Raw genomic sequence first — 72089 nt, forward strand, 5'->3', positions numbered from 1 at the left:
AGAAAGCCACAACCAGGGGTTTGGGGTTTGCACCAAATTGTAACAATTTCACTAACCATACATTGTTTAACAACACACCATCTACATAATTCAAACTTATGACACTAGCTCAAGCTAGAAAATAACCACATCTACCAGGGTCATAGGAGTAATACCCACCTCCAAACTTATAACTTTTAGTGCTCAAAGCATTAAAACAAAGCCACAAATAGATCAAGAAAAGAGACGTACTAGGATCAAAACCACCTTTTCTAAAAAAATTAGTCAAGACATCAAACACCAATAAGAGGTTCCCCAACATTAGCTTACAAAACCATAGACCAAATGATATCACTAGACCTACATCTAAAATATGAACTAGACCAAGACAAAAGCCTACCATAACAAACCCAAAGCCCAACAAACAAAGGATTAATGGATATCCCAATTCACTAAGCTCTAGACCATCTGAGGGAAAACACATGATACCATGATAATTAACAAGAAAAAGAAATATTACCGAAGATGTCATGATGTGGGAAACCAAGATAGGAATGGACGAGGGAGCTGACGTCCTCCTACCAATGTCAATATCCAATTTCGCTTGTGACTTCGCCCAACCTCGACTTTCCACCACCACTCATGAGTCCACACTACCAAATGAGAGCCCACTAACTCGGGCTGGCCTCTTCACCTCACTAATATTATCCTCTCATTAGGCCATCAAATTTTAGGTTGATCTCTTCACGATTTGTACCATAGTAATACTTAGATGCTTGTTGTGGGGGTTTCGGTTCCTCCCCCTTCTCTTTCACAAACCTTCCTCACTCTCCACTAAACTTTCCCACCTCCTCCCCATGTTGTGATTTAATAGCCATCTAGGTGATCACATGCTCTTGCACGCCGAGGAAAAACCTCATTGCTTGACCATTAATGTCCATGTCGTCAGTAGAGAGATAGGCTCACCCCTCGAGAACACCCCCCCCCCCCCTCCTCCCCCACCCCCCTTACTGAACCCACCCCATCAGGGAAAATCAAAATTCAAGATTTATCTCAAAAGTATAAATAATTTTTTACCATTTTTTGTATGTTTCGAATTGGTGAGGCTACATCATGGTGATGTCCAAGAATAACACCTGAATAAGGAAATGGGAATTTAACTGGTGACTTAACATATAGGAGTGCCTTAACAATGCACTCGATCATCGTCTATCCAAGATGCACTCGATCATCATCTACTCAGTGGGCAGTGGTCATCATTGAGTGCTTGATAAAATGGTTTTTTATCATGTGTGATTCCCATGTATTCAAAATAGTAGTAAAAGTGCTACTAATGTCTTCCTCTTACTTGATTCAAATTGTAATAGATCCAAAACTTTCACCCTTAACTTTTATAAAAAAATATTAATTATGTTTCTTAATTTTAATTTTAAAATTTGTTATCTCTTAGAGGAAACCCAGTTGTGGGAAAACCTCTAAGGTAACCTCGAACCTCTTTGAGGATGAAAGCTTTCCCTTCAACCTGGAGAGGGATCTTTCCCTAAAAACTCAACTACTCAAGGTCACTGTATTAGAAGGTTTACAATTGATTCCTATGGCCAAATTTATCAAAAAATGATTGAAATTTGGTTAGACTATGTGAAAGTTCCACCATTGGGCATGGAGTCTAACCCAATGAGGTCTTATACAAACACAGTTTCGATGAGAAAAACACAAAAGTAGGGTAGCAGTAATTCCTTTAACATTCAAGTGATGTAGATGAAGATGAAGGAAATTAGTGTAAGGGTTAAGTGAACAACAATTCATGCCTGAGAAATAAAGAAAAAGGAGCATAAAATATGAATCCCAATCTCATACTCTCTTTATGAGACATGAGGAAATATAAAACAAACAAAAAAAAACAAACAAGGAAATACAACACAAGAATTTCTGCAAATGTTCATAAAGACTGTTTTCATTAATGATTTACTCAAAATACACAAGGATACTAAATCTCAAATAAACACCAACCCTTTCTTCTTCTGTAGTCTTTTCTTATATAAAAATTACAATAACTGAAATACGTTTGTAGCTCAAAAATAATTACAATAATCCAATAATAGAAGTATAAATCTCTTAGGTACATGCATATGAAACTTTCAAAACCTATATACATCTAAACATCATGTTGTTGTTGGAGTATTGGATGGATACAAGAATCAACAAGTCGAATTTGGTGAGGTGGCATCCAAGTCAACAATTGTCCATGAGCTTTTTTGTCATGAAATCCTAATAAATAGGGTCTAGTAATCCCTTCGAAAATCCAAAAGTGTGATATATTTTAGAAAACCGAGAAAGGTTTTCTTAAATGGGTCTGTTGTGAACAAAAACCTCATTCAATTTTTAAAAAAATCGTTCTCATTTGTTTGGAAAGGGTGCCCGAAATTACTGTGTTTTACAGGAAAAACAGAGTTTTAACTGTCCATTTTTATGTAAATGTGTTGTTTCTCCCGTTGTCAATGCATTTTCTTTTTTTTTAATTTTCAAAAACACGTTAACGCTGACATTTCGCTGTCAGTGCATTTTAAAATTTTCAAAACTTCATTAATGCTGACACTCCTGTTGCTAACATTTTAAACATGTTTATTACAAATATTTCACTGACATTGTAATTGTTAGCATTGAAAAAATTCAAACTTAAAGAAATGTGATAATAGATAGCTTCACGGGGATGTTGTCGATCATGGATGGTAGCAACAATCCCATAGACTAGAGGCCTGATCCATTGAGTTATTTCCAAATTCTTACCTGAAACTTGTATCCTACTCTGATCGAGCTGGATATTGGTGGCCACGTGCCTATCCCACTTGGACCCCCACCATTGTCTCTTTCATTTTTTCAGTTTCCTTATTTGTAGCACAATTTACTATTTTTGGTAGTTTTTTGGGTCCTGAACTTCCGGAGCCATTTTTAGGCCCTAAACGACGTTTTTTTTGGCAAAATAGCTTCAATTCTTATGAAGGAAATCATGTCAACGACTGTAGTCATCAGAGATATCTTTCCAACGAGGTATCATAAGTGTCAAACAAAAATTATATGATCAATTTACAACCCCAGGAAGTTCGCTGCCCAACTAACCCCAACGGGGCCCATAAACTCTTGGTGTTACATCTCCTTGGGTTAGGGTTTTGGTTGTTTAGGGTTTTTTCTTACTGTTCAATAATAAAAAGGCCCTTGAGCCTCATTGTAACTCAGTTCAGAGGCATGTATCCACCACATCTCTTCTCAGAGATAAGCTACCATTGCCCGAGCCAGTCTTATTTCCATTCTGTTTGTAAGCATACTTTAGTATTTGATATTAATGAAATGAAGTGTTATTTCTATTGCATCTCTGTATTTATGGTTATATATGTAATTTGTTGCATTCTTGTTTAAATATGGATCAGTGGTATCAGAGCGGTCTGCTCTTTCTCTGTTTTTCTTTGCATGTCCCCAACAAGGTCGAGATATAAGGAGTTAGGGCTTGAACGGGTCGAACTTTTGTAAGACCAACCTTGCAAATCCCGATGGCCTCCCATGGAGGATGAAAAGGAAGAAAATGGGGAAGGAGATCCTATCAAAATCTTGCTCGAAGAAGCCCTCGAGCGACAAAGGAACGTGATTATGGACAACTTTGACCAGATCCTTCAGTGGCTACCTAGGGGCGATACATCTACTTCCAGCAGCTACTCTGGAAGCGCACACCCTTTAAGGTACACGTTAAATTTGACATTCCCATATTTGAGGGTAAGATAGATGCAGATGACATAGATAAATGGTTCAATCTGCTAAAAGGATATTTTTCTGTTCATGATTTTTCCAGCTGGGAAAAGATCACTTTTTCGCTTCTCAAAGTTGCCCCCCACATCAAGGACTGATGGGAAACCTACTGTGAGTAGAAGGATGAAAGTATGGCCTCACTGTTTTCAGCCGCACCCACATGGAATTCACTCTGGGATGCCATTACGGAGCAGTACTACCCTGGCGGACGCTATGAGGATCAACACATAAAGTGGACCACGCTGCGGCAGGGAAGGGACCAAGATGTGTCAGATTTTACCAATATTATTCAAACCCTTCACATCAAGTTGGGTATCAAGGATTTAGAGTGGCATTTGGTACTTGAATACCGTGGTTTCCTACACAAGTACATCAAGGATGAGATGGAGTTCCTAGACATCTCCTCACTTTGCACGATGTACCGATACACTGTCAAGATCGAGCAGAAGTTTAAACAAAAGAAGCGAGACTTTGGATCTGTGAATCCAAAGAACAAAGGACAGAGCCAAGTTGGGGTGACCTATGACAACCCGTCGAAGCTGCGAGAAAGAACACCACCACAAAGTCAAATAAGGACACAGGAAAGTGGTGTTTGTTCCATAAGAGCCCCACTCACAACGCAAGTAAGTGTCGAGCCAAGAAGTCGTCGGTGGCCGAGTTGAAGGCTTCAGAATTAGGAACATGTTTCGACCCTGAGTCAGAACCCAACAAGAGGAATGAAAAAGGGAAGCATATTATTGATGTGGATCACAACGCCACTGTTACCACTGCCAAGATCCAGAATAATGAGCCCGAAGATCCAGAGGAGGGGGAGCGTCTTTTCCACTCACAAATGTGGGTGAAGGGTTCGCCACTGCAATTTATTGTCGACAGTGGCAGCCAAAGGAACCTCATTTCAGCAGAGTTTGTGAAGCGGTTGGGCCTACTAACCATACCACACCCACAGCCATACAACATCGGGTGGCTTCACCAAGGACGAGATCTCTGAGTCAGCTAGCAGTGTCGCCTTCGCTACATCATCAATCCCTTCACAAATGAGGTATTGTGTGATGTTGCTCCTCTCGACGTTTGTGATGTATTATTAGGACAACCATACTTGTGGAAGTGACATGTTATATATGAGTCTAGACCTCGCTCTGTGATTATTTCTTTAGGTAATACATAATACAGGATACTGGAGGTAGCCCAACCTACAGTCACCTCTTTGATCTCTGCTAAGAAATGTAGTAAGATCATCTCCCAGACTAGGAAATTTATTTTCTTTCTGGTTCGCTCTCAAAGTAAGGGGAAGATCGTAGCCACATCCATGGCCCCCATGAAGGGTTCCTCCACACAGTAGAAGCAGGTGAATACGGTCATGAAAGGATACAGGGACATATTCTCCTCACCCACAGGAGTATCGTTGCACTGTCAGGTCAAGCATTTGTTTGATTTGACTCCCAAAGCACCTCTACCCAACGGGTTGATATATTGTCGCTCCATTGTGGAAAATGCCAAGTACAAGCAGTGACATGATCAACATCAGGCGTCACACAAGTTTTAGGTGGGTGACAAAGTTTGGTTGCATTTGCAGAAAGAATGCCTTACCAGAGACCATCGCAAGCTTAGACCACTCTGATATGCTCCTTACACTATTACCAAGGATGTGGGAGACAATGCTTTGGAGTGCAACATTCCCCCATTCCTTGGCTTGCACCCAATCTTCAATGTGGACTACCTTCGACCATGCTTCCCACCATTATTGGACACGTAAGACATTGCAGAACAAGTCACACCAGCAAAAGTTTCCTCATCTCATGGAGGAACTCAACGCAATGGGTACCATTGATTCCTAAGGGGGGAGGAATGATCCAGGTGGATATTGGTGGCCACCTACCTATCCCACTTGGACCCCCACCATTGTCTCTTTCAATTTTTCATTTTCCTTATTTGTAGCACAATTTACTATTTTTGGCAGTTTTTCGGGTCCTGAACATCAGAGCCGTTTTGAGGCCCTAAACGACTATTTTTTGGCAAAATTGCTCTGGTGATTGAAGCAATCAGGTCATAATTTGTAGTCCTTGGAGATATATTTCCAACTAGGTAACATACTTGTCAAACTGAGATAATATGATCAAGTTACGACCCCGAGAAGTTGGCTGCCCAACTAACCCCAACGAGGCCCATAAACTCTTGGTGTTACATCTCCTTGGGTTAGGGTTTTGTTTGTTTAGGGTTTCTCTTATTGTTCAATAATAAAAAGGCCCTTGAGCTTCATTGTAACTCAGTTCAGAGGCATGTAGCCACCACATCTCTTCTCAGAGATAAGCTACCATTGCCCGAGCTAGTCTTATTTCCATTATGTTTGTAAGCATACTTCAATATTTGATATTAATGAAATGAAGTGTTATTTATGTTGCATCTCTGTATTTATGGTTATATTTGTAATTTGTTGTGTTTCTGTTTAAATCTGGATCATACTTTGTGCACTTCTCTCTAACTTAGTCCAATCATCAACTGAAACTGAACCAAACCAACTGAAAACTATACTGCAATGTGAAAGATGAAATTTTTTTATTACAATCGAATCCACACTCAAACTCTGGTTTACACCTAAACACCAATTGCTAAAAACTAAAAACTGAAATTCCAAAATGAAAGAATGCTCCATCTTGTGAGCTTAGTTATGTACATTGTTCCTATTCTAACGAGCTGACTTTATCTTTCTTCAAGTTATCTGAAACTTCCAATGCAACCAATCTAACATTTGTTTTGAAAACCAGACTCCTTGATTATAGTTGGTTAAAATTAAAACTTGACAATATAATGATAACTCAGAATAAACTTGATCTTCACAGTGAAACCATGGTTGCAAATTTGAATTAAAAAGCTCTTCAATATAAATGACTACAGGATCATCAAAGTCATAGATGTCATATCTTTCTTGACCTTCAATGTATTATGTAATTTTATTATCATAGTTGAACTTTTCACGCATGTTTTCTATTTCAAATTCATAACATAAAACAGAAAATTCCCCACTCTCAATAACAGAGGGAAGCAATATGTCTTTTCGTTGTTGTTGAGAAGAAATTCCAAAAAAATGATCTTGATATGGAAAAATTTACCGATCCTCTAAGATTACAAGCTCCATTTGAATTTCCTTGGAATACTCTTCTAAGAAATGAATATTTTCTTCTGAGAAACATTTGCATGACCTTAAATAAGAGGACAAAAATGAAAAACAAAAAATTATCCACTTCACTATCAGTATACCCATCATTCCATTCTCCAAAAACCTTGAACAAAAACATGATCTACTACAAATTCTTTTTCCTCCATCCATGTTTCCAAGAAGCTAACCAGAAATCTTGTTATGGAGGTTATGGACTTCGCAGAAAAACATTCAACCCAATTTTCGCACTTCCCTTGGAATGAATCATAAAATAATCTCATGTACACATCTTCACACTTGACTTTAAGAAGATTAGTAAAGTCACGAAAATTTTTGGTATGTTTCAAAGTCATGCTCAAATCATCACCACTAAATTTTGGTCCATTTCTGAGAAAATATTCATCTTTGGGTAGACGATTAGGAAAACCAGGAATAACTGTAAAATCTAAACTTGCATACCTTGAAATAATAGTAGCAATGTCTGATTCTTCATTGGCCTAGTGAAATAACCATTGAATCATTTGAGCTATGAATCCTTCTGACAATGGAGTCACCATGGAAGCTTCTAACTCTAGATTCTTCAAACTGGAGTTGCTAGAGAAAACACCTTGTAGCCAAAACTGATATACAAATCTCTCTTTTCCCTTATAGATCTGATCTTAAATAATAAAATCGTTTAGGGAAAATATGACTTTTTCTCCCCAGCAGAGGCACGAAAATGTTATCTCTTAAAAAAATATGGCTGCGGGAAAACCTCTAAGGTAACCTCAAACCTCTTTGAGGTTGAAATCTGACCCTTCAGTCTGGAGAGGGATCTCTCCCTAAAAACTCAACTACTCAAGGCCACTATAGTAGAAGGTTTGCAATTGAGTCCTATTGCCAGATTTATCGAAAATGATTGAAATTTGGTTGGGCTATGTGAAAGTTCCACTATTCGGCATGGAGTCTAAGCCAATTAGGTCCTATACAAACATCGTTTCGTTGAGTAAAACACAAAAGAAGGGTAGCAATAATTCCTTTGACACTTAAGTGATGTAGAGGAAGATGAAGGAAATTAGTGCAATGGTTAAGTGAAAAACAATTATTAATCCCTGAAATATAAAGAAAAAATTGCATAAAATATGAATCCCAATCTCATATTCTTTTTATCAGACATGAGGAAATATAAAACAAAGAAAAAAAGACAGAGAAATACAACACGGGAATTTAAGCAAATGCTCATAAAGATTGTTTTCATTAATTATTTTCTCAAAATACACAAGGATGTAAAATCTCAGATAAACACCAATTCTTTCTTCTTCTATAGTCTTTCCTTATAAAAACAATACAATAACTGAAACATATTTGTAGCTCAAATATAATTACACTAATCCAATAATAGAACTATACATATCTTAGGTACATGCATATGAAACTTTCCAAACCTATTTGCATCTAAAGATCATTTTGTTGCTCGAGTGATGGCTAGAGATAAGGATCAACAAGTCGAATTTGGTGAAATGGCATCCAAGTCAATGACTGTCCATGAGCTTTTTCCTCACAAAATCTTGAAAAATAGGGTCCAGTGATCCATTCAAAAATCCAAAACCGTGATAGATTTTAGAAAACTGAGAGAGGTTTCTTTAAATGGGTCTGCTTCGGACAAAACATTCTTTTGATTTTGAAAAAAATGTTCTCATTTGTTTGGAAAGCGTGCCCAAAATTATTGTGTTGTATAGGAAAAAACAGAGTTTTAACTGACCATTTTTATAGAAATGTGTTGCTACTCCCATTATCAGCACATTTTCCTTTTTTTATTTTCAAACGCATGATAACACTGACACTCCCGTTGTCAATGCATTTTTTAAATTTTCAAAACTTCAGCACTGCTAAGACTCCGTTGTCAACGTTTTAAACATGTTTATTACAAATATTTTATTGACAACATTAAAAATTTTCAAACTTAAATAATTGTGATAACAAAATCACAAAAATATTTATTATATTTCTTAATTTTAAACCCATACAAAATTCTAATATATGCATTAAAAAAGAAAAGAACTATAAAGAAGAAGGATTCAAAAAAATATTTATCAGTGGAATTGGGAAGAATAACAAATTTGCAAAATATACATATAAAATATAAAAATAATGAAAAATAGTTTCACATAAAATGATTTATTAATGGAATTGGGATAAATAACAACTTACTTTTATGTTGATTTTTTTCCATTTACTTAAAAAACAAAAAAAAAAATTACATATTCAACAAAGGTCTAGAAAAGAGGAAGTCAAAGGTCATTACCCAAATTAAAAAAATTGCAATTTTTTTAATTTGGGTAATGACCTTTGACTTCTTCTACATTAAACATATAATTTAATAAAAAAAATATATATATATATATATATGATAAATAACTTAAATATTTACATTTCATTGGCTTTCTCTGCGTTAAACCTATATTTCAACAAGTCAGAAATTTATGATAACTAACTTAAGCATTTACATGTAAAATTTACTCAACATTTATTTTTATTCAACGCCAAATACATTTGAAAAAAGAACAAATGACACAGAAGCTTAAATCCCAGGCGCCTGAGTAAATAATTCTACCTCTAATTTTAATGTTCGCCAATCATGTAATCCCATCGTGAAAATAGCACTAATATGTCACCATCTTAGGAATCCCCTCATGAAAATAGCACTAAACACCTCCATACTGACTCTTTATTGTTATGTATAATCTTATGTGTATCATTTAAATCCAACATTACACATGCAACACATAAAGCACGCCCATTAGAACAAATGTGACAGTTGCCCATCCAATGCATAAAGACGCCCATTAGAACAAATGTGACATCCGCCCAATACTTCTAACACATTTGCCAGAGATTAATGCAGTCGCCTAGAACACTTCCAGCGATCTATCCACACTACTGCACATCATCATTTTCGCTAGAGATCTCTATAGGCCTGCAACACATTCCTCCAGCGATCTAACTACACGCCTGTGCATAATCATTTTGGCCATAGATATTTATTATTGCCTACAAGACAACACAGGAATTTATGCAAATGCTTATAAAGATTGTTTTCATTAATGATCTGCACAAAATACACAAGGATGCTAAATCTCAAATAAACACCAACCCTTTCTTCTTCTACAATCTTTTCTTATATAAACAATAAAATAACTGAAACAGGTTTGTAGCTAAAAACTAATTACAGTAATCCAATAATAAATGTATAAATATTTTAGGTACATGAATATGAAACTTTCCAAACCTATCTACACCTAAAGATCATGTTTTTGTTGGATCCATGGTTGGAGACAATGATTAGCAAGTCGAATTTGATGAGGTGGCATCCAAGTTAACAATTGTCCATGAGTTTTTTCCTCACGAACTCCTGAAAAATAGGCTCCAATGATCCCATATAAAATCCAAAGCTGTGATAGATGTTAGAAAACATAGAGAGGTTTTTTTAAATGGGTCTGTTGCAGACAAAAACCTCTTTCGGTTTTGAAAATTTCGTTCTCATTTGTTTGGAAAGCGTGCCCAAAATTATTGTGTTGTATAGGAAAAAAACATGTTTTAAGTGACCATTTTTACAGAAATGCGTTATTACTCCGGTTTTTAGTGCATTTTCCTTTTTTATTTTCAAACATGCGATAACGTTGACACTCCCTTTGTGAGTGCATTTTTTAAGTTTTCAAAACTTCAATAACGCTGACACTCTCGTTGTTAGCGTTTTAAACCTGTTTATTACAAATATTTCGCTAACACTGTAATTGTCAGTGTTAAAAAATTTCAAACTTAAAGAAATGTGATAATAGTTGGCTTCATGAGGATGATCATGGATGTCAGCGAGAAGCCTATAAACCATAGACCTAATCCATTGGGTTATTTCCAGCTTCTTACTTGAAACCTGTATTGTACTCTGTGAACTTCTCTCTAACTTAGTCCAATCATCAATTGAAATTGAACCTAACCAACTAAAAAATGTACTGCAATGTGAAAGCTGAAAATTATTTATTACAATCGAACCCACACTCGAACTCTGGTTTCAACCTAAACACCAATTGCTAAAAACTAAAAATTGAAATGCCAAAATGAAAGGATGTTCTGTCTTATGAGCTTATTTATGTACATTGTTCCTATTCTAACCAACTAAATTTATCTTTCTTCAAGTTATATGAAACTTCCAATGCAACCAATCTAACATCTATTTTGAAAACCAGGCTCCTTGATTATAGTTGATTAAAATAAAAACTTTACAATACAATGATAGCTCAGAATAAACTTGATCTTCACAGTGAAACCATGGTTGAAAATTTGAACTAAAAAACTCTTGAATATAAATGGCTACATGATCATCAAATTCATAGATGCCATATCTTTCTTGATCTTCAATGTATTTTATAATTTGATTATCACGGTTGAACTTTTGATGCATGTTTTCTATTTCAAATTCATAATCCAAAACAGAAAATTCCCCACACTCAATAACAGAGGGAAGCAATATGTATTTTCGTTGTTGTTGAGAATAAATTCCAAAAGAATGATCTTTATATGGAAAAATTTGTTGATCCTCTAATATTACAAGCTCTATCTAAATTTCCTTGGAATACTCTTCTAAGAAATGAATCTTTTCTTTTGAGCTACATTTGCATGACTTTAAATAAGAGGACAAAAATGCAAAAAAAAAAAATTTGTCCACTTCACCATCAGTATACTCATCATTCCATTCTCTAAAACCTTGAATGGAAACATGATCTACTACAAACAAAAAATCCTCCATCCATGTTCCCAAGAAGATAACCCAAAATCTTGTTATGGATGTTATGGACTTCGTAGACAAACATTCAATCCAATTTTTTCACTTCCCTTGGAATGAATCATATAATATTCTCATGTATACATCTTCACACTTGACTTTCAGGAGATCAGTAAAGTCATGAAAATTTGCGATATGTTTCAAAGTCGGGCTCAAATCATTGCCACTAAATTTTGGTTCATTTCTAAAAAATATTCATCTTTGGGTAGATGATTAGGAAAACTAGGAATAATTGTAAAATCTAAACTTGCATACCTTAAAACAATAGTAGCAGTGTCTGAGTTCTTCATTGGCCTAGTGAAATAACCATTGAATCATTTGAGCTATGAATCCTTCTGACAATGGAGTCGCCATGGAAGCTTCTAACTCTAGATCCTTGAAACTGGAGTCGCCAAAGAAAACACCTTGTAGCCAAAACTAATATACAAATCTATCTTTTCCCTCAGAGATCTGATCTTAAACAATAAAATCGTTTGGGAAAAATATGCCTTTCACTCCCCAACGGAGGTGCAAAAATGTTATCTCTTAGAGGAAACCTGACTGCGGGAAAACGTCTAAGGTAACCTCGAACCTCTTTGAGGTTGAACGCTGGCCCTTCAACCTAGATAGGGATCTCTCCCTAAAACCTCAATTACTCAAGGTCACTGTAGCAGAAGGTTTGTAATTGAGTCTTATGGCCAGATTTATCGAAAGTAATTGAAATTTGGTTGGGCTATGTGAAAGTTCCACCGTTGGGCATGGAGTCTAACCCAATCAGGTGTTATACAAACACAGTTTCGATGAAAAAAACACAAAAGAAGAGTAACAGTAAATCCTTTGACAATTAAGTGATTTAGAGGAAGATGAAGGAAATTAGTGTAAGGGTTAAGTGAATAACAATTATTAATCACTGAGAAATAAAGAAAAAATGAGCATAAAATATGAATCCCAATCTCATATAATTTTTATCAGACATGAGGAAATATAAAACAAAGCAAAAACAAACAGGGAAGTACAACACAAGAATTTCTGCAAATGCTCATAAAGGTTGTTTTCATTAATGATCTACTCAAAATACAGAAGGATGCTAAATCTCAAATAAACACCAACCCTTTCTTCTTCTGCAGAGTTTTCTTCTATAAACAATACAACAACTGAAACAGGTTTGTAGCTCAAAATAATTACAGTAATCCAATAATAGAAGTATAAATATCTTAGGTACATTCATATGAAACTTTCCAAACCTATCTGCATCTAAATATCATGTTGTTATTGGAGTCATGGTTGGAGATAAGGATCAGCAAGTCGAATTTGGTGAGGTGGCATCCAAGTCAACAACTGTCCATGAGCTTTTTCCTCACGAAATCCTGAAAAATAGGGTCCAGTGATCCCTTCGAAAATCCAGAAATGTGATAGTTGTTTTTTAAATGGGTTCGTTGTGAACAAAAACCTCTTTCAATTTTGAAAAATACATTCTCATTTATTTGGAAAGGGTGCCTGAAATTACTATGTTGTACAGGAAAAAGTAGAGTTTTAACTGACCATTTTTATAGAAATGCACTGCTACTTCCATTGACAACGCATTTTCCTTTTTTTCTTTTCAAACACATGATAACACTCTCATTGTCAGTGCATTGTTTTAATTTTCAAAACTTTAGTAATGCTAACACTCCTGTTGTTAGCATTTTAAACCTGTTTATTACAAATATTTCATTGACACTATAATTGTCAGTATTAAAAAAAATCAAACTTAAATAAATGTGATAACAAAATCCCAAAAATATTAATTATATTTCTTAATTTTGACTTTCAAAGCACAACACATTCAAAATTCTAATAATATATTCATATGAAAAGAAAAATGAAGAAGAAGGGTAGAAAAATGAATTTATTAGTGGAATTGAGATAAACAAGTGCTACGTAGTATCTAGTATCTGCTGCTAGTTTAAATATAGCTAATTAGAGTATGAATTGTTGAAAAGTTGTGAGTTGATCAATTAAAGCTTTCACTAAAAAATAGAAATGAAAGTGAAAATGTTGTGCTAAAATGGTGATTTTTGGTGAGCACTTTACATCATTGGCGGTAATGAAACTTTATTTCTTTGGCAGTGTTTTTTTCAAATTGATATGGAGAAACCTAGTTTCAAGTAAATCAAATGTCAATTCCAAGAAACTTATTTGCACAACATTTTTTCTCCTACAAAGTTCATGAGCATTGTACATGATTGATATAGAGTTGAATGCAATTGTGTTTGTGGCAAGCAAGATAAGGGAATATGGAACAAAACTTTTATTGGTATCTCTCAAATGGCTTCCTTCTTTAAACATGATTGCTTTCTTTTGCAGGGAAAAATGGAGTTGGCATGATTTATAATTTTTTATTTAGTATTAAATTAATTTTAAAATTAAATTGTAAAGACAAGTTAATTAATATTTGTGAATAATACATAATAACACTTGTTTTACTATTAATTTAACAAATAGATTATAACTAACACATTTATATAAATTAAATCACTAGTAACTATAGATAGATATTAAAACACTTAGTTTATAATCAAAATACTTAGTTCCTAAAATATTTCATGTCGTTAAAACTAAAGAATTCATTAAAAATAAATTAAATATTAAAATAAATAAAACCCATTTTCAAATATTTTCCAAATATTATACACGCGTCTATGATTTGTGATTTAGTATTAAATTGGTTGAATTTGACACATTCACTTTGAATAAAACCAAGAATAAAGTTGTAGTAAATTAAACAACTTTAACGAAATTCACACATTAAATTTTTGAATGGTAACCGAGACCAATATTTTGTGTTTGGTTTGAGGAAATAAGGTAAAACAACTTAAAAAAAAAAACAATTTAAATATATGAGAAATTGAAGACTAATCTCTCAATAAATGTCGAGCAATCTCTTGTTCTGCAGCGACTTGAAGCAAAATATGGAAATTCAAAGCGAGATCCTAGTAATATCCCACATTTGTAGAATTAGTTTGGATCCCATACCCGAACCTCTGCATCGTAGAATTTGAATCCCCTAAAATGAAATGAAGAGCTCCAATGCATTGCATTGGAGTTTCAAATCCTCCTTTGACCTACAAAAATAGATACACCCAAACATTAATCACAAAAAAAAAACTTGAATTCTTAATTCAAGGATCTAGATGGATGCTGGTGGCCACCCGCATATTCCACATGGACCCCTACCATTGTCTCTTTCATTTTTTCAGTTTCCTTAATTGTAGCACAATTTACTATTTTTGGTAGTTTTTTGGGTCCTGAACTTTGGGAGCCGTTTTGAGGCCCTAAACGACATTTTTTGGGAAAATTAGGGCCAACATTGATTATGGCCACTTGTTAGCTACTCAGAAGATGTAGTCCTCAGATTGATATTTCTAGCAAGGTATTGTGCTCATCAAACGAAAATCATATGGAAAAGTTACGACCCAGGAAGTTGATGTACGAATTTACACAAACGAGGCCCATAGTTTTGGTGTTTCATCTCCCTAGGGTTAGGTTTTTGGATGTTTAGTTTTTTCCGTTGTTTCTCAATTATAAATAGGCCACTGAGCCTCATTGTAACACAGTTCAGAGGCGTGTAGCTGCGACATCTCTTCTCAGAGATAAGCTACCATCGCCCGAGCTAGTCTTATTTCCATTCTGATTGTAAGCATATTTCAGTATTTGATATTAATGAAATGAAGTGTTATCTTTCTGCATCTCTATATTTATGGTTATATCTGTAACTTGTTGCATTCATGTTTAAGTTTGGGTCAGTGGTATCAGAGTGGTCTGCTCTTTCTCTATTTTTATTTGCATGCCCCCAACAAGGTCGGGATATAAGGAGTTAGGGCTCGAACTGGTCGAATATTTGCAAGACCAGCCTCGCAAATCCTGACGGCCTCCCATGGCAGAAGAGAAGAAAGACGAGGGGGTACGAGATCCTTTCAAAATCTTGCTCGAAGAAGCCCTCGAGCGATAGAGGAACATGATGATAGAAAACTTTGCCCAGATCCTTCAGTGGCTACCTAAGGGCGACGATTCTCCTTCCAACAGCTACCTTAAAAGTGCCATGCCCTTTACGGTACAAGTTAACTTTGACATCCCCATATTTGAGGTTCAGATAGGTGCGGACGTCGTAGATAAATGGTTAAATCTGCTAGAAGGGTATTTTTTTGTTCATGATTTTTCCAACCGGGAAAATATTACTTTTGCACTTCTCAAAGTTGCCCCCCACGTTAAGGATTGGTGGGAAACCTACTGTGAGAAGAATGATGAAAGTAAACCCTCACTATCTTCGGTCGCACCCACTTGGAATTTGTTCCGAGATGCCATTAAGGAGCAGTATTATCTTATCGAGAGCTATGAGGATAAATACATAAAGTGGACCACGCTATGGCAGGGAAAGGACCAAGACATGTCAGAGTTTACCAATCTTTTTCATATCCTTCACATGAAGTTGGGTATCAAGGATTCTGAGAAACATTTGGCACTCAAGTACTGTGGTTGCCTACACAGGTACATCTAGGATGAGATGGAGTTCTTAGACATCTCCTCGCTCGGCATGGCATATCGATACGCTATCAAGCTTGAGCATAAGTTTAAACAAAAAAAAGTGAGACTTTGGATCTACGAATCCAAAACAAGGGAAAGGTGCCCCTAAACTGCAGAGGAAAAGGCAAAGCCAAAGCGGGACAGCCCAAGATAACCCATTGAATCCACAAGCAAAGAACAACACCACGAAGACAAAGAAGGACACAAGAAAGTGGTGTGAGTTCCATAAGAGCTCCACTCACAACACAAGTGAGTGTCGGGCCAAGCAGTCAATGGTGGTCAAGATGAAGGCTTCCGAGTCAGACGCATGTTCCGACTCTAAGTTAGAACCCGACAAGGGGAATGATAAATGGAAGAAGATCATTGACGCAGAGCCCAGTGCCATTGTGGCCACCACCAAGATCCAGAATATTGAGCCTAAAGATCCAGAGGAGGAGGAAAGCATATTCCACTCACATGTGTGGGTGAAGGGTTCTCCGTTGTAGTTCATTATCGACAACAGGAGCAAAAAGAACCTTATTTCAGCAAAGGTCATAAAGTGGCTAGGCCTACCGACTACAACACATCTGCAGTCGTACACCATCATGTAGCTTCACCAAGGACGAGATCTCTGTGTCAGCCAACAATGATGCCTTCCCTACAACATCAAGCCCTTCATGGATGAGGTATTGTGTGATGTTGCTCCTCTTGAAGTTTGTGATGTATTATTAGGACAACCATACTTGTGGAACCAACATGATCTATATGATTCTAGACTCCGCTCTATTATTATTTATTTGCGTAGTAAGTTATATAGGATACTGGAGGTAGCCCCACCTACTGCCATCTCTTTTATATCTACTAAGCAATGCAGTAAGATCATCTCCCAGACTAGGAAATTTGTTTTCTTTCTTATTCACTCTCAAAATAAGGCAAAGGTAATAGCCACATCCATGGCCCCTGGGAAGGGTTCCTCCATGTAGCAGAAGCGGGTGGATACAGTCGTGGAAGAATACAAGGATATCTTCTCCTCGCCCATAGGGGTACCCTTGCACTGTCAGGTCACGCATTCGATCGATCTGACTCCCAGAGAACCTCTATCCAATAGGCCGATATATCGCCACTCCATTATGGAAAATGAAGAGATCAAGTGGAAAATCCAGGGTTGCTGCAAAAAGGGCACATCTGACTAAGTTCCTCGCCTTGTGGGAGCCCAATTGTATTTGCACAGAATAAGGATGGGACTTGGAGGCTCTGCATTGATTATCGGGCACTAAACAAAATCACTGTCAAGAACAAGTATCCAATCCCACGAATTGATGACCTTCTGGACCAACTCATGGGGGATAAGTATTTCAACAAGATCGATCTGAAGTCTTGCTATCACCAGGTTCCAATAGAGCCCACAAATATATGGAAGACCACCTTCAAATCCAAGGAAGGCCTTTTTGAATGGTTGGTTATGCTATTCGGGTTGACAAATGGCCCTGATACTTTTATGAGGCTAATAGATGACATCTTACGACCCTTCACCAACTCATTCGTGGTTTCTTATCTAGATGACATCCTCATCTTCAATAAGAGTTGGGAAGAACACTTGCAACACATTCGGCAGGTCCTTCAAACCCTTCGACAACACAAACTATGTGCCAACTTGGAGAAATGCACCTTTGGCATGAGCCAGGTCCAATATTTGGGTTACATCATAGATGAGTGTGGTGTGCATGTGGATCCGACTAAGATCCAAGTCATTCGGGATTGGCCAGTCGTGACCATTCTAATGGAGCTTCGCATCTTTTTGGGCCTTGAAATTTTTTATCGGAGGTCCGTGTTAGGATTCTCCCATATCACTTGGCCTTTGAGTCAGATTACTAAGAGCGGGGTCAAAGAAAATTTTTCCTGGTCCGAGTCCCAACATAAGGCGTTCATTGAGTTGAAGCACCAGCTCTACTCTGCACCGGTACTTACACTACTAGACCAACAACAACCATTTGAAATCGAGACAAGCACCTGAAACTATGTTATTGGTGTAGTCCTCACCCAGCATGGACATCTAGTGATCTATCACAGTAAGACACTTTTTGATAAATATCGTTAGTACCCCACCTATGATAAAGAAATGTATTCCATCGTGTAGGCTTGCCGGCAATGGAAGCATTACATTCTAGGGAAGGAGATGGTCATCCACACCAATCATCGACCACTTTATTTTATATGGACACAAGGGAAGTTACAAAATGATCGCCATTAGAAGTGGTCTACATATCTGCAACAATTCCACTAGAACATTAAATACAAAAAGGGCAACACCAATAATGTTGCAGACTGCCTCAGTCGACCCCCAGTTGCAGCACTGACTATTGTTCTCAACTCTTGTGGCCACGAGACCTCTGGATGGCTGCAACTATAAAAAAATGATCCAGAGTTCGCTTCCACATACCATATGTTAGTAGATTGAAAGCAAGCTCTTGATTTCCACCTCCATGACACATTATTGTGCTACCTGGGCCACCTTTATGTTCCTTGAAGCGACTGTGCCAAGATGATTTGGGAGGTGCACTACAGTCAGGTCGCAGGACACTTTGGTGTGGATAAAATTGTGGCTATACTACAAAAGTAATTTTATTGCCCCAAACTCCGACTAGATGTTGGGAAATATATCAGATTCTACAGTGCCTGTGCCATCGCCAAGCCAACCCTCAAGAAGCAAGGCTTGTACACTCCTTTGCCTACTCCCAGCCAATTGTGGGAATCCATCTTCATGGACTATATGTTTGGCCTCCCTTCTACCAAGCATGGTAATTACTGTGTATTTATGGTCGTGGATAGATTTTCTAAGATGGATATATTGGTGGCCTGTAAGAAGAGTATCAGAGCAGTGGAAACTACCAAACTCTTCTTTGAACAAGTATGGGTATATTTTGGGATCCCACAGACCATTATATCAGATCGGGATAGCAGGTTCCTTAACACATTCTGGTCAAGCCTCTGGAAACTATTGGACACCAACCTGACCAAGTCGATTGCCTTCCATCCCTAGACTGATGTCCAGACGAAAGTCATCAATAGGATGATAGTGCACATACTTCACATGTACAACTCCAAGCATCCACGAACCTGGGATGAGAGTCTTCCTTATGTGCAACACAATTATAATAGAGCTCTCCATAGTCCGATTGGTCGCAGTCCCTTTCAAGTGGGTCTAGGATTTCAACCATTGTGTTTGATTGATGTTTACATGTCTCATGCAACTGCATGGACAGAATCCACACATGTATTATCTGAGGTTGATAAAGTGACCAAATTTATTGAATGCATCCAACACATCCACCATCAGGTTCACGACGTCTTGGAGAAGTCAAATGCCAAGTACAAGTGACTACATGACCAACATTGGGTGCCACACAAGTTTCAGATGGGTGACAAAGTTTGGTTGCATTTGTAGAAAGAACGCCTTACCATAGCCCATCAGAAGCTCATAGCACCCTGATATGGTCCTTACATTATTACCATGGTTGTGGGAGACAATGCTTTTGAGCTCAATATTCCCCCTTCAATGGTTTGGACCCAGTGTTCAATGTGGACCACCTTCGACCATACTTCCCACCATTACTGGACACATCAGATGTTGCAAAACAACTCACATGAATAGACTTAAACCCAGACTGCATGGAACAAGACACAATTGATCGGATTATGGACACACAGGTCAAGAACAATCGCCAACAGAAGATCCAACTACATCGGATTGTCAAAGTTGACGAACTCCTACACCAAGGCAAGTGACTCACCACGGACCAAGTTCAACAGAAGTTTCCCCATTTCATGGAGGCACTCAACGCAATGGGGACCATTACTTCCTAAGGGAAAGAACTGATCCAGGTGGATGTTGGTGGCCACCCGCCTATTCCACTTGGACCCCCACCACTGTCCCTTTAAGTTTTTTAGTTTCCTTAATTGTAGCACAATTTACTATTTTTGGTAGTTTTTCGAGTCCTGAACTTCTAAAGTCGTTTTGAGGCTCTAAACAACATTTTTTGGGAAAATTGGGGCCAACATGGGGGTTTGATCATTGTTGGACACTCAAAATTTATAGTCCTGGGATAGATCTTTCTGACAAGGTTACGACCTTGGAAAGTTGATGTACCGATTTACCCAAGTATACCAAAGTTACGACCTTTGAAAGTTGATGTACCGATTTACCCAAACTGGGCTCATAGTTTGGCGCTTCATCTCCTACGATTAGTTTTTTGGATGTTAAGGGTTTTTCATATTTTCTCAATAATAAATAGGCCTATGAGCCTCATTGTAACACAGTTCAGAGGCATTTAGCCGCCACATCTCTTCTCAGAGATAAGCTACCATCGCCTGAGCTAGTCTTATTTCCATTCTGTTTGTAAGCATATTTTAGTATTTGATATTAATGAAATGAAGTGTTATTTATGCTGTATCTGTGTATTTAAGGTTATATCTGTAATTTTTTTGGGTTCGTGTTTAAGTGTGGATCATTAAATAAGATCAATTTCTTGAATTCTTGAATTCAATTTCTTGTAACAAGGTCAATTTCTTGAATTTTTTATATACTTAGACACACGAATTATAAAAGCTATGCCTAAATAAAACAAATTCAATAAAGTTAGGAAATAAATACTCATCCTAAAATTTAGTAACTATATATTATTGTATAGTTGTTACATCCCGTAAAGAAAATTATAAAAAGTTACGAAAAAGGTCAAATTATAAATTAACTAGAAAAAAAAAAAAATAAACACAACCTATAATTAATGAAATTGGAATTTAAAATAGAGGAAAAAAGACCATTTCAAATTAAAAAGTAATAAAACTAAAAACTAAAAAATATATATTTGAATTTATTTATTTATTTATTTTTTTGCCTTTTTTAAATTTGTCATTTTAAATTGAAAATGTGGAGAAAAAAATATAATTCATGAAAATAGTAATAATAGGAAAAAAAAAAAAAAAGATAAAACTAAAAACAAAAAAATGATAACTAATAGAAAAATGAAAATTACTAAAAACCTCAACTAATCATTTTACAAATAAATAAATTTAAATAATAATAATAAATAACAAAAATTAAATTCTTAATTATAAATAAGTGACAAAAATATTTGTTAAGAGACAAAAGAAATCTAAAAAACAAACTATCCATTAGTGAGTAATGACAAATTTACAAAATATAGTGAGTAATGACAAATTTACAAAATATTCATATAAAATAAAAAACAATTTCAAATAAAATAATTTATTAATGGAATTGGAATAAATAACAACTTACTTTTATATGGCTTTCTTTTCGGGAAAATAAAAAACAATTATAATTATTCAACAAAAATCTGGAAAAAGATGGAAAATTTTTAAATTTGGATAATGACCTTTGACTTCCTCTACATTAAACATATACTTTAATAAATAAATAAATTATGATAAATAACTTAAATATTTAGGTTTCATTGGCTTCCTCTGCATTAAACCTATATTTCAACCAGTGAAAAATTTATGATAACTAACTTAAGCATTTACATGTAAAATTTACTCAACATTTATTTTTATTCAACGCCAAATACATAAAAATAGATGACACTTTGGAGTAAATAATTCTAACTCTTTTGGATTTAAGAAATCTGTGGTTTGCATCTTTTTTGAATCAGTGACAGTATGAACATTTTTATTCCAACGTTTCAAATCCCAAATGGAATTCTAACTCTATTTTTCGCCAATCATGCATTCCAGTTGTGAAAATAGCACTAACATGTCACCATCTTAGGTATCCCATCATTTATTTTTATTCAACGCCAAATACATAAAAATAGATGACACTTTGGAGTAAATAATTCTAACTCTTTTGGATTTAAGAAATCTGTGGTTTGCATCTTTTTTGAATCAGTGACAGTATGAACATTTTTATTCCAACGTTTCAAATCCCAAATGGAATTCTAACTCTATTTTCGCCATCATGCATTCCAGTTGTGAAAATAGCACTAACATGTCACCATCTTAGGAATCCCATCATGAAAATAGCACTAGACACCTACATACGGAGTCTTTATTGTTCTGCATAATGGGATGTGTATCATCTAAATCCAACGGTACACATGCAACGCATAAAGCACGCCCATTAGAACAAATGTGACAGCTGCCCAATACTTCTAACACCTTTGCAATAGATTAATGCAGTCGCCTAGAACACTTCGAGCCATCTTTCTACACTACTGCACGTCATTGCACATCATCATTTTCGCTAGAGATCTCTACAGGCCTGCAACACATTCCTCCAGCGATCTAACTACACGCCTGCGCATAATCATTTTGGCCAGAGATATCTGCTGTTGCCTACAACACATTCCTCCAGCGATCTAACTACACAGCTGCGCATCATCTTAGCGGGGCTAAGATTCTTCCAGTTTTCTATAAAGTGAAGCCTGCCGATCTTGATGGACTTTACGATGAAACCCTGCTCTCCCACCGAAAGAAAGGGCGACATGACAGAGAGACTATTAAGAGATGGAGAGGCGCGCTTGCCAATGTCCCAAAATCAGATGATTTGATGCTGGCCGGGTAAGAATTCTTATAATCTTTTCCCAGAGCATCCTGTTTCATTGCAAATTCCAGGTATCTAATAAGCATGGAGCAAAATTAATCATTAATTTTGCTCTGCAAATTGGATGCATAGTTTACTATACTTCATACCTGTTGGATAGCCAATCTGCAATGGAAATAGCTCAGACTTTCCCATCCTGGTAAGTGTTAGTTTTCAATTTGTTGGAATAATAGCTACATATCACTCGAGTGTGTTTCTCACTGCTTATTAAATTATTTTACTCTTAACTGAATATTCAGGAACAAAGAGGAGAACAAAAAGGCGCTCATGAATAAGATTGTGGAAAGCGTGTTGGAATATATTCCAGAACCATCAGAAGTGTTCAGGCAAAGCTACGAAGTGCAAAGAGCCTTGGAAAGTATTCTCGACGAAGATGTTCCAAAGCAATCCAATGTCAACCAGAGTGCGCCCATGGAAGAGTATTACATTGGGCTGAGGGAAAAATCAGAAGCTTTTAAAAAATGGGTGCTATCGCAGCAAGAGGAGCAGCCTGTGGAGGCTAAGGTTGTGGGAATTCTGGGTGCTGTCGGAATTGGGAAAACAACGCTGGCGAAATTTTTTTGTAAGATATCAAAATTCAAAGAATCCTCCGTTTTGTTTAATTTGAGAGAACGTGCTCTAAAAGATTTGGAAGGTAAGGTCATTGAGGACTTCAAACATAGTCCCAATATCGAAGTTGAGAGTGTCAAACAGCATCTCCCGTCTTGTGACGCTCTCGCCGTAATATTAGATGAAGTTGATCATGTGGATCAACTTGTTGCGCTATTGCCAATCAAGAATGTTCTTCACCCAGAAAGCTTGATTTTGGTTACCTCTAGTGCCAAGGATGTCCTTAATATGTCAGGCATCTCAGATTCATCCATTTATCATCTGGCTGGACTAAATAGAGAAGACTCCCGAAAGCTTTTACTCTCCTATGCCTTCGATCTCCCGTATTCACAACACCCGTCCATTTATCATCTACTTGGACTAAATATACAAGATTTCCAGAACCTTTTACTCTCCTATGACTTGGATCGCCCGTTTCCACGACACCCTTCTGATGATCCGCTATTTGAATCTCTGGTACAAAAGTTTGTAATGGCCTGTGATGGTTTGCCACTACCGTTGAAAGAACTAGGGGAGCGTCTGAGTGGAAAAGACAGATCTGGCTGGGAAGAGCAATTGAATCAACTTCGACACAACTGCATACTACCTATCGAGATAAAGCATAAACTTAATATTTGTTATGATTCACTTAATGAAGTGGAACAACAAATATTCTTAGATGTTGCTTGCTTCTTCATAGGTGAAGACAGTGATAGCGCAACAAGGATATTCGGCATGGAAGGACTTGAGAAGCTAGAGAACAGATGTCTATTGCAGGTGACCAGTAAAATAGAAATGAATGAACTCCTGCGAAATTATGGAAGAAATAAGGCTAACAGATTAACGCCACGTCGGCTTTGGCATCAGGAGGAGACCAAGCAGATCAATGATTTGCTTGAGAAATCGTCATCTGTAAGTGCTTCTGCAATCCTTCAAACCTTTGTAAACCTTTGAATTTCCATTTATTCTTAAGAGAAATGCATCTCTGTATTTTATAGTTATCATGATTGAACAGGAACTAGCCCAATTCCGTGGAATTACAATGAATGGAGACCCCGGAGATGAAACTGAAATGCCATGTTGCAAACAGAGTGGTGAGACGTTTAGTGGTTCCAGGAATTTGAAATTTCTTGCAGCTCAAGGTGGTTATGTAGAAAAGATATTGACTAGGGTGGGATCAGCTGATCTCTTATGGCTAAAGTGGCATAAGTGCACCCACTCTTCTCTTCCTTCCTGGATTTCCATGGAGAAATTACGCGTTTTAGAAGTGGACGGAAGCAAATTAACAGAATTGTGGCAAACTGAATCTCAGGTTTGGTAAATTTTTGTGTTCATTATTCCTTCGTTTCATTTCATTTCGTAGATGAAAATCGTCTGATAGTTGATATCTAAACATCGCAGGTTCCTCTCCAGTTGCGGGAGCTAAATATCTGCGCTCCCCTTTCACTGTTTCCACAGTCCATAGGTCAACTGAAGCTCCTTGAAAAGATTGTAGTGAAATATTCTGGACCACTCCCATTCATAGCTTTGCCGGAAGAATTTTGTCGGCTGCGCTCGTTGAAATACTTAGAGATGACAGAGTGCTCAGGAATGATGTCGCTGCCCGATTCCTTCGGAGATCTAGCAAACCTCCAATATCTCGATTTGAAAGGCGCTTCTTGCTTGCAGATGCTTCCAAAATCATTTGGGAATTTAACTCTACTCAAGTATCTATCTCTGGAAGGGTGCAGTGAGATACGAGAGCTGCCTGGTCTGGAACATTTCACTTCTTTGGAGACGTTAGATGTTAGGGGATGCAAGAATCTCGAGAGCATACCAGAGTTGGGGCAGCTCATAAAGCTCCAAATACTAGATGTTAGTGGATGCAGCCAGATAAAAAGGCTATCAGGTTTAAAACATTTGAATTCTTTGGAGACGTTTATTGTTAGCGGATGCCAGAAGCTCCAGAGCATACCAGGGTTGGGGCAGCTCACAAAACTCCCAGAGTTAAATGTTAGTGGATGCAGTGAGATAAAATTGCTGCCAGGTTTGGAAAATTTGACTTCTTTAGAGTCTTTTAATGTTAGCGGGTGCCAGAAACTCCAGAGCATAGGAGGGTTGGGGCAGCTCACAAAGCTCCAAACACTAGATGTTAGTGGTTGCAGTGAGATACAGACGTTGCCAGGCTTGAAACATTTGACCTCGTTGGAGACTTTTAATGTTAGGGGATGCGAGAAGCTCCAGAGCATAGATGTTAGTGGAAGCAGAGGGATACATACGCTGTCAGGTTTGGAACATTTGACTTCTTTGAAGAAGTTGAATGTTAGTGGATGCAAGAAGCTGCAGAGATTACCAAGTTTGGGGCTACTCACAAAGCTCATAACAATAGATGTTAGTGGGTGCTGTGAGATACAATCGCTCTTAGGTTTGGAACATTTGACCTCTTTGAAGACGTTGAATGTTAGTGGATGCAAGAAGCTGCAGAGCATAAGAGGGTTGGGGCAGCTCAGAAAGCTTCAAATATTAAATGTCAGTAGATGCTATGAGATACGAGAGCTGCCAGGTGTGGAACTTCTAACCTCTTTGGAGAGGTTGAATATTAGTGAGTGCAAGAAGCTTCAGAGCATACGACCGTTGGGGCAGCTCAGAAACATCCGAGCACTAGATGTTGGTGGGTGCCAGATACAATGGCTCTTAGGTTTGAAATATTTGACTTCTTTGAAGAAGTTGAATATTAGGGAATGCAAGAAACTGCATCGCATACTAGGGTTGGGGCAGCTCACAAAGCTTCAAATATTAAATGTCAGTGGATGCTATAAGATACGAGAGCTTCCAGGTGTGGAACGTCTCACGTCTTTGAAGACGTTGAATGTTAGTGAGTGCCAGGACCTTGAGAGCATACCAGAGTTGGGGCAGCTCACAAAGCTTCAAATATTAGATGTCAGTGGACGCCACAAGATACGAGAGCTTCCAGGTGTAGAACGTCTCACGTCTTTGAAGACGTTGAATGTTAGTCAGTGCTGCGTTGAGAGCTTCGAACATTTGACTTCTTTGCAGACGTTGGATATTACAGGATGCTGGAGCCTGGAGAGCATACCAACGTTGGGGTCGCTCACAAAGCTCCGAAATCTAAACCTTTCTGAATTGAGAAGCCTACGAGAGCTGCCAAATCTGGAACATTTGACTTCATTGCAGAACCTGCTAGTTGATGGATGCAAGAGTCTGCAGAGCATGCCAAATCTGGAACATTTGACTTCATTGCAGAGCCTGCTAGTTTTTGGATGCAAGAGTCTGCAGAGCATACCAAGTTTGGAGCACCTCACAAACGTCGAGACACTAACTGTCACTAACTGCGATGACATAAATTCGCTCCAGGGTTTGGAACATCTGATTTCTTTGAAGAAGTTGTCGGTTTGTGGATGCAAGAAGCTCGAGAGCATGCCAGGATTGGGGCACCTCACAAAGCTCGAGACACTAGATGTCATTGGATGCCAGCAGATACAAACGCTCCCAGGTTTGGAACATTTGGTTTCTTTGAAGAAGTTGGATATTCTTAGATCCCGGATACAAACACTCCAAGGTTTGGAAAATTTGATTTCTTTAGAGAGTTTGGCAGTCGAGTTCTGCAAGGAGCTGGAGAGCATACCATCGTTGAGGTTCCTCCAAAAGCTCAAAACCCTAGATGTTCGGGGATTCTTTGAGAGACGGGATCTGCCAGGTGTGGAACATTTGATTTCTTTGGAGCATTTGGAAGTCGTGTTCTGCGAGGCGCTGAAGAGCATACCACCGTTGAGGTTCCTCCAAAAGCTCAAAAGGCTACATGTTGTGGGATGCCATGAGATACAGGATCTGCCAGGTGTGGAACATTTGATTTTTTTACAGAGTTTGAGTATCACGAATTGCAAGAAGCTGGAGAGCATACCACCGTTGAGGTTCCTCCAAAAGCTCGAACGCCTACAGGTTCTGCGATGCAGTAAGATACAGAATCTGCCAGGTGTGGAACATTTGATTTCCTTAAAGAGTTTGGAAGTCGCGTATTGCAAGAAGCTGGAGAGCATACCACCGTTGAGGTTCCTCCAAATGCTCATGAGCCTACATGTTGAGGGATGCCCTAAGATACAGGATCTGCCAGGTGTGGAACATTTGATTTTTTTAAAGAGTTTGTATGTCAGGGATTGCAAGGCGCTGGAGAGCATACCACCGTTGACGTTCCTCCAAAAGCTCAAAACCCTATGTGTTGCGGGATACCCTAAGATACAGGATCTGCCAGCTGTGGAACATTTGATTTTTTTAAAGAGTTTGTATGTCAGGGATTGCAAGGAGCTGGAGAGCATACCACCGTTGAGGTTCCTCCAAAAGCTCAAAACCCTACATGTTGGGGGATGCCCTAAGATACAGGATCTGCCAGGTGTGGAACATTTGATTTCTTTAGAGAGTTTGAATGTCGGGGATTGCGAGGAGCTGGAGAGCATACCACCGTTGAGGTTCCTCCAAAAGCTCAAAAGCCTACGTGTTCAGGAATGCCCTAAGATACAGGATCTGCTAGGTGTGGAACATTTGATTTCTTTAGAGAGTTTGGTGGTCAGGGATTGCAAGGAGCTGGAGAGCATACCACCGTTGAGGTTCCTCCAAAAGCTCAAAACCATATGTGTTGCGGGATGCCCTAAGATACAGGATCTGCCCGGTGTGGAATATGTCAGGTCGTTGGAATCGCTTCTTGTTGCCGATTGTCCGAGCGTCCAGTAGGGTAGGGGAGTACTCGAGCAACTGCTCCAACGAAAGACTCACCTACAGGGTGGTGCATTAAAGGTTGCTGTCCTCCGTGTTCGGTTCCCATCCATGTTTGAAAGTTAGAAAGAAGACCTGTAAATACAAGTACAACTCAGTTGAATAAGTAATACAAGTCTGTAAATACAAGTACAACTCAGTTGAATAAGTAATTTTAGCCTTAGTATACAGAACTATAGAAATGCACAAAAGAAAACGTGTACGTTGTCTATTACACATAAGTTGTGGTTTAATTGATATAGGAAACATGAATAGATAATTATGAACATAAAACCCTGCAATTTTGAGAAGTCTAAATACCCAAAATAAAGTTACAAATGCTTAGGTTCTAAGTTCGAATACAGTAGGGCTTAAATGAGTGCAATGGAATAACATGATTAAACATAAGACCGACAAAATTTCTTAATAGAAAACTAATAACACATGCTATGAGAAATAATAGAACATCGATAAAATTTAAGATATCGCACTTAGAACACCCATGAGAAACCCTATCATACCTATAATGTATTAATTTAAAAAAATGTGAGCATAACGATAACCCTGAAATAAGGAAATTTACACATCTTTATGCTGCCTTCATAATGCAATAACAAAATTACGAGAACTAACATATTGTGAAGAACCATTTATACATGAATAGAAATCGAAGGTATCTATTAGAGTTGCTGTATTTTCTAAAGGATTGAAATAAATAAACTGTTCAGAACCCCAAATTCCTTACCAATACAAAGTACAGTAGAACTAGAGAATTGTTCAGATATAAAATAAAATTACACATTCACTGTCTTTAGAAACTGGCAGAGTCCTTGGCCTTAGTGGCTTGGCCATCTTTAAAACAAAAAAATCCCCAAATCAAACCAGAGAACTCGAAACTGGGTGAGAGAAACCAACCTGGAACAATAACGCAGAACCTGTAGGTTATTAATGCCTTGGACACAAATGTGTAAAGAGAATAATTTCTAGGTCTCCCTCTTACCTGCGGAAATGATCCTAGAGGGTTAGAATAGATCGAGTAACGACAACCCTCAATGTGGAAATAATAAAGCAGTGAAAGAGAAAACTTACCTGTAATAACGGAGGAACTGGCTACAAAATCTAGGCGGGTTCTCTATCAACAAGAAATGATAAGGGTAAGTACATAGCAAGCTTTTAATTAACTTAACCCAGCCAATATTTATCAAAGCCCTGCACATGTACCTCCTTAGAAGCATCATCCAATAATGTCATGGTCGAATGATTTGTGGAAGGAAGGAAGGTAACATTGCTATAGCGGGAGTACATCCAGAAGGAGCAAAACCAACTAGTAGGGCAACCATATCCTTTACTCGACCTGCAGTGACAAGCGTAACCTTAGTTGAGTTCGGTTCAGTGATTCAACGGATGGATTAGCTATTTGCAAACCCTCAAATGAGAAGAAACCTCACAATTGCAGAGCCCCTCTACCCTGAGGATGTTGTTCAAATGTTGCGGAACGACAGATGGGGAAGGTAGGCGGTTATCTCATTCCCTCTGTAGGTGGCTCATTCATTGGATTAATATCTAGCAAACCGACGACAGAAAAATCCCCAGTTGTCAAGGAAATGTCGGGGAGGTGTACGTGTACTTTAATTACAGAGTTGGATGATAGATGAACTCCACCAGTCACCTAAAAATGCATTAAATAACCTTGGGGCAGTGAATTAGCTTTCTTCATGCAAGAAATATTTAAAAGTTGAACATGGTATTTTATGTTAAGTTTAATGTTTGATATATATTACACATTAAATACATAATATGGCTATGTGTAATAGTAGATAATGATAAACATTTTTTTTTGCGTGTATATGAATACATGTTACCTAGGGTATCAGATCCTAGGTTCCGACACTGAGGCTTCTTGGAAACTAAAGTGAAACAATGTGTGGATGAATGAACACAGAGTGAGAGAGGGAACCTCAAAGACAAAACACAAAGGGGATCCAGACCGCCAATCAGTTAGAAGCATCTTATGTAGGAGTTGATCCTGAAATGTGGATACATCTGGGAGAAGAGTCTCACGAAGCCAATGCCACTCTATTAGAAATTGCCCAATAATTACATGCTAAGATGACCAGCTTGAGAACTGAGAATGAGAGGTTATGACAGGAACAAGAGAGGATTCTAAAAGGTTTGCCTGATTGGCAGAATTAGCATAGGTCTGACCCTAGTGCCAGTAATGGAAATAAAAATGCAACCTTCCATCAAAGAGACGATAATGTCGAGTCGGCATGGGGACAGGATAATGATGAAGGATGTTCTGATAATGTCTGGTGATCGGAAAGAAACAAGGCAACGAAGTGAACTTCAAGGAGAATTTAAAAAACTAAAACCCCCAATTTTTAAGGGTGAAACTAAGGAAGCAACAGAAGCATGGTTGATTGATATGGATAAATATTCCCAGATTTATGAGTATGATGATAATTTAAAGGCCACATTAGTTATATATCAGCTATGTGGTAAGGCCACTCTGTGGTGGGAAGAGATAAAAACTGTGCGATAAAATTAAGAACAACAAGTTATCTAGATAGATTTTCAGAAAAATTTCAAGGACAAATATCTGACAAAACGTTATTATGATGAAAAACCAAAAGAGTTTCATGATCTGAAACTGGGGGCCTTAATCATGGATGAATTTGTAACATGATTTATCTCCTTGATATGGTACGTACCTTACATGCGGGAGGAGAAAGCTAAAATTCAACACTTCATTAGCAACCTACCTAACTTTATGAAGGAGAAGCTGGAATTTGATTATCCAAAAACAATGGATGAAGCTATACGGAAATCATACATTTGTTATCAACAAATGATATAGAAAAATGAAGTAATAAGGGTGGCTTGAACTGAAAGGGGATAAGGAACCTACCAGGTAATAGACAGGCGCAGACTGTTATTAGAAAGAATCCACATCAAAGGATGTATAATAAGTTTCCAACAAATAATCTCTTGAAGGTCCTAGTACAAATTGAAGTCAGGGAAAATGAAGCAATTAATAAACCTGCAAATCACTAGCAACAGAAGTAGCGCCTACAGTGATGGGGTGCGGAGAACCCCATTACTACAAGAACTATCCACATCGAGCAATGACCGAGCAAATTACTAATATGCAAGAAGCTTCCACAATTGGGAGGTGGCAAGAAGCATACCCAGAATCAACGCAAGGTTGGATGACCATCAAGCGGAATATCAGCCCACCATGATTGAATGTGAAGGTAAGATTGCTGAAAAAATTGTCTCTATTTTGATTGACCTAGGTGCTAGCTTGAGCTATATTAGCCCAAAAATTGTAGAGGAATGCCAATTACAAAGTATCAAATTTCAAAAATCTTGGCTAGTTCAATTAACTATAGGTGTTAAGCGAAGGGTAACTGCAAAAATAGAAAACCGTCTTGTTAATATCTCAAGACAACAGATTTATGTAAATATGAATGTACTTCCCTTAGGGTCATACGATGTTTTGGTGCGAATGGATTGGTTGGAGAATCACTGGTTCTTGGTTGACAGTAAGGAAAAAACTGTTAATTTCCTTACTGACACATGAAAAAGAAAAGAAATTCAAGGAATTAGGAAAAATATTAAATTACGTCTTATTACTGCTAATGAGTTAGGCAGATGCATAAAAAAAGGTTGCCAAATTTATGTTATACAGGTAGATTACACCAACTCTAAAAACAAGACGACTTCATTAGAAGATCTTCCTATCATCCAATAATTCATTGATGTATTTCCTTAATCCATACCTAGGCTGTCACCCAAGCGAGATATTGACTTTACCATAGAATTGGTATTGGGTGAAACCCCCGTTTCAAGAACCCCCTATCGCATGAGCATACCAGAATTGACTAAACTAAAGATGCAGCTGCAGGAAATACTTGACAAAGGATACATTCACCCCAGTATGTCCCCATGGGGAGACTCTATATTGTTTGTACGAAAAAAATATTGAACCCTAAGATTATGTATTCATTATCATCAGTTGAATAAATTGACTATCAAAAACAAATACCACTTAACTCAAATTGATGATTTTTTTGACCAAGTCCAGGGAGCTACGTGTTTTCTAAAATTGACTTACAGTCTGGGTATCATCAAATAAGAATTAAAGATGAAGATATTTATAAAAATGCATTCTGAACTCACTATGGTCATTATGAGTTTGTGGTGCTACATTTCTTTCTTACCAATTCCCCTGCAACTTTTATGAGTCTGATGAACGATATTTTTCAACCATATTTAGACAAGCTTGTATTGATTTTTATTGATGATAAACTAATTTACTCAAAGAACTAGGAAGAGCATGAAAATCTCTTATGGGTTGTGTTACAAATCCTACGAGACAACCAACTATATGCTAAATATAGTAAATGCATACAATATCTAGGCCATGCTATCTCAGCAGAAGGTATATTAGTGAACTCGGAAAAGATCAAAACCATTATGGAGTGGCCCATTCCTAAGAAATTTTCTGATATTAGATCCTTTATGGGCCTAGAAAGTTATTACCTTTGGTTTATTGAAGGGTCCTCGAAAATTTCCTTTCCTATAACCTCATTACAGAAGAAAGGAAGAAATTTTCAATGGTCTGCTAAATGTCAGCATAGCTTTGAGCAGCTGAAACATTTACTCACTACTGCACTTGTGCTCAAGGTTACAGAACTGATAAAATCATTTGTCATATGCACAGATGTGTGTAAGGAATGGGTCAGGGGAGTATTAACGCAAGAGGGAAAAGTTATAGCTTACAAATCTTGCAACCTAAAAGACCATGAACAATGATACTCTGATTATGATTTAGAATTGACAGTAGTAGTAAACACTTTGAACGTGTGGCGACACTATTTATTGGGCAAGAAGTTTTTGTTGTTAACGGACCATAGCAGTCTTACTAGTTTCTTTAGCCAACCCAGTTTAAGTGCCTGTTAAGCTAGGTGGACAACCTTTTTAAGCAATTTTATTTTGAAATAAGGCACCTTAAAGGAAAAGATAATTGAGTTGCTGATGTGTTAAGTAGGAAGATACATTGCATTTAGGAAGTACATTTCAGTCAAGTAAAGTCAAAATTTTCTAATATGATTAAAGAAATGTCTTATAAAGACCCCGAATATATTTTTCTATGGCAACAAGCTAATAATGCTCATAAGAGTGGAGAAAAATCTGATTATGGAATAAATCAAGATAAACTACAACTTTTAGGAATTGCATTTATGTTCCTAACCAAAACTCTATCAAACAATTTATAATGGATGAATTGCACAGGAGAGCATATGCTGCTCATCCTGAATACGAGAAACTGTTTTCTGCTATTAAGAGAAGTTATTTCTGGCTAGGTTTAAGAAAGGACATTACTGAATATTTGGCTAAATTTTTAGAGTGTCAGCAAGTGAAAGTGGAACATCAACATCCCGCGGGGTTACTGCATCCCTTGCCTATTCCTGAATGGAAGTGGGAAACAATCACGTTGGACTTTATTATAGGTCTGCCCATAACCAAAAATAAAAATGACCCTATTATGGTTGTAGTTGACAAATTAAGCAAGACCTTTCATTTTATACCAGTAAAATCCACATATAAGACCATTGAAATTGCTGATATATTTATGAAATAAATATTCAGGCTACATGGGATACCCAAAGTGGTAATCTCTAATCGATATGTAAAGTTTACATCTTCATTTTGGAAGAATCTTTTCTTTGGATTAGGTACACAAATTCAGTTCAGCACTGCCTACCATCCTCAAACAGATGGGTAGACTGAACATGTTAATCAAGTTCTGGAAGATATGTTAAGAATGTTTGTGATGCAACATTCAAGTAAATGGGAGGATTACCTCCATCTGATTGAATTTTACTATAACAATGGATACCATGACTCCTTAGGAATGATCCACTTTGAGGTATTGTATGGGAGGAAATGTAGAGTACCAATATATTGGAGCAACCCTATCAATAAATTAACAATGGGATGTGATATGCTATCTGAGATGGAGCAAATAGTTAAACAAGTTCGCCAGAGTTTGAAGGCTACTCAAGATAGGAAAAAAGCTTATGCAAATAAAAAGAGAACCTATAGAGAGTTTAAGGAAGGGGATCATGTGTACTTACGAGTTAAGCAAAAGAAAAGCACTTTGCAGTGGAGAGGATGTGCTAAATTAGCACCTCGGTACTGCGGTCCCTTTCAAATATTGGAACGAATTGGACTAGTAGCATACAAACTTGCGCTACCAAGCCATATTTGAATCCACAATGTCTTTCATGTTTCTTTATTAAAGAAATATGTGTACGATCCTAATCATATAATTAATTGGGAGAATGTATAGGTAATTCAATTAGTGAATTAAATTCTACTGTATGTATATGTCCATTAAGTTAAAAAAAAAAACTGATGATAATTTGTGACAATGAACAGGTCAAACTAGAAGGAGAATTCCTGGTAGAGCCTCTTCGTATTCTCGATCGGAGAGAAACAACATTACGGAAATGAGTCATCACCCAGGTTAAAGTGCAATGGAAGCACTTTGGCCCAAAAGAAGCCACCTAGGAAGAAGAGGATTTTATGCGTGAAGCTTATCCAGCCTTGTTTTTATGACTTGAGAAGAACATCGAGGATGGTGTTCCTCACTAGAGGGGGAAGATGTAACGCCAAACCTACATAGACAAACTTCTTTACCATTTTACTTTTACTGTCATTTCTTTATCATATTATGTTTTAAGCGGAAACATGAAAAAAATGTATGGTTGAGTTAGCAAAAGTAATTTTGTAATAAATGACAGAAATAGACATATTTCAAAATAGAAAATTGGTTTCATTAAAATCCTAAGACAGTTATGGTGGTTATCCATCCTTTCGCTCAAGGGGGGGAATCTGAGGAAGGCCTGGGGGCTGGAGGAGACAGGAAGGAATTGAATGAGAGTCAGGACGCTGCCAAATAGTCCAAGGAACCTCCTTGATATGGGTGAAATAAACCAGTGGGAGTCTTGGAGAAACCAAAAACTCGACAGTTAGTCTTGATGTTTCACGGTGATTCAATTAACCAGTGAATACCACAATTTGGAGGGGAAGAGACCAAGGGAGATTTTGGACGTCATCGCCAAACTCGTGGCTGGGTGGTGAGATATTCCAAGAAGTTGAAGTTATTTAGCTAAAGGAAACAGATAAGTATAAATTAGATATGAAGTTTATTTAATTTCAGTTTATAGATTTGTGGATAAAGGCATAACTTAGTTGTTAATATTGTTTAAACACCCAAATACAAGTCTGTAGAGATATGTACAACTCGGTTATCAATCTTGTTTAAATACCATAATATAGGTTTGTAAATACAAGTACAACTCGGTTGAATATGTAATTTTAGCCTCAGTATACAGACATGTAGAAATGCACAAAAAAAAGCTATACGTTGTATATTACACATAAGTTGTGGTTTAATTGATACAAGAAACATGAATAGAGAATTATGAACAGAAAACCCTACAATTCTAAGAAGCATAAATACCCAAAATAAAGTTACAAATGCTCAAGTTCTAAGTTTGAATAGACTAGCGCTTAAATGAGTGCAATGGAATAACAGGATTAAAAATATGAAGGACAAAATTTTTTAATAGAAAAATAGTAGTACATGCTATGAGAAATAGAAGAGAATCGATAAAATTTAAGATATCACACTCAGAACACCCATGAGAAATGCTATCGTAATTGTAATGTATTAATTTAAAAAAAAACTCTGAGCAGAATGATAACCCTGAAATAAGGAAATTTACACATCTTTATGTTGCCTTCATAATGTAATCAAAAAATTACCAGAAATAGCATATTATGAAGAACCATTTATACATGAACAGAAATCGAAGTTATCTATCAGAGTTGCTATATTTTTTGAAGGATTCAAAAAAATGAACTATTTGGAATCACGAATTCCTTACCAATACAAAGTACAATAGAACTATAGAATCGTTCAGATATAGAAGAAACTTACACATTCATTGTCTTGAGAAACCAGATAGAGTCCTTGGCCTTAGCGACTTGGTCAACTTTGAAACAAAAAAATCCATAATTCGAACCAAAGGACCCGAAACTGAGTGAGAGAAAACAACGTGGAACAATAATGCAGAACCTGTAGGTTATTAATGCCTTGGACCCAAACCTGTAAAGAGAATAATTTCTAGATCTCCCTCTCACCTGTGGAAAATGATCGCAGAGGGTTAGAATAGACCAAGTAATGAAAACTCTCAATGTGGAAATACTGAAGCAGTGAAAGAGAAAACTTACCTGTAATAACCGAGGAACTGGTTGTGAAATCTGGGTGGGCTCTGTCAACAAGAAATGATAAGGTTAAGTACATAGCAAAATTTTAATTAACTAAACCCAACCAATATTTATCATAGCCCATACCTGCACATGTAACTCCTTAGAAGCGTCATGCAAAAATGTCATGGTCGAATGATCTGCGGAAGGAAGGAAGGTAACACTGTTGTAGTGGGAGTGCCTCCAGAAGGAGCGAAACCGACCAGTAGGGAAGCCATATCCTCTACTCAACCTGCAGTGACAATTTGCGACCTTAGTCGAGTTCAGTTCAATGATTCAACGGATATATGAGCTATCTACAAACCCTCAGATGAGTAAAACCCTCACCATTGTAGAGACCCTCTACCTTGAGGTTTTTGTTCGAATGTTGGAGAACGTCGGATGGAGAAGGTAGGTGGCTACCTCATTCCCTCTGGACATGGCTCATTTGTTGGATCAACATCTAGTGGGTCGACAACAGAAAAACCCCCATCTGTCAAAGAAAGGTTGGGAAGGTGTACATGTACTGTAATGATGGAGTTGGATGACATCTAAACTCCACCAGTCACCTTAAAATGCATTAAATAACCTTGGGGCAATGAATTACCTTTCTTCGTGAAGGAAATAATTAAAATTTGAACATGGTCTTTTATGTTAATTTTAATGTTTAATATATATTATGCATTGAATACATAATATGGCTATGTGTAATAGTAGATAACAGTAAACACATTTTTTTTTGCATGTATATGAATACATGTTACACCTTAACACTAACTTAAATTCAATATTTTTATTTTAATTTAGTTATATTTGAACTAAGCAGCAGAGACTAGCTAATATGTAGCACTTGTTTATATATAGCCCTCATTTTTGAAATCAATTTTTTCAAATTCATTTTATCTAAGATATTTTGATCACATAATCGTTCTATCTAATATATTTTGATAAATGATTATCACAAGAAAAAGTGACTTCCATATTTCTAATTAATCAACATTTTGGATCAAAATTTCCAACTTATATCCATTTAAATTTTATTAATTCTGTATTATCTCCACAGTAATATAGTTCAACCAACGAGCATGTTATAGTACATGTATGAAGTCTAAATCCAACAAAAAAAAAATACAACTCAATAATAGTGAGCCAACTCGTTTAATATTGTGCTTGCATTTAGCTCGCCATCATGGCTTTATTAAACAAAGTCATGTATCATGTTGCTACTAAGTGTCTAGTAGTTCAAATTGATTTTATAATTACACTATCTTTTTTTTAGAGGAAAAAAACACTGGTTATATGTAATGCTAGTACATTTTCAAAAATTAAAGCATATATAATGATATTAGTGAAATACTCTATATGAATGCATCACCTTGCCTAGATATGGGGCATATGGACCTGAGATAGATAGCTCATAAGTGTACAAAGATGTTTACTAGTACCACTAAATGTATATACATAAAACATTGATAAAAAGTTCAACGAAAATAAATGACACTGTCTATAAGAAGAAAAAATACAGGAGTTGAATCAAGCCGGCTTTTGTAACATTGTTATCCACCATGTAATTAAAGTGCATATAAACTATAGCCTTAGAAAGACCCCTTTTTGACAGTGAATCAACAACAATGTTAGACTCCCTAAAAATGTGGTGAAAGGTGATGTTCACAGATGTATGTTTTAGATTGTGTATGTGGTTAAGCCAACCTTCAAGGTGAGGAGGAGAAAATGTGATTTTTTCCAGCACACCATCTATGAAGGATTTGGAGTCCACATGTATATGGATAGTAATCATAGAGAGTTCCTTTGCAAACCATAGAAGACCCCATAAAGCCAAGATCTCAGTCATTGTGTTTGTGCCAGGCCCTCTGTGCCAGGATATTTTATGTTGCTTCATGTTGTAGATCTGAAGTCACGCACTACAACCACATATACCTTCCTGTGTCGCATCATCGAAGTACCCTGCAGGAAATTGTATGCAATGATGAATGTAATGAAGACTTAAATATTTATCCCTATGCATGCTTATATTTTGTGTGCCCATCCAAGTCCCGATGTTGGTACAAATCATGTGAGTGTTGATGGGGATACCATCAAATATGTATTCTTTCCCACCTCTCCATATTTCCCAGAAGATGTAGAGGGGAATAGGTTGGAGTAATTTCCCCCTCCCACTCCACTAGCATAGGAACTGTTCAACATAGAGGTAAGTTCTAAAAGGAAGTTGAAAGTAATGTAATGTCCAATGCCATACGGGTGATGCAATCAAGCACTCCATTAGAAGATGTATATTTGTCTCAAATGAATTTTGACATAGCGATCACCAACCAGGTCCATGTATACCCCTCTTTCGCAAGTTATCCCAAGTCAGTGTTTTGTTGTGCCAGACCAACCACGTGAAAAGAGTGATCTTAACAGAGACCTTTAGTTTCCAGATTTTTCTGAACCAGCAAGTGTTATTTAAAGTGAGTATTGCACATAAAATGTACTTGTAGGTTTCTGCCACTTCCACGGTTCCCTTATGGAGACTCCCACCCCATGTAATGTAGTCGCCTCTCTCTGTGCTTTCTTTTGAGTTCCAAAATGTGGTTATACCAAGCCTCAGCTCTGTTTCCAACTAGTCTGATGTCCGTGGCCTTCTTCCAAATAGGAAACATCCCGTTCCAACATTGAATGACTTGTTCCAAGTAGAAGTATCCACTCGCATGTAGTCTCTCTATGATGTTCACCGAGAGGCTCGACGTAGGATTTACACCCAATATATTATCTAAACCAATAAGTATGTGATTACCCTTTCCAAAAGATCAATGGAGATGCTAGAGAGACCACGATTTATTTTTATGGAAACTTGATTAGATATAAGAGCCAGATATTTTAATTATGGTGCCATTCTTGATCCAATCTGATACATTTATTTTTTTCAAGTAATTCACCCGAATTATGTCCCTCTAGATACCCTCTCTAAATAGAGCATTCCATAAATACTTTATCAGAAGGGCCCAACCAAAAAATTTTACGTCCAAAATCCCCCATCCACCATATTCCTTTGGGATGGTGATCTTATTCCATTTGATCAAATGTAATTTACTTCCTTCCCAGGTGCCAACCTCAATGAAATGTGCCATAATACTCTAAATATTGGAAATTATAGTAATAGGAAGAATATATAAGTGTGCCTAGTAAATGGAGATTTGCTAAAGAACCGCTTGTGACAGAGTGTGTCTCCCCCCTCAGGAATCCATCTATGATACCATCCATATAGTTTTTGGCAGAATTCATCCAGTAACCATAGTCAGTCAATAGACCTGTAGTTGTTAGGCTTGAGTCAGTATCCCAAATATGTGAAGCCCTCACACATGGGCTTTTTTGCAACACAAAAAATATTAGCAATAAAATCAATCACCTTTCTGTCTCCACCAGAGAAAAGGAGAATTGATTTATCCCCATTTACCATCAACCCAGATGCCTCACCAAATTACATGAAGATATGATGTAATTTCATCCACTGGACTCTAGATATCATCCTCAAAGTGAGAATGTCATAAAAAAAAACTATGGGATATATTAGCATGCATACCTAGATTAGTGCCACAAAAATGACCTAATGAGCTAGCCTCTCTGATTTTAAGGTTCTGGTCATCCATAACCATAATAAAGAGTAGGGGCAATAGTGAGCATCCGTACCACAAACCCTACTCGCCTAGAAAATGTGAGAGGGATATCCATTAATCAGAACCGTGAAACGTACCGAAGTAACACATGCCATAATCCATTTGACATTGTGCATCACCAGTCCAATCTTCGTCAATATGAGACATAGGAATTCCAATTCAACATAGTTGTATGCTTTATGTAAATCTAGTACCTTCATGACTAATGCATCTATCTTCCTCGTGTGAATGTAATGTAAGCATTCTTGTGCTATGGCCACAACATCATGTATCAGATGGAGGAAACCATATTGTTCTTGAGTGATATACATCGAGAGAGTAAAATAGATGTGTTGCTTTATGATTTTAGATATAAGTTTGTATGTTATATTTCATAGCAAAATAGATCTGAAGTCCAAAAACGTGGTGAGAGATGAAGACTTCGGAATGAGAGCAATAAAGGTTGAATTTATTTCTCCAAAAACATTCCTAATGGGTCTGCATTTTTCAACGATATTCAGGAGCTCCTGTCCCATCAAATCGAAGAAATGAAGGAAAATATCTATTGTCCAACCATCCGGGCCAAGAAATTTATCCTTTGTAAAGGATTTCAAGACTCTTTGTACTTCATCTAGTTCAATTGGTCTGAATAATGCCTCATTTTGTTCCTCATCAAACATGTGTGGATAGTTCTCTGATCCCCAAATTTGGTCCTCAATATTTACTCAGATCGTTCCGTATAGAATGATTAAAAAAAATGTACAGTTTCCTCTTGTATCTTGTCTATAGTAAATACCTTCACATCATTTATTCCCTTTATTTTCCATATAGCAATAGTGTTTCACCTATGTTTTGCATACCTATGAAAAAAGTAGGTATTTTGGTCCCCCTCATTTAACCATAATGCCCAAATTTTCAAGTGCCATTTAGCATCTTGAATCTATAATATACATCTCTTCCTATCCTTCATCTCCTTCAGCCGCTCTAATAGTGATGGGGAAGGGGCCCCTTTATCCAATTTCCTGCCAAGACAATCAATATCCACAACGATAACCTTAAATTCCAAGTAGAGATATTTTTCTTATCCATTCCCATTTAGTGATGTGGTGGGACATAGAGGATGTCCCCACCTCCGAACCACCATTTTCCAAGATGTAGAAATCAATTCATTGAAATTTTCATCCTCTAGCCATGTACGACTGAATTTAAAAGCAATTCCAAGGCGAGCTTGTTCAATTCACCATTGTAATACAATGGGGAGGTGATATGAAACAATGGGGAGGTGATATGAAATGTATGTCCTATCCCTTAAGGATTGCAGATGCCCCAATCACTCGACCAGGTTTTCATGCACCACGAATCATTCCAATCATTTCTCAATGTGATGTTCCCATGTTTTTCCATTATGTCAGGTGGGAGAAATAGGATTGGGGTTAATGTCCAACAGATGGTTTTCTACAAAAAGAGTTTGCAATCTATCATCTAGGGGGTCCCACCAACACTTTTCCTCCCATCACTCTCTCATGAAAAGAGTGGCATTGAAATCTCCCACTGTGATTAAAGAACTAATCTTCATAATTTCACTTGCCTCTAGACGGTCCCAAAATACCACGCTATCTTTATATGTGTGGTGGAGGTAAATTATTAGTGCGGACACAAACAATTCCTCTAGCCCGAGAGAGCGGGTCTAGCCACAAACAAACAATCTATGGAAAATCTCCTTAAGCTAGAATCAATTAAGAGGGCCTACCTCTTAGAACACTATTCTGCTTCATGATGATCCTACTTCCTCACTCCAGCTATCTTCTGTTTCCTTCCTTAGAATACCTAAAACAAGTAAACAAAAATAACAACAAACATGATAGCATACAATATTGTATTCAACCTACTTAATAGGTCAAGGAACATTAAGCCATAAAGATGTAAAATGACACTTCATGTAGGAAATCAATCAATAGTTGCATTTATATAAATCGGAAAGAGATTACAACCAATGCTTTGATGTTGATGGTCTCCTCTGACGTATCCGGGTTCCCACACTTTTGCTAGCACTTCATGGATAACCCCTGTTGGAGAGGTAAATCCCCTCTACGGATAGAGGCGATCCCTACTAGCCCAGCAAGGGTCTAGCAACAATCAAACAATGCTGCTATGCATGTTCCTAATTACAATTAAACAAGAGGTAAAGAGCACCTACTTGGATTCCAGCGCTGTTGTTTGGCGAAGAGATGTTGCCTTCGCTCCTTCGCTTTGGCTGGTCACAATCCTCCGCGATCCCCGCGAATGGATACCTGCACACACGAAGAGGAAACAAACACAAGCGTGAAATCTAGTAAAAGCAACCATACATCGGTCAGAAAAGATGTAATTCACATTTAACCATTGCAAGTACAAATGAGAATGGAACAATAATAGCAGTCATCTATTATTAATCAGAATAGAGAAGAGTACAACCAAATGTTCCTTCGCTTTGGCTGGTCACAATCCTCCGCGATCCCCGCGAATGGATACCTGCACACACGAAGAGGAAACAAACACAAGCGTGAAATCTAGTAAAAGCAATCATACATCGGTCAGAAAAGATGTAATTCACATTTAACCATTGCAAGTACAAATGAGAATGGAACAATAATAGCAGTCATCTATTATTAATCAGAATAGAGAAGAGTACAACCAAATGTTCTGACGTCGGTAACCTTCTCAGGAGGGGCCAGTCAGCATGTATCTCAAGCATTCACCTTTGAGGATGATTCTCCCAAGACAAACAACTCTCTCTCTCACACAAGCAACACAAAACAACCTTCCCTAAGCAATCAATCACTTCCACACCTAGCACACCAAATACCTATAGTAGCAGCAATCTGAGCACTATAAGCTCTATACAATCCAAGCTATGTCTAACTAGCTTGCTCATGGTAATGGTGGAAGTATATGTAGGAGAAGGAGTCTCCTAAAAGGGTGGAAGGATGAGCTTATCTTTGAGGGAAACGGTTGCAAAGGGTCGAACAGTCATGCCATAGAAGGGAGTTGACATTCACAAAGCTAACAACCAAGCCTGGAGTTATATGGAAGGCTGGTTGTTTGAACAAATTCGCCCAAACTGGATCAGCGCGGATTATGAGGATACTGCCGCGCTGTCGGCGCATCTCAATAACTGGGACAGTCATGTCAGCGCGGAAGCACACGGGAAAGGCGCGCTGTAGGCCATCGCGGAAAAGTGATGTTCTTCGGCGCTGGCAGCGCACAGCATACACTACAAGGCGCCTGTCATCGCGGTTATTTTAGGGACAGACGCGCTGATGAACAAAACTGTGGAAAAATGGGTTTTTAACCAGTTCAGGGAGCAAGAACTTAGTGATTGTGGAATCTGGGCACAGCAGGGTGACTGACAGGAAGGCAGTGAGAAATTACTGTGTAACAACCCCAGCAATGGAAGTTTTAAGGTCTCTTTCCCTTTAGTCTCAAACTAGACCAAAAACACACTATTCTCCCACAAACATACACTAGAAATCTACAAGCTATAGATTACTTGTTGATCATTCAAACTCACTCCAAAACTAGTTTAGCTTGGGAAAAGAGAGGTTTATATAGCTTGGATGGATGGGAGATGGTTCCTCTCATCATGGGAGAAGGTATTATCTCTTGATTTTTTTCCATCCTAATAGGGGAAAGGAGCCCAAACTGACTTCCTCGGCTCCATCCAGCTCAACCATCTACCAGACTTCCGTTATGAAGCTTCTAGACCTGGAAGCTTCGACTCCATGTTTAAAAAACTTGCCAAAAGAGGATCAACACAATTGAAAAATGGCTCTCTCACTCCGTACAACACTAGTGCTAGTTTTAATCTCTGCAAATTAGCACAAGGAGGAAATTGGTCAGTGGCACTGGTCTTGTAAACTGGGGTAAAAGGAAGATTCTTGGGAAATGATGCAAAAGGGAATTATTTTGCTCATGAAGAGGGACATATTGGGAGTTTCTTCATGATGAGGAAGCATGTAGGGTTCACTGTAGAGGTCCTCCAGGATCGTGGAAGGGGAGTATAGGGACAGTGAAAATGTTGTGTAACGATATGGAGCATAGAGGTTGAGGATATGGATTCTTTGTGAATCTCCTTATAAGTGCATTGCCAACAATAAGTTAGAAAAACGTTTATATGCATTCAAAGACATCCACTAGGGGTCCCAAAGGGCAAGAAAATCCCCATATAACCCATAATAATAAATTGCCACCATGTTCCAAGCTGGTAAAATATGTCGAAAATATTGAAAGACCTTATGTGAGATAACCATAGTTTTGTTGGGTTGTGTTATATTCTTTCCACGTAGTTAATAGGGGGTTTGAAGGACACCCGTAACCCCACTTTATGGGGTCCGGGGCAGCGCCCCGGAAAATTTTGGTTTTGGACCATATGTTAGGTTGGGCGGACCCACCTATGGTTTTGTGCATGATTTTCGCACATGTTTTTTGGACGCGATGGTTTTTCGGTCCATGGTATTGGACGCGATGGTTTTCGGTCCATGGTATTGGATGCTTCGGCATGTATAAATATGTATTGTAACATTGAAAGGAATATAATGAAAAATCAAGCTGGTAGTCCCGGTTTTTGGATCCAGGGAAAAATCTCTGTGCATATGTGTTTTATGGGTTATGCTCTCGCATTGTTTATTTTCTTTTTTTAAGAATTCATATGCAGGTAATTTCTGTACAGGGTTAAAACCTACATTTGGTATCAGAGCTGTTTTGGCTTCAAGGGGACGCCTTTGTTGCTGAGGGGTTTCGCTCGGGCCTGTGGTAGACCCTGTTCAGTGGGAGATCTGCGAGATCGATTCTGGTGGTGAAAGAAGATGGCGAGCAGTGGAAAGATAGAGATTGAGAAGTTCAATGGTCAGAATTTTGAGTTGTGGAAACTCAAGATGGAGGATCTGTTGGTGGATAAAGATCAGTGGATCGCGGTAGATCCGGGTACTAAACCATCGGGAGTGACCGATGAAGAATGGAAGAAGTTGGATCGGAAGGCAAAGAGCACAATACGATTGTGTGTCTCAGATTCAGTATTACTGAATGTATCAGGGGAAGCTACGGCAAAGGCTTTGTGGGTCAAGTTAGGGACTTTGTACCAATCTAAGTCTCTGGTGAATAAACTGTTCCTGCGGAAAAAGCTGTATAACCTGAGGATGAAAGATGGAGACTCGGTGACAGAGCATCTGAATGCGTTTAATACTGTGGTAAGTCAGTTATTATCTGTTGATATTAAAATTTCAGATGAAGATAAGTGCATCAGTCTGTTGTGTTCTCTACCAGATTCGTGGGATAGTCTGGTTATTGCAATAGGTAGCAATGCAACTGCTTTGCAGTTTGATGAAATAGTCTCAGCCTTGCTGACGGAGGAGATGAGACGGAAAAATATGGACAACCAGAATGGTGATGCCTTGTCTGTACGAGGACGGTCCCAGAACAGAAACAAAAAAATAAGTCATCGAGTGGGAGATCTAAATCTAGAGGGAGATCTAAATCTCCAGGAAAACCTACAAAGGTGGTGTGCTGGAAATGCGGAAAGGAAGGGCACTTCAGAAGGGATTGTAAATCTAAAGCTTCTGATAAAGGAAAGGGATCTGATGATGCTCCTTCTGCAGAGGCGAAAACCACCTCAGATGAAGGTGGGGATGTGTACTTGGCTTCTTCAAGTACACATGTAGATCATGAGGCATGGTTGATTGACTCAGGTGCATCCTTTCACTTCACTCCCCATAGAGAGTGGTTCTGCGAGTATGAGAAATACGATGGTGGTGATGTCTTCTTAGGAGATGATAGGAAGGCTAGAATCATTGGTCGGGGAAAAGTAAAGTTGAAGTTGCAAGGTGGAAGGGTTAGAACACTTCCGGGTGTTCTACATATTCCTGCATTGGCCAGAAATCTGATTTCTGTAAGAAAGTTGGATGATGTAGGTGTAAAGACGGTGTTCGAGAAAGATACCTGCAAGATGGTTCGAGGAGCACTGATATTGATGCGGGGAGTTCGGATTGGAACTCTGTACAAGCTGCAAGGTAGCACTGTTGTTGATGGGTGCAATAGTTCTATGGTTCCTGAAAATGGAGTAGAAAATCTAGTGGTCTCTGGAGAGAAGACCATGTTGTGGCATCAAAGGCTTGGACATATTGGAGAGAAGGGCCTTCGAATACTTCATGGTAAAGGTATGGTAGAAGGTATGAATGATAGCTCTCTGGATTTTGATTTCTGTGAAAATTGTGTGTATGGGAAGCAGAATCGGGTGAGTTTCCCCTCTGGTGGTAAGAGGACGAAACAGATATTAGAGCTTGTGCACAGTGATGTGTTTGGACCTGCGAAGGTTCCATCACTGGGTAAGTCTGTGTACTATGTATCATTCATAGATGACTTCTCAAGGAATACATGGATATATTTCCTTAAGAAGAAATCTGAAGTCTTTGACAGGTTTAAAGAATTTAAGGCTCTGGTAGAAAATCAAACAGAGAAGAAGATAAAGGTGCTGAGGACAGATAATGGTGGAGAATTTTGCAGCAAGGAATTTGAAGAATTTTGTAAGAAGTGTGGTATAGCACGACAGAAAACTACTCCATATACACCTCAGCAAAATGGAGTCGCAGAAAGAATGAACAAGACGTTGATGGAAAGGGCAAGAAGCATGCTCAGTGGTGTCGGGTTAGGACAGGAATTCTGGGCAGAGGCGGTGGATACTGCATGTTACCTGATCAACAGATCACCTTCATCAGCGTTGGAGGATAAGACTCCACAAGAAGTATGGACTGGTAAGAAACCCTCTCTTTCACATCTAAGGGTATTTGGATGTGATGCATATGTACATGTTCCAAAGGAGAAACGAACCAAGTTGGATAGTAAATCTGAAAAGTGCATCTTTATTGGGTATAAGGATGGTTTAAAGGGTTATAAGCTTTGGAACCCAGTCACACGGAAGGTTGTGTACAGTCGAGATGTGTTGTTCAGAGAGGTAAAAGATGTTATTCAACATGAAGTCCAACCAAAGGAACCTGAGAAGATAGAGTTTGAGCCAAAGGAGGAAGAATCAGACTCTGCAGCAGAGGAGGAATTAGAAGATGAAGAGCCACAAACTCCAGCTGTGAGAAGATCAGTTCGAGAAAGAAGGCAGCCAGAAAGGTATAGTCCATCTGCTTTCAGTTCAAATTTTGCTTTCTCTGTTACTGATGATGATCCCAGAACTGTGAAGGAAGCAGTGGATTCAGAGGATGGAAAACTCTGGAAAGAGGCCATGGTCGATGAAATGTCATATTTACACAAAAATGAGGCTTGGGATTTGGTGGAGTTGCCGGCTGGAAGGAAACCCATTGGCAGCAAATGGGTGTTCAAGAAGAAGACAAATGCAGAAGGAAAGGTGGAGAAATACAAAGCTCGGTTGGTAGCCAAAGGTTATTCCCAGGTGTCGGGAATTGATTTTGGTGATATTTTTTCTCCTGTTGCCAAGGTAACTTCTATTAGATTACTTTTATCTGTTGCTGCTGCTTTTGATTTTGAGGTAAAACAGATGGATGTGAAGACAACATTTCTTCACGGGGATTTGGAAGAGGAAATCTACATGAAGCAACCTGAAGGCTTTGCGGTGAAGGGTAAGAAAGAACTGGTATGCAAGTTAAAGAAGTCTCTGTATGGGTTAAAACAGTCACCAAGGATGTGGTATCAGAAATTTGATACATTTATACGGGGACTTGGCTTCACCAGAAGCAAAGCAGATCATTGTGTGTATTTTAAATTAATTGGTGACCGTGTTATTTATCTGGTCTTGTATGTGGATGATATGTTGCTGGTTGGAAATGACAAAGAAATTATCCAGGATTTGAAGACCCAATTGTCCTCCAAATTCGACATGAAAGATCTTGGTGCTGCAAACTATATTTTGGGCATGGAAATTAAAAGAGATCGGTCAAAGAGGAAGCTCTAGTTAAACCAGAGGAAGTATGTCGAGACAATACTGCAGAGGTTTGATATGCAGGATAGTAAACCGGTGAAGGTTCCTATTCCTGTAGGTGTGAGGTTATCTGCTGAACAGTGTCCCAAGACACAAGAAGAGGAAGAGGACATGTCTCGTGTTCCATATGCAAGTGCAGTGGGTAGCCTGATGTATGCAATGGTCTGTACTAGACCAGACATTGTACATGCAATGGGAGTATTGAGCAGGTTTATGTCAAAACCTGGGAAGGAGCACTGGACAACAGTGAAGCGGGTTTTCAGGTGGCACTAGTGATTATGGTTTGTGCTACCAAGGAAGACCAGGATTGGACAGAGTGTTGGATATTCATGGCTTTGTTGATGCAGACTGGGCTGGAGATCTGGATCAGAGAAGATCTACAAGTGGGTATGTGTTTAACCTATTTGGAGGTGCAGTCAGTTGGATGAGTAAGAAACAATCTGTAGTGGGACTATCAACTACAGAGGCAGAATACATGGCAGCCACTCATGCAAGCAAGGAAGCAGTTTGGTTGCAGAGATTGTGTTCAAGTATGGGGTTAGTATAGGGAGCTATAAGAATAGACTGTGACAGCCAAAGTGCAATTTTCTTGGCAAAGAACCCTGCTTATCATTCAAAGATAAAGCACATTGATGTTCAGTATCACTTTGTGAGGGATATGATAGAAGACAGAAAGGTGTTGCTGGTAAAGGTGGACACTTTGAAGAATACTGCAGATGCATTGACAAAATCTGTGAGCTCTGAGAAGTTCTCTTGGTGTAGAGAAGCAATGGGAATCTCAGGGCTGAAAAAATGACTAAGCTCTCCTGTGGCCCCCTGTGGAAAGAAAACAACAAGTGGGAGATTGTTGGGTTGTGTTATATTCTTTCCACGTAGTTAATAGGGGGTTTGAAGGACACCCGTAACCCCACTTTATGGGGTCCGGGGCAGCGCCCCGGAAAATTTTGGTTTTGGACCATATGTTAGGTTGGGCGGACCCACCTATGGTTTTGTGCATGATTTTCGCACATGTTTTTTGGACGCGATGGTTTTTCGGTCCATGGTATTGGACGCGATGGTTTTCGGTCCATGGTATTGGATGCTTCAGCATGTATAAATATGTATTGTAACATTGAAAGGAATATAATTAAAAATCAAGCTGGTAGTCCCGGTTTTGGGATCCAGGGAAAAATCTCTGTGCATATGTGTTTTATGGGTTATGCTCTCGCATTGTTTATTTTCTTTGTTTAAGAATTCATATGCAGGTAATTTCTGTACAGGGGTAAAACCTACAAGTTTCTTGCAAGGGAATAATGTAAGGATGAAAAAAAGGAAAATATGTCTAAGGGAGAGAAGTTTGGAGGAGTTCCCTAGACTCCACATATTTAAAGAGAGACAATTATCATGTATCCTATGGGGTGGGCACATATGCTCTAAGGGATCAAGGTTCAAACGTAGAAATGATGGGGACATCTCGTAAATCAGAAGACTCCTAGAAGAGAAGTGACTTCGGGTTCAATCTGCCTCTAAAGTGTTTGTTTCCCTGACCTCCTCTATGATGAATAATGATGTTGAGGGTCGAGCCTAGACTAATAGTAAGATATGTAGAGGGTCCCACACCCCTATGAATAGTGAGTGCAACTAAGTTCAGTATAGGTTTTATCGTCAGAAATTCAAGGTCACTACTGACTGATTTGTGAGGAGAAATTTCCCTCGTAGGCTTTTCATGAGGAAGTGTGGAGGATGAATGAATAGGAGTGAGGGGGGAATCCACCAGAGGTGGGGTGAGACACAAAAACTCCTCAATAGGGACAACCAAATTAGAGAGAATCTTAGGAGTAGTCTTGCAGGCTAAATTCAGAGGAGATATTGAAGAGGGAGGAGAGACAAGTAAATGCGAGATGGAATCATAACAGGGTAAATGGGGAGCCTCCAAATGAGCATCAACATTAGTACCTTTGGTCGAGGGAATGGAAATATTAACAAGGGAGGAATAAGGAGATAGGTAGATGGAGGAGCGGGTAAGATCAAAAAGGAAAGATTTGTACAGATTAGAATCAGTACCTGTAATCGACCCTTCATGTAGATTGTCCCAGTTACTTCGACCATGTCTATAGCCTCCCCATCTTCTGCCTACTCCACCAACATTTGTGTGTTATCATGGGCAACAGGCCATGAGGTGTCTAGTGTGATGACACAAAAGGCATCGAAAGGGGATGCCCCAGTAGTCCAAACATTGTCTGATATGAATCTTCTCCCATACTAGATCTATATGTTATGGAAGACCCCCCAAGAAGTCAAGCTCCACCAAGATTCACACCACCCTTTTATCCTTAGCACCCAGACAACCAAGGTCTATATAAATGAAATGACCAATCGCATCCCCAATGTCCTTCAAAACCCTCCTGGTCCAAAATTCAATAAAAAAACTTGAGATCTTAACCCAAACAATATTGTTCTTCAAAGTGTCCTTCAGAGGATTAAAACCCGCATACCATCTACGGAGTTGGAGGAAGTTTTTTTCCTGTACCCAGGGAGTCTTGAATATTCTCTCCAAATCATCCTAATGCAAGGGGAAACTGTACCAATAATTCATTATACAGCTGACTTTAGCTGCATATCCTAATATTGGCGCCCACTTGCGATTTTGAAAATTCCTACATGTCTTGTTGCACCGATGGTTTTACCATGATCTTTATTTTTTTCCTGCTACCCTGTGTTTAGTATCCTTTGACACATCTATAGATCCTCAATAGACTGAATATGGGGAGGATCATATAGGGCTAGAGTTCCAAGTGTATGACTCGATAGTACAAGAAATCCCACCACCTACCTAGATTTAGAATATGCTGGTTAAAATTCCAATGTTTCTTGAATGAATGCCTCGTGTTCAGATACATCAGTCTTGTAAAAATTTGAATGTTTTTCCATGTGCAGTGTGTCCATTAGCTAGGACAAGTTGCTTCCAAGTCGGCCCAAATTATATACAGTGGGACAAATCATTGTCCAATAAGGAGAATTGAGAATAAAATATAATACTACCACATCAAACAAGACAAACAAGGAAATATCGATGCCATGAGAAACGAGTAGATGTCATACATTTAAAGTGGCAAGTATGGAAATAAATCACCATCACCCTCATAGATCGATCCACTAGGACTCCCAATCCCACCAACTCAAATTTTCACAGAGCATCCTCCCATGGGTAGATGGCACCAAGATTTTTACACTTCCACTACCATATTCTCAACTCGAAGAATATAATTGTATTGTTAGGATACAGGTAAGGTTACCAATATTGTATATCACCTTCACGATCGTCAAGGGCATCAATCGGATCAGTGATTAAACATACTCAGATCCCATGTCATTCTTATTAAATAATCTGCCTCATTTCATTAAAAGCTAGGTACCCATGGTTCATTCAAGAAACATAACCCGCTAGACGCCCTAAAAGTATTGCAAGAATAATGATGTCACCCCATGAATGGGTCACCTTAGGGAAAAGAAACGGAAGAAAAATGTTTCTCAATCGAATGTATGTCTAGACACTGAGAAATTCAAAAACATTGTTGGAACTATTTCCAAACCGACGAAGTCTGTCGAGAAAATTCCACCACCTCAAAGATGGAAATCACTACCCCACAACAACGCTTCATCCAAACCATTTAAATAATGGTTCTGTTTTCAATTAAAAACAATAACAACACCACTAACCCAGGAATTTCCACCACCGATGACAACACCAAAATATGAGGTATTTGAACAACCTAGAAATGATGAAAGATGATAACCACTTCTACCACAAGTAAGAAAGCCCATGGAAATCTTGTCCCACACCAGATGCTAAATTGGACCTAGAAAAAACCACAAATGGACATGGGAAAAGAAGAAAACTATTTTTTTTTTAATTGTAATTTTGGCTTATCTCCTTATAGGTTTACTCAAATTTTAAGTATAGATACTCGTTGGATGTAGAATTAAATTCCACATCCAATGAGTACCCATTATGCATATTTTTTAAAAGACCCACATTGATAAAAAATAAATATACATTAAAAATGCATGTTGAACATGCTTTTTAATGCATCTTCAATTTTTATTAATGTGGGTCTTCTCAAAAGTATGCATCATGGATACTTCTTCGATGTGGAATTTAATTCCGCATCCAATGATTGTCTACACTTGAAATTTGAGTAGACCTACAAGGAGATAAGCCAACAATACAATTTAAAAAATAGTTTTCTTCTTTTCCCTCCAAAATATTTACATGTACTTCTTTTCAAATTTAGAGGATTTTGGTTGGTTTACATATTATGACATGAAAATTTGGCATGAAAATTTCATGGGCACTTTTAGGCTAAAATTTCCTTTATTGGTTAAGCTCATAGACATTTATGGTTCCAAGCATGATTTGTAGGCTGCAAATTATGGTTACTGATCTCTATGTTCTGTGTTTGCAGAGTAAGCAAGGAGACATTGAAGGCAAAGGGAGGATAGTTTAGATGGGAATGACAAAACTATATGGTATAAGAGGAGGAGGCATGATTCATAATTTGTAGAGTTAGATGACTGGTATTCACTCCATTTGGGATATTTGAAGGATAGTGTTACAGTTGTGATAATGGAGAATCCCCACAATTCAGAGAATGAAAACAATACCCTCTATATTCCTTAATTGTCGACATCGATGGATTATATGATCAATTTAATTTCAAGGAATGGATAAATCATTCTCATTGAATCAAAAGATCATTTTGATGTGAAAAGTGAGAAGCTCAACCTTCTGGAAGCTAAAATGACTAGGTTGCAAGTGGCCACTAACTCATTGAACGTCAAGATGGGTAACTTGACCCTCCTTCCTGAACCAGAATCAGATAGAGAGACTAGTGAAGCAACTGAGGATCGTGGGGTGCAATAGGAGATGCATTTGGATCTACAAATGATGGTCTCTGGAGAAGAGTCCTCTTCTTCCCTTCCTAGAATGTGGAAATAGTATACCTAAAGAAACACTTGGGCTAGGGTGAATCTTGGATAGTAGCTTTATTTTGTTGTAATAAACCATGTTTTGCATATTTATATTAGTGCTAGTCATTTTTTTGGAGAATATATATGGACAATTTGTTTAGACTGGTAGCATGTAGACAAATATGCATAACATTAAGAATTTTTTATATCATTTTCAATGTAGAAATTGAAGATAATGCCTGCTAAGTAAAAGGTTATGGATTTCAAACTAGACTAGATTAAGTCAAACTTCATAATTATTTCTTGAAAAAAATACAATATAATTTCATTATTTTTAAACTTCAATTATTTTAACACACCAGATATATTGGTGTTAGCTTCGAGGGTTAGCTTAAAGGGTTGAGACCCTGTTGTCAAATCACCTTTGTTATTGAGAGGTCATTTGTTCAATTCTCTCAACACCTTGAGGGTTAGGAACCATGGTCGAGCCACTAGTAAGTGATCCCTTCGAGTGGATATGCCTGGTACAATTATTCCATGAATGTAGGATCGCTGATCTCCAGGGTCCATGAACCACATAGGAAAAAAAAAACATATTGTTAATTTTTGAAACTAGGGTCAAATTCCACATTGGACAACTCAGATGATCAAGATAATATGTGCATTAAATTCCTCTTTTCAAGAGGACCAAAAATGACCTAAAGACCACCTAATTCGGTTAAACAGAAATTAAGTTTTGAATTATTTTATTCATGCATACATTATGGAATGGGTTCACCCTAATCACATGAGTAACTACTTGGGTCAATCTTAACCCCAAGCTAACCTTCAGGAAAACCTATAAAAGGAAGCAACCTCAAGTTCATTTGATCACATTATCCCCATATTTATATTCTTCTATTTTGTCTTGGCTTACACAGGTACATCAAAAGGAGTTTGCACAGGGTCCGAAATTACAGGTGAAAGGTTTGCTATGGGTTATGGTTTTTGTAGATCTCGATCTCTAGAATAGAACATAAGTTTTTGTCCTCGGTCACAGACACAGAGTAGGAAAGAGAGAAAATTTGGCTCTCTGGTTGCTTGGATACATTTCATTGACAACGACTCTAGGTACATAGGTAGATCAAAAGGATTCGGTCCACAGTCGCTCACATCAGGTAGACCTAGGAGTGACCCTGTTGTCATAGTCGCTCACACAGCTCAACCACAGTGAAAATTAAACTCTTCGGTCACTGACATAGCTCGATACGGGAGCTACTTTGGATATTTATAGTTTAGTGCCAGAGTCACATGCATAGAGACCTCCTAGGTGTGACTCTATAGTTACAGTTGCACACACACTATATTCATGAGGGCGACCCAGAAGCTTCAGTTGCTCGCAGACGATGTTGATGAGGGTGACCCAATTCATATCTAGGGTTTTGACATCTTGACATTAGCTTGCTTCAGTGATATGGTAGATCTGGGTTTCTTTGTTTTTATAACAGATCTGTAGATCTGTAGATATTACTTATTATTATCCACTAGAAATTATATGTATTCCGCTCATTGTACTCTCTGCTGAAATATGTTTATGACGATCTACTATAGAAGAAGATTTGAAAGGGATTCCCCCTAGTGCGGTTTTTCCCTGGTCTTGGACTAATCTACTATTTCTTATGGTTGTGCTATTGTCTTCTCTATCACTGCATATATTGTTCTTTCTTCAGTTACATTTATGATTGATTATACTCCTAACAAATTGGATGCATTGTTAAGGAAACGATAAATTGGGCTAAATTAAGTGATAAGCATTGAACAATCAGAAAATTTAACATGGTATCAGAGCTAATGTGAAATTCAAGCCCAAGAAAAGACAATCTTTGAAGCCCTCTCCGTTAGATGGTAGATCATCTATTCAAGGACAATATGTCATCCTCTACCTTCAAGGAGAATGAAAAGTTGGTTGATGCATCAAGCTTTGCTGCATCGAAAGTAAAATTGGAGATCATAGCTAACAACAATGATGTGATAGAATACATCCAAGGAAGAATTCCAGAGCCTCCATAAAATTCTTCTGCTTCTCTCAAGAATAGGTACAAGAAAGGTGAGTCCAAAGCAAAGAAAATTATCATTGATGGTTTATAGGATCATTTACTTACTTATGTTGGGAATCTAAGAAAGTCTAAAGATATGTATGACAAGATAGCCAGAATGTATGAAGTGAACAACTTTAATGAAATCATCACTATGAAAGATCAACTCAAGGAAACTAAGATGAACAAAGGGAAACGGTTCAATCCTACTTTATGAGGGTCTCTCGCCTTAGAGATCAATTGCAAAGAGTTGGACAAAACGTGCCTGAGAGGGAGCTAGTATTTGTGATTCTTAGAGGTCTCCCTCCTATTTGGGAAATTTTCATTACTACAATTAGCAACAACAATGTCCTTCCGACATTTGATGAAATTTTTGGAAAGCTCACTCATGAAGATTCAAGAATGATTGCAAGAGGAATGATTCAAAAACATGAAGAGGGAGAGCCTGTTGCATATATCTCTCATGATAAAAGGAAGAAGGAAAAAGGAGGACCATCAAGGAAGCCTCCTTCTCATAATTCAAAAGGAAGATATGACAAATAATTATCTCATGTTGAATGCTTCAATTGTCACAAGACAGGTCATTATGCTTGTGATTGTCCCAAAAGGAATAAGAGACATCACTACAACACTAGAGGCAACTTCAATAGAAAAAGCAGAAAGGAATATCCAATGAAGAACTATGACAAAATATATGAAAGAATAAAAAGATACTCCTCAAGTGACCATGTAGAAAATCGTCCTCAAAATAAATTGAAGGCTCCCAGGTATGAAAGTAACGTGGTAAATAAATATGAATACATTCTCATTTCTACTCTTACTAGTTCTTCTCCACCGGATTCATGGGACAGTTGGTTGGTTGATAGTGGGGCCACTCATCATTTCTATGGTTATAAAGAAGTCCTCTCTAATATGGTAGAGAGGGAGACTGAGTTAAAGATCATTCTTGGAGACAACTCTACTCATCCCGTGAAAGTTTTTGGGTTCGTCAAATTTCAACTAAATTCTAGGGAATCAGTTCTGCTACATGATGTCATATATGTTCAAGGATTAATGAAGAATTTAGTATCTATATCTACATTGGAAGACAAATGGATGAGGTTTTCCTTCATCAAAGCTAAAGTTCTAACTTGGCCTGCTGATTGACCTATGAGGGATTCCTTCACCCTAGGATTGAGATTTTAAGGACTCTATAGGGTCACTGGAAGACCTCTCTTTGCATTGGTTCATAATACCAAACATTTGAGTGAATTATGGCACTGCAAACTGGCTCATCTTCACTATGATGCACTTCTGAAATTGAAGAAATTGATATTTGATATTCCCTATGTTCAAACTTGTCATGGTGGACTTTTCCCAAGTTGTGCAAGTGGAAAGAAAATAAGGGGACCATTTCCCTCTTGTAAGAATAAAACTCATGACATCCTTCATCTCATTCATTCTGATATATGTGGTTCGATGCCTGTACATTTTGTTTGTGGTCATCTTTACTACATTGCCTTTATCGACGAATTCTGAAGAAAGACATGGATATATTATCTTAAGCACAAGGATGAAGCCTTTGAAAAATTCAAGGAATTCAAAGCCTTGATCGAAAATCAATCAGGAAAGAGAATCAAATTCTTTAGGTCTAATAATGGAGGAGAATACATGTCAAAAGAATTCATAGCATTTTTCAAGAAATATGGAATCAAGAAGGAAACAAGTAATCCATATACTCCTGAACAGATTGGTCTAGTTGAAACAAAGAACAAGTCAATATTAGAAGTTTCCCATGCTATGCTACATGATCAAAAGTTGCCAAAGTTCGTTTGGGTTGAAGTGACATCTACTGCTATATATGTTTAGAACAGGGTGCCTCATCAAGAATTATAAAACAAGACTCCTGTAGAAATATTTACAAGCACTAAGCCTGATATCAGTTGTATTCATGTATTTGGATGCCCAGTATATTTCCATGTTCCAAAAGACAAAAGTAACAAACTAGAAGCTACTAACAGAAAAGGCACGTTTGTGGATTATTGTGAAAAATAAAAATCATATAGAATTTATATTCCTGGTCAGAGGAAGTTATAAATTAGTAGGGATGTAACTTTTGATGAAGATGTAGCTTTTGGAAAAGCAAGTGATCTTCCTTCACCTCCTCCTCCCAAGGAAGAAAATGATAACTAGGATATTCTAGATGGTCTGTCTGCACCTGAGCCCAATATGGTTGATGATCCCAGAGAGCCTATGGATCGGTTAGATCCTCCTCCACGTGATCCTCCCTCCAAGAAGAGATCACTTTGGCTTCATGATACTTTACAAGATACTTAAATAAATGTCCCCATTCTCGAATCATTCAGAGAAAGGAAACTATAGGTTTTAACCCCATACAAAAATTACCTGCATACGAATTCTAAAACACAGAAAATAAACAATGAGAGAGCATAACACATAAAACACATATACACAGAGATTTTCCCCTGGATCCCAAAACCGGGACTACCAGCTTGATTTTTCATTGTGTTCCTTTCAATGTTACAATACATATTTATACATGTCGAAGCATCCAATACCATGGACTAAAAACCATCGCCTCCAAAACCATGGACTGAAAACCATCGCGTCCAAAACCATGTGCCAAAACCATGCAAAAAACCATAGGTAGGTCCGCACAACCTAATATAGGGTCTAAAATATTTTCCCCAGGGCGCTGCCCCGGACCTCATAGAGGGGGGCTACCCGCCCCCCTCAAACCCCCTGTGACCCCCGCGCTGCACAATCGATGCAATGAAGGGGGGCTTCGCTCCCTCTCTAACCCCCTGGTTAACCACGTAGGCTAGTCATGGAAAGAATATAACACAACCGAACATTCTCCCACTTGTTGTTTTCTTTCCACAAGGGGCCATAGGAGATATTAGTCATTTATCCAGCCTTGCAATGCCAATTGTTTCTCTACACCAAGAGAGCTTCTCAAAGCTCAAAAGATTTTTCAATGCATCTGCAGTATTCTTCAAAGTGTCCACCTTTGCCAACAACACCTTTTTGTCTTCTATCATATCCCTCACAAAGTGATACTGAACATCAATGTGCTTTGTCTTTGAATGATAAGCAGGGTTCTTTGCCAAGAAAATTGCACTTTGGCTGTCACAGTCTATCCTTACAGCTCCCTGTACTAACCCCATACTTGAACACAATCTCTGCAACCAAACTGCTTCCTTCCTTGCATGAGTGGTTGCCATGTATTCTGCTTCTGTAGTTGATAGTGCCACTACATATTGTTTCTTACTCATCCAACTCACTGCACCTCCAAATAGGTTAAACACATACCCACTTGTAGATCTTCTCTAATCCAGATCTCCAGCCCAGTCTGCATCAACAAAGCCATGAATATCCAACACTCTGTCCAATTGTGGTCTTCCTTGGTAGCACAAACCATAATCACTAGTGCCATGCAAATACCTGAAAACCCGCTCCACTGTTGTCTAGTGCTCCTTCCGTGGTTTTGACATAAACCTACTAAATACTCCCACTACATGTGCAATGTCTGGTCTAGTATAGACCATTGCATACATCAAGCTACCAACTGCACTTGCATATGGAACACGAGACATGTCCTCTTCCTCTTCTTGTGTCTTGGGACACTGTTCAGCAGATAACTTTACACCTACAGGAATAGGAACCTTCACTGGTTTACTATCCTACATACTAAACCTCTGCAGTATTGTCTCGACATACTTCCTCTGGTTTAACCAAAGTTTCCTCTTTTCTCGATCTCTGTTAATTTCCATGCCCAAAATATAGTTTGCAGCACCAAGATCTTTCATGTAGAATTTGGAGGAAAATTCAGTCTTCAAATCCTAGATAATTTCTTTGTCATTTCCAACCAGCAACATATTATCCACATACAAGACCAGATAAATAACACGGTGTTGAGGGCCCTGAAATCGGGTCAACAACAAGGGGGATACCCACCCGTTGGCGGCTCCTTGCCCGTTTGGTGTAGCGGGTCCGACTGGGGATAATGGGACCAGCTTCCCAATCTAAAGGATGTGTGTGTGTGTGTAAATTTTGATGATGCTAATCTAGAAGTAATTTTAAGCTAATTTAATTCTAAACTCTAAACTGACTTTATGCTACTGTAATCTAACAAAAACAAAACAACTAATCTACACTAACCCGGGGTAGAATTCTTTCATTATGCGATCTAAAAAGATTTCATACAATAACTGGTAATAAAGATCATTCAGCTATCATAAGAATATAAATCAATTAAGATAAACCATTCTGCATAAGAAGTTAGGCAAAACAGTTGTGAACAGCATATTGCATAATAAGATATTCATATGTCAAGCACAAATAAATGACTCCACCGTACAAAAGTGCCAAATGGTAACCCACACATTCATACATTAACATATCAACAACGCAGCTGTATATCACTCTAAGAATATAAGCAGAAATTCGTCAAGAGATAAAAGTACCATTTATGACTGATTTTCACTCACAAACCTCAAGCAATAATGATTTATCTCTACTTACTTCTAACGTCTACTAAGAGTACAGAAGTGCAACATCAGTAGCAGACATTAAAATGCAAACATAAATAAATCTCGATCCATCCATTCATCAAAAATCCCCTCCGAGGGTGCAAAAGTGCATGTTCTGAGGACAAGTTTTTTGACAAATTTCCGGACCCTTCTCCAAATGCCATGAGAAGGGTTAAATACTACTAACTAATTAATCTTAATTACACAAACTTAGGAAACAGCTTCAAATGACCGCCCTTTTACTAAAACAAATTTATTTCTAAAAATTGAATCTAATTTCTAACCGTTTCTGTATCTGCTCCTTAGTGCTGTAAGCAATGCAACGTTCGTCTGGAAAGAGTCGGCTGGTTGTCTTTTCCTTTCATTCGAGCGATAAAAGTAGAAATAACAAGAGCTGGCACCTCTTTCTGACAAACTAGGAGATATTTTTGAAAATCTTTCTCTGGCTGGGTGTATTCGCTGTGTGTATACTTAGTGTAACCCAGATTTCTTTCAAACTGATTGTGCTGTTGCTATTTCGGTTTTCGGCCGTGCGAATGACTCAATGAGTTAGGGATTTCGTTGCCTGAACAATCTTCTGTATTGAAACTTGCTTCCGTTCTTTGTTCCAGGCATTTCTGGAGCGTCTTCCCTCTTTAGCGTTTTTCGTTTTTCTTTACCCAGTCTGAGCTTCAGGATCTTTTGCAAACATGCTGCTTTTGTGCGCCTTCGACTCTGAGTCTTGGATAGTCTATTTCCATCAGTATCTGTTGAGTGATACTCTAGAATCCGCGGTCCTGCTGCATGCGGCAACCATTTGCGAAGGCATCTCCTCTCTGTTCTCCTAGTATTGGCGCTTTCTCCTTTTCCTTAGATGTTTCCTGCATATTGATTTATATTAGTTGCTGCCTTACAGTTTACGCAAAGGAAAAGAAGAATTACGAAAAGATTGACATGAAAGTATTAAGTTCTAATGAATGCATAATCATGACACTCATAATGACTTGACTCTTCGAAAAACGCAACACAATCATTCTTGGATATTCAGGCGTACAAGCATTAATTTCCCTTAAGGTGCGCGCTCAATTCTGGGTTTACAGACTATGTCGAGGAAATCTTGCGATGAGTGGTTCTGCGATTCGCATCACAGTATCGAGGATTGCGATGTCGAGAAGTGTCATCGCAGGGATTGATAGTCTCATTCATCGCAGATCGCAAATCGCAGCATCGCAGATCGCAGATTGCGAGATCGCGTTTTTCATTTAACCGTTGTGTGCTGCTTATGCGATGCTGCGATATGCGACGTCGCATATCGGCCGTCGGCGATTCCTTAGGTTTTTCATTTAAGAGCGCTTTCAAAATATGCGATTCGATGAATATCGCGTCGCTTCTTCACAGCTTATTTATGCGCATAGGAAACGCTTCACTCTCTCCTCGCGATGCGATCTAGCTTTAGGGAGTTAAAATACAAAAAATTTTGATAAAAATATTTTTTGGATTTTTTGCTAAGGGTCCCCCTTTGCTTGGTGTTATTGCTAATATCAAACAAAGAGGGGGGTTGTTGGTGACCACAACAATGGCGATTCACTGTGAAGAACCAGTTATCTCTGCTTTTCTATTGACATTTCCACTTCCGAAACAGAAAAATTTTCATATGTCTAAATTTTGTTATGGACAGATAGAGTACGTTACCCCCTATCCTGTCAATGATACTTTGTCTCAACCTTTTCATATTCCAATTTTCTGCTTCCTCAGGCTTAGTTCTTGCATTCATACCAGACATTACTTGGTCTTATTAAAGATAAAATAAGGTCTTCTCTGTGTACTGGCTTTAAAATATGCTCATTTGTCGTAGGTAGAGCCTCTGCTGCCCGCAAGCGTCCATAGCCTCGACAGGGTTACCTGTTATCGAGCAATGATCCTTTATCCTGCTTGAGGTTATTTACAACATTTCAGAGAAAAATCCTTTTTGACACTTTTTCCTTTTTATTCTCTAAAGAATAATGTCTTGGTTTGGTGGCCAAAATATGACACAGTCATTCACTTGATTTACACTTTTGCTGAACAAGCTGGCTCGTGATGAGACCCCTTGTCTTTTGATTGCAACAATCTTAAGTCGTTGCCCTGTTTTGATAGACAGTATTGGCAAAGTCAGCAAGTTATAATATCTGTGATCATGATAAGCCGGCTCATGATGAGACCTCTTATTCTTTGAGATATAGTGTTTTCTCGGATTGTTCCTCTGAATGCTGCGATTTCCTTTAGTAGGGAGGAAGTCATTGTTTTTCCTTAAGAAAGCTCCGGACGACAATAATAGAGTTTGAAAACAACAGCTTTACAGAGAATATTTATTTTATTATTGATGATACCTTTCATTGTGCTGACATGAAACAATTTTTTACCAAAGGTTGCTTTCATCAAAGTTTTTCTTTTAAGGTTGAAACTAACATCATATTCAGGCTAAAGTTAACTCTACTTGTCAATAATAAAAATCAGATTTTTCGAAAAGTTTTGCTATTTGTACAAGCGAAATCAAAATCTGATAGAGAATTGGTGTGCTCTTTCATGAATCCTTTTTTAATGATCATTTACAACCAGCTTTATTTATAAGAAAGAGAAAAACCAATAAAAACTAAAACTATCCTACAAAAATAGAAGAATGATCTTCTATGGGAAATATATTTTAAGAATCTGTCCATTCACAGGCAAAGAATCTCTTCTACCTGCCAAATCCTGCAACACAAATGTCGATGGGCCTATGACTTCTACAATCTTAAAAGGACCAAGCCATAGCTTCTGAAATTTCGTATGTTTGCCCTTTTCTTCATGAGCCTTATCCCATTTCAAAACTAAATCTCCCATCTGAAAGTTTTTTCTGGTCATTATGCTTGAGTCAAAAGAGGATTTTATTAGCGCTTGGTGGTGAGCATGGGTTTTCTTAGCTTGTTCTCGTCGTTCTTCTAGTTTGATTATTTCCATTTGTCTCAGCTGTAAGGAGGAAGTAGGTACTTCATCGATGTATTGTACTAAAGACAAAGAGGGAATGACTAGGTGAGTTGGAAGAACCACTTCTTTCCCATAAACTAAATTAAAGGGAGAAGTGCCGATTGAAGCTTTCTTCGTAATTCTATCTGCCCATTAAGCATTTACCAGCGCTTTGTGCCAATTCTTTTGGTTTTGGTCGATTGTCTTTTTAATAATCCTGATTAGGTTCTTGTTTGTCGATTCAGCCAACCCATTACCTTGTGGATAGTAGTTGGCAGAATACTTCAGTTTGAACCCTCTTTTAAGTGCAAACTCAGTCATTGTATTTCCAGAAAAGTATGAGGCATTATCAAACATTAAGGCCGTTGGCAATCCAAACCTAGTGATGATAAATTGATCTATGAATTCAATAATGTTTTCAGAATTAGCTGTCTTGAGAGGAACTGCTTCTACCCATTTAGTAAAATAATCTGTTGCCGTGAGGATATACCTATGCTGCTTAGAAGAGTGAGGAATGATCTCACCTATTATGTCCAAGCCCCATTGGCTGAATGGTTGCTCGATGTTAACCGACTGCAGTGGCATGGACGATTTCTTTTGTCTCCCTGCAGCAGTTTGGCAGACTTGGCATTTCCTTACGTAATTGTATGAGTCTTTGAACAACGTGGGCCAATAATATCCTGCACGTAAAATTTTATGTGCAGTAGCTTCTCCAGCATAGTGTCCACCTGCTGGTCCATCGTGGAGTTCCTGCAAAACCTTTTCGGCTTCAGTTTTCTCAAGACACCTAAGAAGTACAGAATCGTAATTCCTTTTAAACAGAACATTATTTATGAGCTGATATTGTTTAGCTTTCGATCTCAGAGCTCTTTTCTTGGTGTGGTCCAGGTGTGATGGAGCATACCCGTTCTTAAGATAATAAATGGTGTCAGCATATAAGGATTCTGCGTCGTTTAGGCTTACCTCATACGTATGTACCTCTTCAGATGAGTTCTCAGGAATTTGCGATGCTCCAGCTAACATCTTGCAAAAGCCTTGACCTCTCACGATGTTTGCTGGCTTGATCTCAAGATCGTATTCTTGTAAAGCAGTAATCCAATTTGCTCTCTTTTCGCCCACATCCTTCTGTACCAGAAGGTTTCTTACCGCTGGAAACGGTACTACGACTTTGGTATGGGCTTTAAGTAAGAAAGGTCTGAAATATCTGATCGCTTTGAAAACAGCATATGCCTGTTTCTCCACGTCTGAATAATTGAGCTCAGCACCTTGTAAGTTCAAGCTAAAGAATGCGATTGGAGCTTCCGCTTTCTCTTGATTTTCTTGAGTTAAAATCACGGCATAAGATTTCTCTGAGGCAAACGTGTATAAGATAAAAGATTCTGAAAAATTTGGGGTAGCTAAAGATGGAGCATTAATGATAGCTTGTTTGATCAAGTTGAATGCTTCGTGCTCATCTTGACCCCATTTAAAATTTGAATTCTTTTTTATCATATTTTGTAAAGGAGAGATAATACGTGAAAAATCCGGGACAAACCTTTTTACAAAATTGATTTGTCCAAGGAAAGATTGCATGGCCTTTTTGTTATGGGGCATGGATATTTCGGAAATTTCTTTGATTCTGTCAGGTTCAATGTGAATACCAGATTTCGACACTATGAATCCTAGCAATTTCCCTTCACTTAATGCGAAAAAAGATTTCTTTGGGTTAAGTGAAATCCCATACCTTAAACATCTTTGAAAGATTTGTTTCAAGTATTTGAGATGGTCGCTTCGCTTCTTGGAGTACACTGTTATATCATCCAGGTAAATCACTACCGATTTATTGACTAAACCTTTAAACGCGATGTCCATGGCTCTCTGAAAGGTGGCGCCGGCATTGATCAGACCAAATGGCATTTTCCGATATGCATATGTGCCCCATTTGGTTCGGAATGTGGTTTTCAACTGATCATCGGGATGTACCAGCACTTGATTGTACCCTGAAAATCCATCCAGGAAAGACATTAATTCTGAGCCCGCTACTGCCTGTAGTATTTGCTCCATAGGTGGGAGGGGAAAATTGTCTTTTTGACAGGCTTTGTTGAGATTCCGGAAATCGATACAGATCCTAATATCTCCGTTTTTCTTTCTAACGGGCACCATATTGGATACCCATTTGGAATGTCTGACGGGGAAAATTATTCTGGCTCTCAACAACTTATTTAACTCAGTCTTTATCTGATTTTCTAAGTTGGGGTGGATTTTTCTGAGCTTCTGCTGGACAGGCTTTTCATTGTCAATCATAGGGATAGTGTATTTGAATGATAGAAGTGTTGTATGTTTTCAGCTCATCGTAATTCCATGCAAAAACGTTTTTGTATTGTCTCAGAAGACGGATATATGCTGATTTTTCTTCAGGGGCTAGGCCGTGGCCTAGCTTAACGTTTTGTGGCCTCTGATCGGTCCCTAGGTTCACTAATTCATAGTTCAGAGTAGAACTGTAGAGTTTAGAATTGGCGGACCTTTTAAACCGACTTTTCAAATCATATAAGTCTTCTAACTTAACCACAGATTTAGGTGTAGCATTATCAGTGCTATTTGTTGTATTTGGTGATCATGATGGTCTTCGTCAATTATTTGATTTGAGTAGGATCCTTCAAAAGTGAGGAAATTTACAATGTCAGGATTGTCGTTGAATACTCTCGAGTTGGTGATGTTGTCAGGGATGGATGGTCTAAAGATTAATTCTATTGAGAATCTATCTGGACTAAAATCTTCGGAGGGAATAAGTCTAGCGGCTACGTTAGCTAACAGGTCTGCGCTTGCATTTTGGAGTCTTGGGATTGACAAAATATTGAATGCTATGAAATGTGCAGTCAGATCTTGTACTAAAGATTGATAGTGCTTTAAATGACTTGACAGACAATGTATGGTGTTACGTACCTGTTTGACGTCAATCTCAGAATCTCCAAAGACTTGAAGATACTTAACATTCAACCCGATTGCTTTGTATAGGCCTTGCACCAAGGCTTCGTACTCCGCTGTATTGTTTGTGCAATCGAACTCAAGTCTGCACGTAAGCATGGTCTTATTTCCGTCTGGGCTAATCAGAACGCATCCTGCTCCTGCTCCCTCATTAGATTTGGAGCCATCAAAATATAATTTCCAAAACAAAGATGTATTTACAGGGTTATCTAAAAAATTAGCACATTTTGAATTATCAGTCTGGGAAAAATTTTCAACTTGGGACAGAACTGAATTTTCCAAGTAAGGTGAGATATGAGCATTGAAATTGCCGAGGAAAGAATCTACCGAGTAATTGCCTATGATACTGCTGTTGTATGCTATTGCTTCATTCTCTCCTTCCAATTCTGTCACTATGTATTTTTGTTGCAACTCTCGTTCAACCTTTATTTGATTCGGTTTACCGTTGTAGGGTAACCACATGTGCGACCAGTCGGTTGAGAAATATCCGTGGAGTTTTTCGGACCAATCCCTGCTAAGAATCAAACCATAGAATTCAGGGATATCAGCTACTAGAATGTCGATAACTTGGCATACCTTCGGGTTAGACGACAATCTTATGGTCACTTGATTAAGTTCACCAATCACTTCGACTTGAGATCGATCAAGTTGAACTATGCGCACTGCGGATTTTTGCGGTTGAACATTCAATTTAGCACATATTGATCTGGGTAAAATATTTGTTGAAGCACCAGAATCAACCAAGCAATTGTGCACGTTTTTATTGAAAATTTCATAAGTGAGAAGAAAAGGAGGAGTATGAGATCTTGATCTTCCTCCAATCAAGGCGATGTCATTTGGATCAATCTTATTGATCGTGTTGGTTGGAGGTCTTCCCATGTTGTGGGAAGGTACGGCTATAGGTAAAGATGTAGTAGGCACGGCATGCAATTCCTTCATCATTATTTTCTGTTGATGTTTCAATTTGCTCAACTCGTAAAGAGTGATATTAGCCCTAGTCTTTTTCATGTCATCGATAATGTTATACTCCATTTCATCCGACACTATCAGTGTTCTTGATGGAGGTGCTTGATCTGATTGGACTGGGCTAAATTGGGTCGCTCTAGCGGTTGTTTTCCTTGTTGCGACCTTATCTTTTGTTGCAGGACTTGTGCCCTTCTGTTTAGGGGTAGTTTGGGGAGGATCAAGCTGGTTTTTGCTTCGTGTGCTAACCGGGAATGCTTCTTGATCTTCTTCTTGTGGGAGGATGAAATCCCACATTCCTTGTAGTTCCACAACTTCTTCGTCATCGGTCTGCCCTTTAGTGGCATTCTCTTCTTCTTGTTCTTCTTCAGATTCAACGTTTGAGACAGCATTGGGTGGTCTGACATCCATGGGAGGATTTCTTTTAAAAGCTCTGTAGGGCTTTTTTGAAGAAGTTTCTGCTACTTGTTTTTTTATGTCAATCATCTCATTGGACATGGCCTTTAACACTTTTTGTAATCCTTCCAAATCAAAAGGATCTTTTGTTTGTTTCTTCTTGGTGTCTTCTTTGAAAGAGATTTTCTTAGATTTGCGTTCTTCTATTGCAGATCTCTTTTCTAGGGCGACTACGCGCTTTTCTACTGCCAACGCCTCTGTCAAGTTTTCAACTAAGGTCGTCTTGTTTGCCCTATCTACGAAGATAGCCAAGTTTGATGGTAAGGCCGTGATATACCATTCACATCTTACTTCCTCGCTGGGTTGAGAAGCAGTGGGAATTTTGTTGAGGATCTTATTGAACCGTAAATTGAAATCTTTAATGGGTTCTCTAGCCTCAGCTTTAAGATTGGATAGGTCATTAATCAATGTCGCTGTTGATCTATCATCACCGAACTTGGTAAGGAATTGACTCTGAAAAATGTCCCAGCTTGTGATAGACCCGGAAGGTAACGAAAAGTACCATGACCCGATTGTTCCTTGCATTGTATAGGGAAAAATTCGGACAACAGCATCTTCGTTGGTAACTCCATTGAGATTAACAGAAAGCAAGAAATTATTGATATGCTCTTCATCTAGCATGCCTGTTTCTGGATTGAATTTAGGTAGCCATTTCTCAGGATGGGCCGGTATTGGACTCAGGGGTGGAGGCATTAAAACCGCCCCAGGGTTGTTCCATGGAGACTGGGCCATCGTTGAGCTGCTAGTTAATGAAAGTGCAGGGGATGATCCCTTATGCTGAGAAGATGAAGATATTATGATCTTTGATGATTGAAGAGGAAGGGTTGTGGAAGATGGATGGGTGATTTGGGATGAAGATGTGGGTGGTTGACTTCGCGGTGAGGGAGTTGAAATGGACGAAGTAGATGAAAGAGTCTCACTGTCAGACTCTGGTGGTGTTTTCCTTGCTCTTTTCCTAGTGGGGAGAGGAAGTTCAGTTGGCTGGATGCCAAACTTTTCACTCTTCAATCTGGTCAGGGGATGAGTAGGATTGTATTGCGAAGTCACACTGCTTTGAGATTTATCAGACCACTTATTGAAAATAGAGAATCCCTAGAGTTTACGAATCAGAGTTTGAATTTCAGGGGGTTCAATGATAAGTTGGTCTAATATATTAGGGTATGTAGCAGTGGTGGATACTCGAGCGACTTCTAACTCCGGGTTTAACCGTATCGGAGAAGTCGGGGGAGTTGATGAGGGTGATTTACTCTCAGAATGGTATTTAGATTTTGATTTAGGTGCCATTCATAGTTCGAGCCCTCCTTCTAGCGCCAAATATGTTGAGGGCCCAGAAATCGGGTCAACAACAAGGGGGATACCCACCCGGTCCGGAACCTGGTTGGCGGCTCCTTGCCCGTTTGGTGTAGCGGGTCCGACTGGGGATAATGGGACCAGCTTCCCAATCTAAAGGATGTGTGTGTGTGTAGATTTTGATGATGCTAATCTAGAAGTAATTTTAAGCTAATTTAATTCTAAACTCTAAACTGACTCTATGCTACTGTAATCTAACAAAAACAAAACAGCTAATCTACACTAACCCGGGGTAGAATTCTTTCATTATGCGATCTAAAAAGATTTCATACAATAACTGGTAATAAAGATCATTCAACTATCATAAGAATATAAATCAATTAAGATAAACCATTCTGCATAAGAAGTTAGGCAAAACAGTTGTGAACAGCATATCGCATAATAAGTTATTCATATGTCAAGCACAAATAAATGACTCCACCGTACAAAAGTGCCAAATGGTAACCCACACATTCATACATTAACATATCAACAACTCAGCTGTATATCACTCTAAGAATATAAGCAGAAATTCGTCAAGAGATAAAAGTACCATTTATGACTGATTTTCACTCACAAACCTCAAGCAATAATGATTTATCTCTACTTACTTCTAACGTCTACTAAGAGTACAGAAGTGCAACATCAGTAGCAGACATTAAAATGCAAACATAAATAAATCTCGATCCATCCATTCATCAAAAACCCCCTCCGAGGGTGCAAAAGTGCATGTTCTGAGGACAAGTTTTTTGACAAATTTCCGGACCCTTCTCCAAATGCCATGAGAAGGGTTAAATACTACTAACTAATTAATCTTAATTACACAAACTTAGGAAACGGCTTCAAATGACCGCCCTTTTACTAAAACAAATTTATTTCTAAAAATTGAATCTAATTTCTAACCGTTTCTGTATCTGCTCCTTAGTGCTGTAAGCAATGCAACATTCGTCTGGAAAGAGTCAGCTGGTTGTCTTTTCCTTTCGTTTGAGCGATAAAAGTAGAAATAACAAGAGCTGGCACCTCTTTCTGACAAACTAGGAGATATTTTTGAAAATCTTTCTCTGGCTGGGTGTATTCGCTGTGTGTATACTTAGTGTAACCCAGATTTCTTTCAAACTGATTGTGCTGTTGCTATTTCGGTTTCTGGCCGTGCGAATGACTTAATGAGTTAGGGATTTTGTTGCCTGAACAATCTTCTGTATTGAAACTTGCTTCCGTTCTTTGTTCCAGGCTTTTCTGGAGCGTCTTCCCTCTTTAGTGTTTTTCTTTTTGCTTTACCCAGTCTGAGCTTCAGGATCTTTTGCAAACATGCTGCTTTTGTGCGCCTTCGACTCTGAGTCTTGGATAGTCTATTTCCATCAGTATCTGTTGAGTGATACTCTGGAATCCGCGGTCCTGCTGCATGCGGCAACCATTTGCGAAGGCATCTCCTCTCTGTTCTCCTAGTATTGGCGCTTTCTCCTTTTCCTTAGATGTTTCCTGCATATTGATTTATATTAGTTGCTGCCTTACAGTTTATGCAAAGGAAAAGAAGAATTACGAAAAGATTGACATGAAAGTATTAAGTTCTAATGAATGCATAATCATGACACTCATAATGACTCGACTCTTCGAAAAACGCAACACAATCATTCTTGGATATCCAGGCGTACACGCATTAATTTCCCTTAAGGTGCGCGCTCAATTCTGGGTTTACAGACTATGTCGAGGAAATCTTGCGATGAGTGGTTCTGCGATTCGCATCGTAGTATCGAGGATTGCGATGTCGAGAAGTGTCATCGCAGGGATTGATAGTCTCATTCATCGCAGATCGCAAATCGCAGGATCGCAGATCGCAGATTGCGAGATCGCGTTTTTCATTTAACCGCTGTGTGCTGCTTATGCGATGCTGCGATATGCGACGTCGCATATCGGCCGTCGGCGATTCCTTAGGTTTTTCATTTAAGAGCGCTTTCAAAATATGCGATGCGATGAATATCGCGTCGCTTCTTCGCAGCTTATTTATGCGCATAGGAAACGCTTCACTCTCTCCTCGCGATGCGATCTAGCTTTAGGGAGTTAAAATACAAAATTTTTTGATAAAAATATTTTTTGGATTTTATGCTAAGGGTCCCCCTTTGCTTGGTGTTATTGCTAATATCAAACAAAGAGGGGGGTTGTTGGTGACCACAACACACGGTCACCAATTAATTTAAAATACACACAGTGATCTGCTTTGCTTCTATTGAAGTCAACTCCCCATATAAATGTATCATATTTCTGATACCACATCCTTAGTGACTGTTTTAACCGATACAGAGACTTCTTTAACTTGCATACTAGTTCTTTCTTACCATTCACCACAAAACCTTCAGGTTGCTTCATGTAGATCTCCTCTTCCAGATCCTAGTGAAGAAATGTTGTCTTCACATCCATCTATTCTACCTGAAAATCAAAAGCAGTGCCAACAGATAAAAGTAATCTAATAGAAGCTACCTTGGCAACAGGAGAAAAAATATCACCAAAATCAATTCCCAACACTTGGGAATAACCTTTTGCTACCAACTGAGCTTTGTATTTCTCCACCTTTCCTTCTGCATTTGTCTTCTTCTTGAACACCCATTTGCTGCCAATGGATTTCCTTCCAGCCGGCAACTCCACCAGATCCTAAGCCTCATTTTTGTGCAAAGATGCCATTTCATCAACCATTGCCTCTTTCCAGAGTTTGCTATCCTCTGAATCTACTGCTTCCTTCACAGTTTTGGGATCATCATCAGTAATAGATAAAACAAAATTTGAACAGAAAGCAGATGGACTATACCTTTCCGCTGCCTTCTTTCTCGAACTGATCTTCCCACACCTGGAGTTTGTGGCTCTTCATCTTCTAATTCTTCCTCTGCTGTAGAGTTTGATTCTTCCTCCTTAAGCTCAAACTCTATCTTCTCAGGTTCCTTTGGTTGGACTTCATGTTTAATAACATCTTTCACCTATCTGAACACCACATCTCAGTTGTACACAACCTTCCTTGTTATTGGGTTCCAAAGCTTATAACCCTTTAAGCCATCCTTATACCCAATAAAGATGCACTTTTCAGATTTACTATCCAACTTGGTTCTTTTCTCCTTTGGAACATGTACATATGCATCACATCCAAATATACTCAGATGTGAAAGAGAGGGTTTCTTACCAATCCATGCCTCTTGTGGATTCTTATCCTCCAACGCTGATGAAGGTGATCTGTTGACCAAGTAACATGCTATCTCCATCGCCTCTGCCTAGAATTCCTGTCCTAACCCGACACCACTAAGCATGCTTCTTGCCCTTTCCATCAACATCTTGTTCATTCTTTCTGCAACTCCATTTTTCTCAGTTGTGTATGGAGTAGTCTTATGTCATGCTATACCACACTCCTTACATAATTCTTCAAATTCCTTACTGCAAAACTCTCCACCGTTATCTGTCCTCAACACCTTTATCTTCTTCTCTGTCTAGTTTTCCACTAGAGCCTTAAATTCTTTAAACCTATCAAATACATGAGATTTCATCTTAAGGAAATATATCCATGTATTCCTTGAGAAGTCATCTATAAATGATACATAGTACATAGACTTACTCAGTGATGGAACATTCATAGGTCCAAACACATCACTGTGCACAAGTTCTAATATTTGTTTCGCACTCTTAGCACCAAAGGGGA

General features: G+C 38.3%; 1 protein-coding gene and 2 long non-coding RNA genes across 5 annotated transcripts; 1 reads left to right on the plus strand and 2 right to left on the minus strand.

Annotated features, from left to right (window-relative positions):
- The first annotated feature begins 22596 nt into the window (after positions 1-22596).
- LOC149141382 (uncharacterized) lies at positions 22597-28362 on the plus strand. The gene is made up of 4 exons (XM_089447535.1): positions 22597-22850; positions 23133-24393; positions 24497-24793; positions 24883-28362. The coding sequence occupies exons 1-4, from the start codon at positions 22840-22842 to the stop codon at positions 28204-28206; spliced, it is 4893 nt and encodes a 1630-aa protein (XP_089303661.1). The 5' UTR covers positions 22597-22839; the 3' UTR covers positions 28207-28362.
- Positions 28363-28896: 534 nt separating this feature from the next.
- LOC149141383 (uncharacterized) lies at positions 28897-29578 on the minus strand. The gene is made up of 3 exons (XR_016265265.1): positions 29449-29578; positions 29317-29359; positions 28897-29142 (listed from the first exon to the last, which is right to left on the minus strand). It is a non-coding gene; the product is annotated as an uncharacterized LOC149141383 (long non-coding RNA).
- A 236-nt stretch (positions 29579-29814) lies between these two features.
- On the minus strand, positions 29815-37080 carry LOC149141384 (uncharacterized). 3 transcript variants are annotated; one of them, XR_016265083.1, is made up of 5 exons: positions 36917-37080; positions 36658-36802; positions 36535-36575; positions 36242-36444; positions 29815-29896 (listed from the first exon to the last, which is right to left on the minus strand). It is a non-coding gene; the product is annotated as an uncharacterized LOC149141384 (long non-coding RNA). The 3 variants fall into 3 exon arrangements; XR_016265085.1 differs by having other exon boundaries at positions 36898-37080; XR_016265084.1 differs by having other exon boundaries at positions 29824-29896; positions 36242-36296.
- Positions 37081-72089: the final 35009 nt, after the last annotated feature.

Source organism: Pinus tabuliformis, chromosome X (assembly GCF_031772625.1).
Source record: "Pinus tabuliformis cultivar Carrire ecotype Pingquan chromosome X, CPIR1, whole genome shotgun sequence".
NCBI lineage: Eukaryota > Viridiplantae > Streptophyta > Pinopsida > Pinales > Pinaceae > Pinus > Pinus tabuliformis.

What these genes read in the sequence shown, in the direction of transcription:
- LOC149141382 (XM_089447535.1), top strand. An exon ending in TGCTTGAGAAATCGTCATCT is followed by an intron (nt 24,394 to 24,496) that starts GTAAGTGCTTCT and finishes ATGATTGAACAG; the next exon opens with GAACTAGCCCAATTCCGTGG. An exon ending in TGTGGCAAACTGAATCTCAG is followed by an intron (nt 24,794 to 24,882) that starts GTTTGGTAAATT and finishes TAAACATCGCAG; the next exon opens with GTTCCTCTCCAGTTGCGGGA.